Source organism: Epinephelus moara, chromosome 5 (genome assembly GCF_006386435.1).
Source record: "Epinephelus moara isolate mb chromosome 5, YSFRI_EMoa_1.0, whole genome shotgun sequence".
Lineage (NCBI taxonomy): Eukaryota > Metazoa > Chordata > Actinopteri > Perciformes > Serranidae > Epinephelus > Epinephelus moara.
In genome coordinates this window covers 31,079,930-31,137,568 of record NC_065510.1, presented here as the reverse complement: position 1 = coordinate 31,137,568, position 57,639 = coordinate 31,079,930, and the positions used below count along the sequence as shown (strand labels likewise).

At 42.0% G+C, this 57,639-nt stretch overlaps 1 protein-coding gene across 2 annotated transcripts; it reads right to left on the bottom strand.

The window, feature by feature from the left end:
- Window positions 1-20,545: 20,545 nt before the first annotated feature.
- Window positions 20,546-55,534, bottom strand: mxi1 (max interactor 1, dimerization protein). 2 transcript variants are annotated; one of them, XM_050044050.1, is made up of 6 exons: window positions 55,171-55,534; window positions 52,534-52,636; window positions 47,545-47,574; window positions 27,480-27,594; window positions 25,292-25,490; window positions 20,546-24,752 (listed from the first exon to the last, which is right to left on the bottom strand). In XM_050044050.1, the coding sequence occupies exons 1-6, from the start codon at window positions 55,397-55,399 to the stop codon at window positions 24,589-24,591; spliced, it is 840 nt and encodes a 279-aa protein (XP_049900007.1). In that variant the 5' UTR covers window positions 55,400-55,534; the 3' UTR covers window positions 20,546-24,588. The 2 variants fall into 2 exon arrangements, with proteins under 2 accessions (XP_049900007.1, XP_049900009.1); XM_050044052.1 differs by lacking the exon at window positions 55,171-55,534 and adding an exon at window positions 52,862-53,392.
- Window positions 55,535-57,639: the final 2,105 nt, after the last annotated feature.

Below are 57,639 nucleotides of genomic sequence, written 5' to 3'. Positions count from 1 at the left end.
TCAGCTGAAATCATCTCAGTATTCTCATTGTTCACACATCTAAAACTTATATAGTGAAACACAACTTATAGTAAAACACATAAAATCATTCTATTCCCAACACCTGCCATGCAAATGATTTTGGTCTCATTTGCACAAGCAAACTGGTGTTGAGCCTTTAACGCGGATATTTTAGTGCTTTAAAGCAACATTATTGGGGGAATGGGGCCTCTGTCATTCCCACTCTGTGCCCTGTGAATGCATGTTCTTGCTCGATGTAACTTTGGTGAGCAGGTATGATCTCCTAGGAGAAGTGTGTAATGCTTAACGTCACCATATCACACACCACCAGCTAGCTATAAGAAGCTAGCTCAGTATTCTCTGTACAGACATCATGGAAGAAATGAAGAACTGTTGTTGTAAAAATCCAAACCTCATGCATGAATTATATATTGTAAATGAGCAAACTAATGCAGGATGCAGACTGTCTATACTGTCCTGCTGTAGTGATCAGTCTCACAGTTGATGGGAAAACAATAACCTGACAACAGAGTTTACATGCCTGCCAATGTCCAGTGTTGCTCATACATTGATTTATTTGTGGCTGCCCCCCCATAATATCAACATTGACTGCCACTCTTGATTTTCATTTTTTTTACTACAACTTAAAATGGGTAAAATTGTATTTCATTTTACAGCTGCACGCAGCCCATTGATTTGCTCAGCCCCTCCTTCTCCCGCTCTCTCTCTCTGAGACAAGAATTAGCAAGCAAGTGCACCATGTGGTCCATCCGCCTCACTCCCTGCCACTAGGAGAATGAGCAGCAGCTCAGAAGATGGACCATCACTTAGCATCAGTAGCAACCTGAATTCAGCCAGTGCAAACCCTAGCACTGGGGTTCACCGCGAGCTGGTGGCTGGTGGCTTAGTGCTGAGTCTAACCTGTATTATGGCAGCAACAGAAAGTTTGCTGATCCGCAGGAAGTTGGAATGGTCCGGGATCAGACCCCTACTGCTGGGGTCTGCACTGGCTGATTTTAAGTTCCTACAGCTGGTAACTGAGGGTCTGTATTTATGGTGAATTGGTGTACCACGCCAAAACTTAAAGCGGTATCAAATTGCAAAAATACCAATTCTTGCATTAGGCCTATGCTGCTTTAATGCTGCAAAATTGTTTACCTTGTTTTTATTTGGGGTTGTGTCACAGATGAAACTGAAACTTTCTGGACAACCAGACACCATTAGGGCTTATTTAGAAAATGTGTTTTTCTCTGCAACTGGGTGACCTCGCTCTTTAGCCGTCTCAGGTTTCAGTACATCACACAAGGGAAAGGTCTCCTGCCTCACTTTGCTGCTGTTTGCAGATCAATACACCACTGCAGTTTATTTGTTTTTGCTTGCATCCTGAGCACCGTCTGTGTACTGTGCGATCTTAAAAGTGAAAAGATTCCTACATTTTCTAAGGAGCTGCCAGCATTATGGGTTATTTTTCCCTTCGACATCAAACATCACAAAGCATCTTTAATTTTTTTTTTCTCCAAATTTCTTCATAAATCATATCATACACTCCCACATCAGTCCACAATCAGGTTATCCACAATTATAGACATAGTTAAAAATTCAAATAATAGCTCATAGCTGCAACACAAAATATGTTTGTAATAATATTTCAGTTGTATTAAAAAGTGAGATGATGCTTGTCAGTGGCCTTTAAAGCTGGTTGCTTCTCTAGACACAAACTTTTTAAAATAACAGTTTGTTAAGAAGAACTACACAGAGTAGTCCTGGCTTAAAATATCGGTAATTTATTGCATGTGTACAATATATTTTAGCCCTTATGCTTGTGTAAATCCAGACTTTCCAGACTTTGAATAAAAACCGTGTAAAAAAGGATTTCACAGCAGGCACGTTGTGTGACAACACTGCTAAATAAGGCACAGCCAGACTGAAATTGTGGGGTTCAATTAACTGGATGGGTTTATCTATTCATTGTTATACTCTCACACGGATTACCTTTTGAAGGACAAAAAAAGCACCACTTTGGCAAGCTAAACCCAGTGTATTTTAGAAATGATAAATGCTGAACAATTTAGAACAATACAGTGGATAGATACATTGATAATAATGTTTTTATTTGTAATGTATAATACATTATGGCCATCATGTAGGATTTGTTCCATGACTACTTGGTTGTGCTGTGGAAAAACGCAGACAAACAGATCCTCCAGTACATGGCCCCGGGCTCGGTGCTCTGCCCCGTCATGCGGTGGCCCTGGTAGCCCAGATCAGCGCCTGGGAGAAAAGTACTGAGACAGACTGATGGAAACATGGCTGAGCTAATGCTGTGTCTTGTCATACATACCAACAACACTGGTGAGTCATCAGCCCCCTCTTTTTCTTTTAGCATTCAATCAGACATTATCATATAATCTGAGCTGTATGTTTCGTCCCCTTGATTTTATTTGTGTCACATGTCTATTTCTGTTGCCCTTCGATCTCTTTCACCCCCTCACACACACGCACACATACGCAGAGCGTCAGTAGCCTATAGATGATGTGCGGCTTAGGCTTTTTTCCATGATGCCTCAGAGCTGACATATTTGCTGTTGTAATCAGACCGTCGTGCCCTCACTCCCTGTACCGCAAACACAGAGCTACATTCATAAATCTGCTTTCATAAAAACAAACCAGGTGCAGTACTGGTGAATCAGCCTCAGCATAACCAGGTGTGAGGTGGCAGGGCTGTTGCTGCCCCAGAAATAAGATTTGCATGTTCGGTAAAGTCAACTATTTTTGTATTTGAATGAACGCAGGTCATTCAAAACACTCTCTGAACCATAGCAGTTAGATCTCTACTTCCATATATCCTCTGTGTTCTTTCATGAGGGAATATAAACTATGTGACATGATGTGTGTGACAGAGTGCTGTTCTCTCCCCAAACAGGCTTGCGGTTGCACACATCACCTGCCAAGCCCTGAAAGTCTGAGTCAACAACATGAGTGTGGATGATTATCATCTGAGACATCTCCAGGGCAGCTGCTGCAACTGGCTCAGTCCCCTCTGCCTGCCGTGCCCTTTTAAACTGAAGCATTTTCCTCCACCTCAGCGGTCCCACTGCTACGCACTAAAAGTACACATACAAAGAAAGACACACAGATAGGAAGTTAGATTTCTGTTATCGTAGAGGCCATGAGCCATTCATCAGAGGATATCCCTACATTGAAAGTTGCACACAAACGAGACAGACATTGTGGGCAGGTCTCTTATAGGACAAAATGTATCTAGTTAAATAAAGTAAAACATAAAATAAATAACAAGACAGACAGGGGAAAAAAAATCAAATTGATAAAAAATGACCTGGGTGTAATGTCATTTCTGTGGGTACAATAACAAAGAATGTTAAAATACCAGTGACCAAATGTCAAAGGAAACACACATGATGTAAAACTAGGTCACAGCAGTGGTTCACCTTTCTGTATAGTCATATTATGTAAACAATCTCCTGCATCAGTTGAGTTCTGGGGCACTTGAGGCCAGTGGAACAAGCTGTAGTCACCTTATAAAGTTGATATACCGAATGTGGTTTGAAACAGTTGCCTATTTCCACATCCGGCAGACATGAGGTGACAGTGTTCACCTGAAATTTGTGTCCAGATGGAGACTGTAAATATTATATTCATTCTTTTTCAGCTTTGTTTTTGGTCTCCACCAACGCCCTAAGGAAATATCTGGCTCTTCAGCTGCTAAATGGTCACCTATGTTTACCAGCTAGTTGGAAACCTTGTCCATCTGCCACGTGGTGCTGAGCAGGTAACGTTGAGTCAACTTTTTTAGAGCTTCTCTTTTTTAAAACAGTGTTGCCCTGTGTGACTGGAAACAACATTATGAGAGTGGTGAAGAAAACCAGTAAAGTCAGTGGCTGTAAAACCCAACCTCAAGGGCAGAAAAATGAAGTCAACACCGAGTGCCAAAAACTGCAGTTCTTTGAATGGCCACATGAGGCTCCAGAAGCCAGTCAGTCGCTATAGACCCCATTTTAAAAATGACCAACTTTACAGCAGAAATAAGCTTTACAGCCCAATACAAAAAAAGTTTTGGTCTCTATAGCTATTTTTCCTGTTCATGTCAATTGTATGGAGAGGTGAATTATTACAGAACTCACCTGTTTAAATTTTATTAAGGCTTTTAGTTACACAAATTTAAGGGTGGGCGCTTTGAGTAACAGGCTGTCTGTGAGGTGTCGCCGCAGTCTATGAGTCAGATCCCACCCTCACTCTTTCACAGCTCCACCCTCTCATCCAAACATGTCGAATTCTGGCTCAAAAATTCCAAGATGGCGACGGCCTACATGCCAAATCAAAGCTTCAAAATTTGAGTCCACAAACAAATGGGTGACATCACAGTGGCTATGTCTGTTATTTTTATGCAGTCTATGGTAAAACCAAAACAATGGGCTGAAAGAGGCTAAAACACCATAGTGCTGCAAGAAACTGCAAAATAAGTTTGTGTAAGTGGCACCTTTTGCAATATACACAGTCATTTCTTCAAGTGTTGGTATAAAAATATATTATCCCAGCTTTAATGGGGCTGTGTCTAAAATTGATCACTATTCACATTAAATGCTGAAAATCCTAAAGTGCAACACTTCACGTTACAGACATGCAAATGATCATTGGGTGAAATCTGTTTACTTCTTGGACACTGCAATATATCTTTTTCATCCAGGAACTAAACTACCTAATGCATAATCCATAATAACTGTTATTCTTTAAAGTCATATTTTAGGTCAAAATGTCCACTGTGATAAAGGCCTATTGTCTCTGCCATGTCTCCTCATCTGAAGAATACAATAATAATCTGACACTAATCGCCTGCTTGATGAAAAATGAGGTGCCAGGACTCCCCATAAATCCCTTTGATTTGTCAGACTCAAATATATAAGCCTGTATAATATCCACTTCTCTGCCCCTCTGTTCAAAATGTGGCCACTATCATGCTTTACTGTCACAGATTCATTCAGTGTGGATGAAGAGTGATGGAGCAACGAGAGGAGAGGAGGCACATTCGAGGATAAGTGAAGCAAGGAGGATGGATCCCCGCGGCCGTCTTCCAAAAGCTGTGCATTCGTGACCTCTCCAGAGGCTGCCAACAGTAACAAGTCACACTGCATGACGCAGAGATGGAGACAGAGAGACATGTGAACGAGACATGGACACAGAGTCAGAGATGGAGGGAAAAGAGGGTTGAGAAAAAGAGAGGGGAAAAGAAAGGAGAAACGGATACTAAGAGATGAAAAGAAGATGATTGTAACGACAGCTTGACATAAAATACTCCCAGCTAACCTTGAGTGATCAACAAGGGCAGCCTGTCTGTTTGGCGAGTGACATCGTGACCGAGTCAGCGCAATGGAAGTGTGTGTGTCACCTACATGTGTCAGTAGTTGTTATCTGTGTGTATGTGTGTGTGTAGACAGTGGAAATAACACATCACCCCCATCAGCAAAGTGCTACTTCCCATTTTTTTGCGACAATCACATCTAAAGAGACGCTGCTCAGCAAAACAGGGGAGCCTGCAGACAAAGACCTTAACCACGCAGGGACGAGATTCGTCATGGCCGCCCATCTGTCACGCTGCAAGGACAGACAGGAAGCGAGTGAGCGCTGGTTGTTAGTCATGTATTAACCTCTTGATTGTGTGTGAGTGTAACCTGGATGACCTTGGCACGCTGCTGTTGGTCATTTGCATGTTTTTGCTTTGGAAGTCGCACACACAGGAGGAAATCTCAAAAGAAGAAGCAGCTAGTCAAAGAAGGGCTTTGGTGTGTAGAAAAGCAAATTCAAAATTTATCATTAACAAATTATATAATGTGCAGTGTAAAAGAAATACACACTCACATGCTTTAAAGCTGCCATGTGCAACTTTTCACCTTGAGTATCCTCCCCCACACTGACAAGCACTTTCCGCTCTATGTGCACGTAAACTGCCAGTTCACTTTCCAAGTAAGTAACTTTCTTAGCCACAGACTTCATGCTGTGATTGGCCCGCTGTACGAGGTTGGGAAAGGAGCCACACTGAACTTCTCGTCTTTTTTCATTTGTTGCACAAATATTTGTAACACTTTTTGTGTACAACCAAGTTCATCACTCTGAACATCCTCCAGTAGAGGTTGTTGAAAATACACACTGTTATCCTCATATTTAAATGATTTCAGCTCCTCCCTCTCTTTGAAAGAAAAACACATGAAATATGATTTTTGCAATTTGGATCCAAATCACATTCGGAGGTGGTTTGAGATGTAATTCCAATCAGATTTCTACAGTCTGGACACTCTTGACACTCAACTTGGATTTCAAATTGTCTTTTGTGAAATGTTAGTGCAGCGCTGAAGCAGAGTTTTTCCAGCTGAGATGCATGCAGGAGTCTGTCTCACGAGCACGGTCTCACTCTGAAGTCGTCAAAATGCGCGCTTGGGCAGTGACTTGCGGCGTCACACACCAATGAAAAAAGCCGTTCTTTACTGTTAGTGTGATACGCGGCCGGACGGTATCAGAGGGAAACGTGACCTAAAGTTAAGGTGGTGAAAGTCTGAATGTAAAATCGTTTCCTGTAAAATCGGAAGTGTATTTTGAATGAAGAGAACTTGACATGGTGTCGCATAATGTCAACAACCAACGCACCCATGGTACCTTGCACATTGTATGTGGATGTGAAAAGCCCATGACCAAAACTTTAATATGTAATGAGAGTGGAGTGAGAATGTGTTGGTCTCACCACCGAGCCTTGAATAGGACTGATGATAAGATAAGACAAGACGAGACAAGACGACGCGATGTGATATGATACCATGCAATAAGACAAGCCTTCACTAATCTCACACCAGGGAAATTCATAAAAACAAACTGGAAACTACAGAGCTACAGTCAAATCTGGGGTTGAAAATGTCATATGTTTACGACATGATGTTACTAATATTTATTATGGAATATGGAAAGCAGGATGAGAGACTTACTTAATTTTGCCCAGAGGCTAACGTTAACCTTTGTGCAGTTCCACTGAGGGCTCTGGTGTGATCGTATCCCTTTCAGAAGCTTTGTAATCCAGCCTTGAACTGCAGTGTCTTTTTGGAGACTTGACAAAAATAAAATGAATCCACAAGCATTAATCAGACACAGTATGACTGTTGTGATTATTCATCTGTTTTCTGTGTTAAAAACGGTCATTTTTGTTGTTTGCCTCCATTTGTCATGCTTCCCAATGAAAAGTCATGTCACTAATGTAGCTAACGCCACATCGTTACCACAGCAACCCCTGCAGATAACTTGGTGATGTCTGAACACGCACAACCCATGTGTGAGTGTGGACAGTTTGTCTTAAGACATAAATCAAATTGCTTGCAGTGTAGCTTGACCATAAGCCTCGATAAGCATCTATTCTGAAGCTGAGGTAACTGTCCTAAGCCCAAGGGGTTTTTGTGCTTAAACCTATAACCACACGTTAATCATAGCGTTGCGACATCATAAAATTTAAAACTGAAAGATAAAGAAATGTAAATGCAAAACATGTTACGTACAAATCTAACATATGCATGGTGTGCAGGAAAGTTTACATTTATGTTTCTGCAAACCATAAATACATTACATTAGTACGTATCAACTTTTCTAAAGTGACATAGTGTTTGAATTTACTTTGTCATCAGTAGGTGGAGGGGATGGGAGATTGCATGTCACCAAGGCATTATGTCTGCCAAGCTGCAGACCACAACAAAACTGGCTATGTTTTCACAACCTGTCACTGTTTTTTCATCAGGGATAGGGCCACAAAAAGCAAGTATTTTATGCCAAATGATGATCTTTTCCTAACCATAAGCAAGTGGTTTATGTGCCTAATCCTGACATGTTAACCACAGTGGTGTTGAAACACAGAGAAACACTAAGGTCCCGCTATACAACTTTGGTTTGTAGAAGTGTACAATGCCGACATTTTGTTCTGGTGATTGGTTTGACTTCTAAAATGCAAAGCCAAAATGGTACCAAGGTTTGATGAGATGATTTTCTTTATGTTTTTCACCTCCCGATGTTTTAGTCTGATATCATCCCCTTGCTCTCTATCATTTCCTGTCAGCCTCCACTGTAATCTGTCAAATACAGGCTGCAAAAACAGCAAATTCTTTCCCTTTAGCACAGCTGAAGTAATTAAAGTATCCTCATGATGCCTGAAGGTGAAAACATGTTAATAATGTGTGATCACACAGCTGAAAGTGTGCAAGGCATTTTTCATTCTTCTCTGCGGATATTCAGTGAAGGCCATTCTCTGTTACACTTTCAGAAGAGAATAGCAAAGAATAAAACCATTCACCTACAAGTCATGCAGCTGATAAAGACTCATTGTCAGAGAGTGATGTATGGTATTTCTGCTGGGATATTAAACTGGTGATCTAATTATCTCTACCAGACACAGTCCCTGGTTAAATGAGCTTCAGATGGGTTTGCACTGGTAAAGTGGAAGCAGCTGTCACTTCTAGTTTTCCAGAAGTCTGTCTGTCTGACAGTTTTTGAATTACCTGGTGAAACACGGAGGAAAGGGGCATCAACACACCACAATTGTCCCTTTTGTGTGACACAAAGCAACACAGAAGATGAGGCGGAGAACAAATGCAGAAACCTTCATTTACTGCTCAATCAGATTTTATCTCGACTTAACAGGCATGAAAGTAATAAAGTACTTGCAGAGCAAACATTCCTGGGCGTGGTGCTTCTGTGGTCATAAAATAAGAAAAATACTCATCTACTGTTTTTTTTATTAAAGGTGCAAATATACCTGATATGCCAATAAATCTTCCTGAGGCAGACATGAAATGAAATTTGCATGCGTTTGATTTATATGCTCCAGCATATTCTACGACCTTCCTTTAAAACGATCCACCTGTCTCCTCAGGCTTTCCCACCTGCTAAACAGAAAATGTATTTATGGGAGTGCACATGTGATACAGGGACCAGTTGTTGTGTCATTAAGCTGCTGCGCACTTCCTCAAACACTTTGATTGATGGTGAAATTACAGAAATCACATTACTGCAAGAACACTGAGCGCTTTTCTGCAAGGCATAGGTTTAGTTGGGGGGGGGGGTTAGGCATCCTTTGCTAGAAAGTTTTGAGTGTCATACGCTTATTTTCTTGCATTTTGATGATTTTTGCACCAGTTTGTGCATTTTCTGTATTAAGTGGGATTTGTTCTTGTGTGTTAGCTCTATGCAGAGCCTACGCTGAAGCCTACACATGTGTCCTACGCCGTTGTGAGCATTTATAATTGTGCAGTGGTGTGTCTGTGTCACCCTGCAGTTACACCTCCAAAATGCTAGTCGGCAGCAGAGGTTTCTGTGAAGTGCTGTAAAGTTTAGTTGAGTGAAAACTATATATTATATATATTAATATTTTTATACAGTCTATGGTCAAAACACACATTAAACATAACGAGACAATTTCAAACACAAGTACACAAATCAGCTTCACTATAACTCACAGCATTCACAGACAAAGCACTTGTCTTTTGCTGGACACATTTCCCCCACCAATACAACATGCTAATGTTATTAGCACAAGCCTATGGCATTTTACATTGTATAAATTAGCCTAGCAGCTAGCAGACTTTTCCTCTACTAATATGAAGCCAGGGACAACAGCTACATTTAACAGCGGTAACATCACAGAATTTGGCTCCATTACAACTCACAAGGTTCAAAGGAAAAACAACTGTCTTATACTAAACAGGTTTTCCAAACAAATATAACATGCTAACGTTATTAGCACAAGCCTATGGTGTAGGACAAGCAGAGATTTCTTCTACTCATATGTGGATAAATCACACACAAAACATAAAATGCTATTTTGTGGAGGCTTTATTGTCTTCAAAAATAGGAGACAATGTGCTCAACTAACAGAATCAAAAAACTGGGTGCTGAATTCCAAATAAAGTGTAAAATTCAAAAAGATGAGAGGTACAGCACTCACACAAGTTTATCAAATTTTATTTTGCCACACAGACGTTTCGGGTCTGGCCCTTCTTCAGTGTGCTCTGGCAAACAATACAACAGCACGCACAGGTGCGCTTAATTATAAATCAACCCGACTGACGCAGCTTGTAAATCACAGCAGTGTGAGTCAATTGGTGACTGAGTCACATGATCGTGCAAAAAAAAAAAGTTAACAACAAAGAAATTAACAACAAAAATAAACCTAAATAAACCTAATGAGGATTACAGACGATTCATAAAAAACATGCAAATGAGATTTCCTCATTTAAACCCATAGGGATAAGTGTGTCTAAGAAATGGATCCAATATGTCTCTCTGAAGCAGGATCTTATCCCTGTTACCACCTCTGCGTGGCATGTTAACCGTCTCAATGCCCATGTAGTGTAGTTCACTTACAGTGTGTTTATGACTATTAAAATGTCTCGCAACGGAGGATTTTTCATCATAATTACGAATGGAACACTTCTGTTCGCAGATTCTAGTTTTTAACTCACGTTCTGTTTTACCAACATAATATAAATCGGACATTTTAACAGATAAACAACATATTTTGTATTGCATGTGATTCTGCCTCTGACGTTAATGTCAACTCCGGACTCTGGATGAGAAAGTGTGTTACCTTTGATCATAGAATAACAGCGTACACAATTATGACATGGAAAATTTCCAGAAGGAATTTTAGACATGAAATGGGTAGGTCTCTTGGACAAATCAGACCTCAAGAGGGAATCTCGTAGATTGACCGATCTTTTATAAAAATACCTTGGTGGAGTAGAGAATGCAGCACCAATCTGTGGGTCGCTATCCAGTATGTGCCAATATCTACTCACAACCTTTTTTAGTGTTTTAGATATGGGACTATAGGTCGACACCAAACCCAGCTCTGGTGATTTGTTTCTGCCACTGCATATAAGTAAATCATAACGTTGTAATTGCCGCACCTTATTTAAATGATCATTTAACACATCTTCCTCATATCCCCTCAATTTAAAACCATCACAAAGATGTTTAGCATGTTGTTCAAAAGAATCATAGGAGTCACAAATACGTCTGATCCTCAATAGCTGGCTATACGGCAAACTTCTTTGTCTTCTTGTCTTCACAATTTATTGTTTCATATCTGTGAAATTAAAGTAAATAAAAGCTTCGTTTCCACTGAGGGAAATGGTCTCAACTTACAAAAATAGACAGGAGGTCTCCATCGCTGTGACGTGTAGTTTCATTTCTGGGGAGGTGCACGTCAGGCTACGGCGACCCTACGCTGTAGGGATAGCATCGATTCGACACAGAAGTATAAATCCGGCATAAATTTGTGGTGTAAATGTCTTTATTTTTTTCAAAATAAATGTCATCTGCTGCTTTCATCTTTTACTGGGAGGAGACAAATACACGTTTTAAATATTGAGGGGGACCTGTCTCCTATCGCCCCCAAAATGTACACCTATGCTTTTCTGTGCAAGGTGCCAACTGATTGATTTCTGTGGACGTTTAAAAACAGCAGAAAAACAATCAGAAGTGACATGTATACTGTCTACTACACAACAGTGTTAACATACATCAGTCACACTTCAGGCCTGGATTTACAGTTGGTCTCAACATGAGTTTCCTGGCCTCCACGTGACCCCAACACCCACAGCAACTACACATTTAGACAGTTTTTCATCTCAGGTTGGAGAAAATGGCATAATTGGCCTTTTTTGTACTTCTGAGCCACTGTGGAGAAATCTATTCAAACACTCTTTTTACATGTCAAAGCTCCTTCTCATTCTGCTCGATATTTCTTGAATGCAACTGGCAAACAAGCTGCTAATGAGAAACTTCGCCTGAAACCTCTCGACGATTTCTCTTCTCTTTGTATGGGTGACTCACAGGTCACAGACGCGCACAATTTCCATAGAGGCTTTTTGATTTTGTGTTCAAGGACTGAAGAGGCTGGACTTCGTGAGGTGAGGGAGGGACCTACGTGCCTGCTGGGTCTCCTCATCCTGACAGCATGACTAACCCCACAGCAGAGAGACAGAGAGAGAGCGAGAGAGGGAGAGAGTCTCGTTATGATTGGGTGCCCTGGAGCCTGGTCAGGGCGTGACGTCGACCAGCCTCCAAACCAGTCCTTCTCCCTGCAACTACAATTACGCTCAGTGTCCGTCACACTGATACACACAGACACGCCACTGCACACACACACCTGCCCTCCTCATTTCAAAATTACAACACACCTCAGGTCTTGACTACATGCCGCCAGTCACCTCAGGGACGTGATGCATAATTTGTTGTGCTGTGAGCCTGCCTGCCCCCCTGCCTCCCTCATCCATCAGCAGTCAAGGACATTTGTGGGGAATTGCCTTCTTCCTCTGATAAGGGCGCTGTGATGTCAGAAGCCCAGTCGCTGTGGGGACGATGACTCATGCACATCACTGGAGGAAACCCCCCACCCCCACCCCCACCCCCACCCCCGCCTCATCCTTAGCATATCCCCACACCCTCATCCCCATGCACTGACCCGTTTCATTTTACCCCTCGCATTCCCTCATGGATTCCCACTGCTCGGCACTATCGGCACAGTAATTGGTTGCCTCTCTGCAAGGGAAGCGAAGGGGAGTTGAAAAACAACAACAACTACAATATGGAGATGAAGTCCACAGTATGACTCACGAACACAGTGAACGCCCGTGACATTCCTCACAGAGCCAGCCAACAGTCACTCTCTCTTATGTCAATCCAGCAAAAGTATGCCAGAAACATTTTTAATTGGGCAGCATAGCCTACTTTCTTCTGTTTGCACACATAACTGGTTATTCAGCTGTTAATGAAGAGCAGCGACCGCGTGGGATACCCGCATGCACCTGACCCATGGTGACATCAAGGACCTTCATCCATCAGCGGATCTGGGTGCTCTTAATTCAAGCACGTCGTGCAAAAAGCTGCTTCGGTATTTTTAGAAGTCCGTCCAAAAAAAAAAACACATTTCAGGCCATCCAAAGGACTCAAGGACTTTGGGTGTTGAAGGAGCAAGAGGTGACCTCGACTGAAGTGCAACCCACTGGGAAATAAAAGCATGCTTTCCAAAAATCACACTTCTATTTTTAGGTACGACTGCATGGTGCAAACATGCTCACAGACTGTTTAACCCTAAATCAGCCCAGTTTCTGACTGAGTGACTCTCATCTCCTCTGAACAATCATCAACAGCTCATTGCTTTCACCTGGTGTGTCAGTGTTATGAGTCTCTGATAGCTACTATCCACCACAAAGAGTCACTAATGAAACAGGAAGTAGGTAATATCTAATGTGACATGTAGATTTAAACCTACATTTGTGTCATGTCGGAGCAAAATTGAATTCCCAACTGAGAAAATTTACATGAACACCCCCTAAAGTCGGAAGAACAACTTGGAAAGTCTTGGTTGACGTCACATGTGCAGAAACATAAAAGTGAAGAGACAGCCGGGAAACAACAAATTACATTTCTAGGAGCTTAGGGACACAATTAATGCATAATTAATGAATTAAATATTCATGATTTAGAGCTTTCTGTGGCTTTGAGCAGATTCTTTACTACAGTATGATGTGTTGACTGTCTGCCTGTAGGGAATGTGTTGAAGTTGTTGCCTACTTTTGTCACAGTTCTTCAAATTCCTGACTACCCCTGAACATGAAAAAGTTGAGTTGATATAGCTGCTTTACATTTTATTATCATTTGATTTCACACACAGTTTATAATGACTGTGTAACTTAACTTTCAAAACAGGCATCATTGCGACAGTGGTGATCATGTTTCCTCTGAAAGTTTTGTGTGGGTTTTTGTCTTCCGATGAGTGATGAAACTTTGACGGGGTTCACTGGGATTCCTCTGATGTTCAGAGCTCTTGCGTAACACAACACACAGGGTTTCCTCCTCCTCCTCCGAAGAAGACGCCAGAGCTGTGTACATTTTCTGTGGCAGTGACGTTTCCTCAAACTTCAAACACATTCAGCCCCCACAAATAGATAAGTGTACTGAATCAATAATCCTCTGATGTCTGATTGCTGTCACAGTTGTGATTGCAAAGCACAAACTTACAGTGTTTATCATGAAAATATTTGTGGCCCTGCTGTTTCTTTCATACTGTTCCCTCTCTCTCACAGGCACTCTGACGTGGGAGTCACAGTTTAGTCAGGATGTTGAGCCGTGAGATTCGCAGTGCTTTTGTGCAGCCTAGTGGCGCAGTGAGATGTGGACAACAACAGATCTGAACATAATGTTCAGATAGTCAGAGTCAGTCCTGCGGAGTCTGTATGCAGCTCCATTTTGTTACATTCAGGTCCTCATACCTGATTCTTCCATTTGTTATTTTCTGTATTACACACACTTAAACTCTGTTTGGATCTGAATGTCTGAAAAGCTAGATTCACTTATTTGCCCAATATTTTCTACACTGCATAAAGCGATTTTGGGCATCAGATGGGTTAAACTTGCAGTTGCTTTATTTTTTTTAGCGTGGGCCTGCATCTGAACTGAAGCATTCCTGCAGGAGTACACCACAGATGTAACACTCTGGATGCAAATATGACATCCAGGGTGTCAGTTTTGGTTTTGCTCATGGTTTTCATTATAATATATGTAAAATTGATTTAAACATGTTATGGTTATTAAAGGGATCCTCTGAAGTGGGGTTTATCAGGTACTTAACCATGTTCACTATGTGATATACAGTAGATGTCTGTCAGGATGCCTCCAGTTTAGAGTAGCAGGCTGGAGCTAAGCAACAGACTGCTGTGGACGGGGGCAGCAGCAGAACCTATTTAATCCACCTAACCAAAAAAATTAAAAATAAAAATCAACATCAGGTTAAATGTTTTCACCTCTTTACCTTGCCATCAGACGTGCCTATCCATTGGGGAACTTAATGTGTTATATCGCTCCCTTCAAAGCCAGACTCCATTAAGAAAAACAATGATTTCACAACACTTAACACAGGACCTGCTGTTATACCGCTGCCTCCATCAGTTATTTTGTTTGTGTTACTGTGTGACTTGGGGTTTAAAACGGTTCCGATTTAGTTCATATTATTGTGTGACTAAAATCACACACAAACTGTTTGACAGAGGCAGCGGTAGACCAACAGCTCCCGAGTTCAACAAGCCAAAATTACTGTTTTTGACAATATAGTCTGAAGGCTCTGACAAGAGCATAGATGGGGACTTCAGTCGATAATGTCTCTCCTGTCAGAACTGGCTGTCTGACAGAGAGGTAGAGTGGTAAAAATACTATAATTACAGCATACACTTAAATTGTTACAGATTTTTTAGATGGGCCTTTTTTAGATGGCTAAAATATGTTTTGCTGCTGCCCCTCATCCACAGCAGTACATTGCTTAGCTTTCATGTTAGCACTCCTGCTGCTTCTCCAGACTGGGGGAGTGCTGACTGACGTCTACAGTGTATGATACACTGACATGGATGGATGAGTGCCTCATAGAAACCCACTTCAAAAAATCCAAAGTATTCCTTTCCCTGTCTGATCTGGCACCTGCCAGTTAAGTTATCTCAGCTCACCTCGGCTAAACTTAGATCAACACTAAATTAAACCTTTACAAGATTCATGCGATCATTATGAAGTGAGTCATTGCATTTAAAGTTATTCATGCTCACGCCTGATGGCCAGGTTTGTTCACATAAAATACAGTCGCATTGTTAGATGGCCATATTATCCCGCCATGACCATGAGTCTCTAGCTTTAAAAAAAGACTTTTAATGCTGATATCAGTCCCCTCCAGTCCAGCCTTCTGTGGCACACAACAAGCTTTTTACATGTTCAGACTGAGGTCACATAGCCACAACTCAGATAAGGGACCAACCCCATGTGAAATCGACCCAAATCTGATGCCAGATTCAATCCTTTGTTCAACACTGAGGCTGGAAAACCCAGAGGAAAGAAAAATTCAAAATAAAGTCTTTTCTTTGTCCAGCCTATTTCTCTTTGACATAGCAGAGCTCAATATAACATCAGTATGAGATTTTCTGATCTTAATTTTAAGATCTTAAAATGCTTTTTCCCCTCTCTCACTGCAGTAATCTGTATTGGTCTGAAATAGTCAGCTCTTGAGATAACAGTTAGGTCCAAAAGAAAACTTGATTGGCTGATAAATGCATTAAAGCATAAATTCACAATTTCACAAATTTGTCTCAGCGATCAAATTCAAGTATCAACTCTACATATTTTATCTGTGGGTAAAATTGAGAAAACTCCGAGAAGCCAAGGAGCAGAAATAGATCAGAGAAACAGATCACAACTTAGTCATCTTTGAGAAAGAAGCTGATTTATTTCTGTTGAGACAAAGAAAAGACGGTTGTGAGCAGCAAAACTTTCCCCTGAGAAATGATTTTAGCTGCACATGGGTAAAAAACTCTGCAGATTCCCAGCTTGTGCTGAAAGATAACAAAAAATTCAGTGAAACACAGACGTTGGTCTCTCCAAAATATTTTTCTAAAGGTTGATTGAGTGGAAATCTTTGGGACCACCCACCAGGCTCGGTGGAATTACTGTGAATAGAAAAATCATTGACACAATAGATCAATGCAGCGCCGTCACACACAGACAGGCTCGGCAGATTTCTGTCAGTATGTTGATATAAAAGAAACACAGTCCATTAGTGGTGACATAACAAATTGTTATTGATCATTTCCAGGTCTCTTGTGCCTCCCAGTGGTTCGTGCTGCGCCTTGTTACAGTAATATGGTCTGGAATAGTGATGTCACCCTTATACAGAGATATGCTGAACAAAAACTTAAATGCAACAGTTTTGTTTTTGCTCCCATTTTCACAGCTTTAAGTTGAAGATCTAAGACTTTATATGCACTTAATAGATAAATTCCTCTCAAATTTTGGGCATAAAATTGTTAAAAATCCATGTTAGTGAGCACTTCTCCTTTTTCACGATCATCATCTGACATGTGTGGCATATTGAGATGCTGATTAAACAGCATTGTTGATTGTGGCCTGAGGAATGTTGGTGCACTCCTCCTCAATGATTGTGTGAAGTTCCTGGATATTGGCAGCAACTGGAACACGCTGTCGTACATGCCGATCTAGAGCATCCAAACATGCTCAGTGGGTGGCATGACTGGTGAATATGCAGGCCGTGCAAGAACTGTTTTCAGTTTCCAGGAACTGTGTACAGATCCCTGCAACATGGAGCCATGCATTATCATGCTGCAACATGAGATGATGGCGGTGGATGAATGGTATGACAGTGGGTCTCAGGATCTCGTCATGGTACCTCTCTGCAAACAGTTTGTTGCCCGTAGCTTATGTCTGCCCATAGCATAACCCCACTGCTATGGGGCACTCTGTTCACAACGTTACATTAGTATTAGCAAACCACTTGACCACACAGCACCAGACACGCCATCTGCCATCTGCCTGGTAAAACCTAAACCAGGATTCCTCTGTGAAGAGAACACTTCTCTTAAGTGCCACACACCATCGAAGGTGTCCCACTCGAGTTGGTTACAATAATGTACTGCTGTCAGGTCAAGACCCCGGTGAGGATGACGAGCATGCAGATGGTGCAGTTACATGTGGTCTGGAGTTGTGAGGATGATTGGATGTACTGCCAAATTCACAGAGATGGCATTGGAGATGGTTTGTGGAAGTGAAATGAAAACTCAGAATTTGAGAGAAATATACAGGTTCGTTAAGCACATAAAAAGTCTCAGATCTTTAACTTAAACCCATGAAAAATGGGAGCAAAAACAAAAGTATTGCATTAAAATTTTTGTTCAGTGTGCTTTGCAATAATATTGGAAAATTGTAAACTGCAGCAGCTGAATGGTCCTATATGCTGGGTGCATTCATTACAACTTATTTCTTTCTTAAATATGGTTTTATTTTTATCATTCACTGTACATGCAGATAGTATATCATGTCACCAGGAACCACTGACTGTTTTTGTCCTCTAGGTGGCAGCATCTCTCTGACCATGACCCTGATAACCCAGCCTGGATGCAGCCTGTTGTCTCTGCCTCAAGGTCAGAAACAGGACAGAAAAATGAGTTTATTGTATAATTTTTCTCTATATATTTGAATTCAAATTTAAAATGGTGAGTGTAATGTAAACTCCCCAAACCACACACACATATGTGAGACATTATAGTGCTGCAAGTGCTATGAAATGCTTCATCAGCCTTTGCTTTGAGTTTAACTGTGAGACCACAGTGTGATTTATTGATAAAGATACTGCATATATATTCAGAATTAAATTTATTTCTTAAAAATGAGTGTGAACATTTAAGGGAATATATTTTGCCACTTTCTCTAATGAGACATGAAATTCTATTTTGACTTTTTACACACCCTAAAACAATGTGTCCATTTCAACACACCCTTGTTTCCAGTTTGAGATGTGACTTTTTTTTTTTTACTTTTCAGACATCATTAGCACCACAGATGGACAGTCTGTTCGTCAGTGCTGATAAATCAGCCACAGTCGACGTGGAGCTTTAATCCAAACCAGATTATTTGTAGTGACGGTGAGTTCTTTATGGCACTGAGGCAACAACGTCTTAATTATCACTACGTCTCTCACCGTGGTGTCACGCTGTGGTTTTGTACAACTTGGGAGGTCGAGCCGAGGAATATTACATGTGGTGGATGCTCATGTGGTCTGTTAAAGAGAAAGAAAATCTGTAAGTCTCCCCACAANTAATTATCACTACGTCTCTCACCGTGCTGTCACGCTGTGGTTTTGTACAACTTGGGAGGTCGAGCCTCTTAACTGTTTTTCACGAGCTGTGATCGCTTGAGAGGAATATTACATGTGGTGGATGCTCATGTGGTCTGTTAAAGAGAAAGAAAATCTGTAAGTCTCCCCACAAGACTGCTTTGATCACACAGACATCATGTGATCTTCAACAGATTCGTGGCACGTGCAGTCTGCTGGAGGTACTCACACACTATTTTGACTCATGTGACACCTGAAAACAGAGCAGTGGCTGTCCACCTTCCAATAAGATGTTTTATTAATACGAAGTAATGATAGCTGCAAGGGACAAGTGAACTTTGACTTTAAAGCTTTTTAAGATGACATTACTGTTGTTCTTGTTGCTGTTATTGAAAAAATGCTGCTAATATTAATCATTTCACACTAAATGTTATGTCATATACCAACATGACATGGACCATTTGACGGCTCCTGACCTTACTTTACTAGAGATATGTTTTAGGATGATGTAAACAAAAAGTTTATTTTATTTTATTTTATTTAGTGTTCATTTCTAACTAATATAAAGTGTCTTTGAGTATCATGAAAAGCCCTCTATAAATAACATGTATTAGTTATTATTTATCGAAGAGATACGCATATTTCACTAGTGCACACATTTTGTGCTTTCCAGGGTGGGAAATCTTTAAAAACAGGACTGAGATCTTTGACAAAAAAACTTCTTTACTCAATGGCCACTTACTAGATTTTTTTCTCGGGTGTTCAATTGCGTCTTTCCATCTTTATCAACAGGTGGAATTTGCTCAGTTGTCCAACTCTTCTGTTGTCTTTATTTTATCAAATTGGCAAACTCCATTTTTGAAAGCAAAAGTAAAGCAAGAGGACTTTAATTTAGGAATATTTCCGAGGCCAAGAATTAAATTTCATGCTAAAATTTAGATCATTATGAGACAAACATTGTGAGAGTTTTTATATCTTATCAGTAGTACATGTTCTATGACAGTAGCTCCAAACTTCTGTGGTTTGTGACCCACTAAAATGCAGCAGTATCGAACCATAGGCAGTATCCATAAGCTGTGAACAGTTCAACCAGTCATTTTTGCTTCTTGTGTTGCTTAGATTTAGTAATAATATCAGGCATGAGAAGGTAAAATTATCCGGTGTAAATGTAATGATCCAAGAAAACTCTGAAAAACATTTATTTTGAGTAGAAAATATTTGTTTCTTTCCCATGATCATCTTACGACCCACTAAAGAGGTCCCAGACTCAATGTTAGGAATACGGGTGTGGCAATATCTTGCTATTGATAATAACTATTTAAACTATTTGAGCATGACATATTGAAACCATGTTAATAATACACATATGATTATATTGTGTAAATATTCCAGCGCCTCTTAAATCATTTCCGTTTCTGTCTGTTCTCGCTGTGTCTCCCTCCCTCAACACCATCTGGCTGCCTTTTCACTATCCATTAAGTGTAACTGTTCTTTTTGTACTTTTTGTACAGTTTGGTGACAGACTTGCTACACTCATATTTCGAGTGTGAAACATTTGTCAAAAAGAGACAAAAAGTACAATTAACAAAGTTCAAGATGAATTTGATTATTTTTTCTTAAATTTTCTGTAGAAATTGTGATAATATCGTCATCATGAGTTCTTTCTGCCACGTTAACCATGCTGTGAAAATCTAATATCAGCTAGAAAACACCTTTTTTTAACATATATTAAGTTTTTGACAGAGGGATTCTTGCAGAATACAGGAAATTAAATAAGATAAAAACAGCACATTCAGCATTAAAATACTGCCTGGTACAAAGAGGCCAGCTGAGTCATTCAGGTTTGAAAATCTTGGTGTTTTTATTGTAAGTATTGCATCTTCAACTTACACGGCTAGAATCATCATCAGACTGCATGTTTTACAAAGGATGGCCACAGGTTCAGAACAACAGGAGGACTCCCTACGTGGGACTGCTCGTTTGGTTGGGCTGACTCGACCCCATGGACCCGTTTGCTCAAAAGCCAGACGCCAGAATGGAGTGTGGTTTACAAAAGACACTGTAACTTCCACTTTGTCGTGGCTGGTCGGTACACTTCTGGCCGATAAGCTGCAAAACTGGAACTCAACGCTCCTGGAAAGTGAACCTGAACCACAGTCAGGACCGCATGTCTAAACCTTTAAACACAGAGGTAAAAATATAGCTTTGTGATCACCAGCTTATGAAGATATGCTATTGTTTTGAATCTGCAGCATAGCCAGAAACTCTTTGTCAGACATCCCAACTAACCTGGGCTGATCCAGGACCAGTCTGCACTGAGCTGACAGTCGAGCTCAGTTTACTTTCAGTGCAAAATAATAGCTGCAATTTATGTGACAGAACCTTCACTCCCCGTTATCTGACGCTGGACATATTCGCCATTCTTATGACGAATACACAGACGTCTGATATTTACTGAGAAGTAGATGGGAACCAGCCCAACTGAGATCAGTGCAGACTAGTCATGAACCAGGTGCCTCTCTAAAGCTCAGCCTTGGTAAGACGTGTAGCACGCACACACACACACACACACACACACACACACACACACACACGCACACACTCACATGCTCTCACACACACTCACATGAGAGAGGACAGACCTGGCTTCAGTGAAATCAGTTCTTATAGTTTCTTTTATCCCGTCTGGGAATACAAGATCAGAGCAGTTTGCCACATGAGACAACACAATGAGTGCCAGACAGTTTTCACACATTTCAGTGATAAACAACAAAACCCAACACTATCAGAGTCGCCCCAATGCAGTAAAACATATACTGTACTCCGAGCAGGGTAAAACACTAGGATGTGATCCAGGTCCGCACGAGGAGTGGAATTCAATTACCGTCAAACATGGGACCTCTTTTTTCTTTCCTGTCAGCAGTGCAGGTTCATAAAACCAACATATGAAGACGAAAACAAAACAAAAAAAGAGTTGAAGGTTAATAACTTAAACAGGGGAAGAATAAATGTAAACTGTCCCTCAGAGAGAGAGATGAAGAGAGAGGACACTGAGGTGTTCTGAGGTGGTTTTGGCATTTTTTTTTTTTTTTTAAATAATCAAGCACCAGAAGTGGTGACTTTCTGATTCAGTGCCAAGTCCAACAACCTCAACATAGCTCCGCCGAGAGCTTACATGTCAAACTCTACACCTTAATGATGTCCTTCAGAGAACCCAAAGGATTTGTTCTTTTATGTCGAGTTTTTTTTTTTCTTTAAATCCTCAGTCGGAGGCATTGAATTGTAAATGTAAGACACATTTTGTCAACTAAAACACAAGTCTAATAGAGACTACAATCCTCTTAATAGAGGAAAGTGGAGTTTTAGACCCCCGTTATTGTGTAGTAGCTGGCTCAATATCTGCCAGTAAAGTCTTGGCTATCGATAAACCTTGTGCAGAGATGACCCCCCTCCGTCAGCACAGACCCAAAAACAACCCAGACAGGAGAACTTATCAACAAGATGGCGAATGTTTCACCTTGAAGGCTGGTTATGGAGGGAAGCCATTTTGTCTGTCTTATTGTTTTAGATCTGCATTTATCCTCACAGGCTGTTGTCAGGGGGGTCGGCTCCGGACAAGGCTGGTGACTCTAAACAGGCGAGGCTCAGCACTAGGAGCAGCTTAGGGGCCAATTACATTTCAAGTGTCCATTGAGTTAAACATCAGAAAAAAAGAAACAAAATGGCTACATTTCTTTACCCCTCCCCACCCAAAAAAAAAAGCCATAAAATATACAATTCTTAAAATAAGGAATGAGGAATAAGCATCAAAAAGAGGAGTAAAATAAGACAGAACCAAAATAAGTTAACTTCTTTTTCCCCGTTTGCTTGTGTTCTTTGAGGGATTGAGAAATAAATATCTTAAAAGGGAGGTTGTTGTTATTTTCTTTCACATACAAAAGGTTCCATGTGAGCTCCATGAGAGAAAATGATAGTGGAAAATAAAAAATAAAAACAGTGGTTGAAGTGCAATTCTTAATGCCAGTGGAGTTGGGATGGCGAACATTGACATCATACAACCCGTTTTCTCCTTCCCACACTTCAGGCTTTCCCTCCACAGATCACCTGACCACCAGTGGAATGCCGTATACAGCTTATTTCCCCCCCAAATTCATGAACATTATAAACAAGAGAAAAAAAATAAATAAAAGAGTGCCACACAAACTCAGCGTTCTCCCATAGAAGTCATAATGGGTCCGCTTTTCTTTTCTGCAACTGGGAAGTTGTTCTGTTTTTTTCTTATAATCGCTTTGAAAAGTAACTTTTCTTCTCCGTCAGCGCAGCAACAGAATGAGTAACTTTTAAAAGTTTCCACCAGCAAACCGAACAAAGTGATAGCGTCCATGCCACATCCACCGCCAACTCTGAAGAGGATAAAATCGTTCCAAAAATGTAATTTAAAATGCACAATAAACACAGGTCAAACAGCAACAGAGGCAATAGTTCTATCCATGAGCTCTAACTTTTTTTTTTTAAACTCCTTTTTAAGGTTTAATTCATTAAGCTATTTGTATGTACAAAATAAGAAAAGAAATTTGCTTTTTGGACGGTCACACAGTCTTTAGGGGAGAAGAGAGAAAAAAAAAATAAACGGGAAGGAGTTCAAACTGACGAGACAAAAAGGACTACAAGAGTTATTGCTTGTTACTGCTGGAGACAGGATGGACATCTATTCCAAAGTTTGTTGTCGTTTGGACTTTTTCCTTGTTGCTGTTGTTGATATTTTTTTTATTGTAATTTTTTTTTTTTTTTACCTCTTGGTTTGTGCCGTTTCTATGGACAGCTCTAAAGTAGGCAAGTGCAGGATAGCTTTTTGTAGCTGCTTGTCGAGGGCAGAGAAACCAAAACAGAAAACACACACACAAGTTACAATTTCCACTCTTTGAAAATGCACTGAGCACCCACATTCAACAGGAATGTTGTTGTTTTTTCCTCCATTTTTTTTTCTTTTTTTTGGTTGTTTTCCTCGGTGCTTGGTTGGAAACAATCACTGCAGACACACTTTGTTTTGCTTTACAAGCTTCGCAGTGGTGGATCTGATCTGCTTCCCCGTTGGTTTGTTTCACAATAGCACCAGTTTGAGTGTCTGAGCTTCTGCGGTGTCGAGCAGAGGATATGAAAATAAACAATAAGACGGGGGTTAAATTCAGGGATGATGGGACGTTAGTCACGCTCAAGCTGTGTTGATATGGCAAAGTTCACCCACAGTCTTGATGATAGTCCAGATTAGATGTGCTCCCGTTTATCCAGGCCCAACACCAGAACGTTAAGAAGGGATACACAGGACCAGCTCAACACACACACACGCATGTACACACACACACACACCACAGGAGAGAGAACCAAACAGAAACGCTGAATTTTTTCAATATCCTATGAATTTAAGTGCATTTTGGATCAAATCAGGGGTTGTGTTTCTTTAAAAAAATTCAGACACTTCGTTCATTTCAATTGTGTGGGTTTAAAATTGAAGATGTTGAACAATTTTAAATCAATCAAGTCTCTGATCTCCCATTGAAAGAAAATTAAAATCAGTTGGCAGTTTCACGTCTGTGTTTGGGTCCCTGGTATCGGTGTTGGTCGGGGCGGCTCAAAGTTCAGGAGTGACGAAAAGCTCTCAATGGAGCTCCTCAAACAGCAGCGCAGGATGGAGGTGGGGGGCAACTAAAGGAGCTGGAGCTGCTGAGAGGCAGGAACGACGGGGACGCCATTAGCTGGGGGGCGTGACCGTCGTCTGAGGTGACTGGGTGTGTGTACGTAGGCATGGCTGGATGGACAAACAAACGGGAGGGCAGGCGGGTTTGGCGGGCAGGTGGTGGTGGCCGTAGTGGTGCGGGGCTCTAGGAGGAGAAGGCAAGTTTGACACTGCAGGAGGAGTAGCCCTCGTCACTGGCCATGCTCTGCAAGCTGCTGTGGTCGTCCAGGTCGCTGGTGCTGGCTGTGCTCACACTGTCCAGCTCTCCATGGGAGAACTCCGTGCTTTCCACGTCCACCTCGATCTCCTCTGCAGCCGAGGACAGAGAGATGAATGGAGAGAGGGCAGAGAGAAAGAGACAAAACTCTTTAGTGGACAACACATTAGTGTGGGGATAATGAGATTTGCTTTAAGGATAAGGCAGGGGATATTCTTTATTTTTTCTTAGTCAACAAATTCCACAATAAAAACAACACCAGCACTGCTACACAATACTTTATAACATCATTTACATCACTATATTGCAGCGGTCCATGTAAATAAATGAGTATCCTGTTAACTTGAGTTTCACTTGGTTGAACCGGGATGGAACCAGATCAGAATGACATAAAGTAGTAATACTTCACCTAACCAAAGTTTACTTCAAACCTTTCGAGATGTATTTACTTCTTACACCTCTGTCCAGGTATTTGAGTTGATTATTTTCACCTCATTTCACATACAGTCCCAGAGGGGCTCTGACCGGTACAACCTTAATGTGGTAATATTAGCCCGAGAGCAGATGGATGGTTTGATGGCCTTGTAGTTGCCAAATTAAAATCCTGTTTAAAGACTGCGGCCTCACTCACCTTGGTCAGAGTCAGAGCGGTCGGAGCAGAGGGTGGAGCCCACACTATCCATGCGTATCCTCTCCCCCTCCCCTGGGCTGCTCTGGGCTGCAGCACTGCTGCCGCCCCTCAGCAGCTCCAGCTGGCGCTGGAGGTGTCTCTGCTCCCGCTCCAGGGACTCCAGCTGGTATTGGCTCTTCCTGTCTGCCTCTTCAAGTTTCTGGTCAGGAGAAAGAAAAGGAGGAGGCAGATAATAGGTTAATTGTGTGTGGGGATCAGGGTGACATGAGAATGTATAGATAAAGTTCAAGTGTTTAAGAGTAAAGGACAGCCAGATAAAATCACGTTGAGAAAGAAAAGTGAGACACAAGAAGAGTAGATGGCTGCACACATCGATCGTGACAGTGAAGAAATATAGAGGAGATAAGAGTGAGAGAAGAAAAGCTGGTAGAACCGCTTAAGCAACAGTGCCTAGATGCAGAAGAGATGGATGTTAGACTATAAAGAAATTCCTTTCATATAAAAGGCTGTCAGAATACAAGCGGCACAAAACAAACAGCAGCTGTTTTAGCATTCAGCACCAAACTCGCCGTGTCCCTTGGCCCTTTTCCTGCCAGCTCTGAAACCCCACGATGATTTCCCTCACCTGCCTTGTTTACACCATATCACCTCCTTTACCCGCTGCCTCTTTCCGCCTTGTGCCATGACAATATAAGCGAGGGCCGTGGCAGGGACTGATACAGCCATGTGCTGTGCTCTAACCTTGTAGCCTTATGTCACGGTCGCCGACAGTGATGAGCGTGACTCCCGGCGACGGACCAAAACAATGGGCCGTCAATAAGAGATGGAGAGACTCAAGTTGACAGCAGCAGAAGTGCAGAGTGATGACGGCAGTAGTGGGAGGGGGGCCACGACAACAATATCAGCTTTATGCTTCTCAGTTACGTGAGTGCACACTACTGCAGGCCTTTCCCATGCAGACTGCTCAATCTCTGCCAGTCACATGCCTGTTTTTTTAAGTGGACTGGAAATCGTGAAGCAGGATGTCTTAACGTGTTATATGCTCTGGCAGGGAAATTATTGCCAGTGACCAGCTGAATGCTGGCTACATTTTGGCTGAAGTTTGTTTACATGAGCCAATTTTTAATGCTGTGGTAAATGTATTAAATTTACACATCTAGATTTGGATGGAATTATTCATGGATGTACTTCAGGTCTACCCTTCATTGGATTTATTCTGTTTACACCATTTACACATTCATAAACTAAAGTGAGCCATACAAGTGTTACAGGTCCTGTATGTGACATTCAGAGCATTAATATAGCAGCAAACTAGTGTTTGCTCTGTAAAGATATGGTGCAGTAATGACGTCCTGGGCAAAGAATGAAGTCACGCTACCCCTGTGTGTGTGCTGTAATCTGACCTTTACTGTAGTTTGTTGTGGTAAACTCTTAATGCATGTGTGTATCTTACTTGCTAGCTCATCACCACCGCTTTGCACTGCACTCATACAATAATTACAGCTGATATCGGGACGGCATCATGTAAGGTTTAGTGCCCACTCTCTGGTTTCCTGATTAACACCTTTAGCTGTGTCAGCACTGTTGTTGTTGATTAGCTCTGTTTATGGAGTTAGCACCGTTAGCTGCAAGCCGCCAGCTCAGCCTCCTCCATGTTGAGAACCATGTGCAGATATCTCATATGCTGTGAATTTCGCATACAGCCCCTTTAAGGGCTTTGAAATGAAAACAGCTAGTCGTTGAAAATTGCAATAAAAATGCACACTGCTGTCAATAAGCAAATGTAATCAGGTTCCCCTCAAATACATTTGTGCCACGGCCTCCCTGCCCCTGCAGCAACACAAACAAATTACGTATCAAGAGTGATCCCAGCAGACGGTAGTTGAATCTGGCAGCAAAGGTCAAAACAAACACAATCCAAGCAGGGATTTATTTATTGTTATGGCAGTGCATGTTAGTGTATTTGTATCAGCCTATCATTCTGATCTCATTTCAGCAATAAATACGTTGTTGTCTTGTTTTCATCTTTGCTCTGTTTGGTTGCAGAATACTTCATATTTTTATTTCTTTGGGGTCAAATGCGTTTCAGACTCGAACACTGCTCTATTTTGCTTGCTTCACTTCCTTCTTTCGCCCTGTGGTTCATATTTACATGTCGTCAGCTCTCTGTGGGCTAATCATCCCGTACCTTTATGTGTGCTTTGGCTTTGTTGAGCAGGCCCAGGGTGGTGTGGCGGTTGCAGTCAGGTCCAAGGGGTATGAGGGCCTTCAACCTCTCGAGACACAGCCGCAGGTGAGCTCGTCTGCGGAGAAAAGACAGAAACGGTGTGAAAAATGAAAAACGAAAATGTGATCTGTATTGCAACCTTATATCAATGGTCAGGAGGTTTCTTAAGGGAAATTCACTCTAAACACTGTTTAAACCAGCTGCCCCCTGTGTTATTCAGTCGATTTCTTTTATTTTCTGATGCACAGATTACAGGTTAACACAGACGTTAAGATGTTTACATGACTTTACACCAATCCCTAAAAAACCCCCAACATATTCACATCCGTTGATAGTATTTGCTGAGCATCTGTGGATTTTCTTCTAAAAGACCTGCACTTCAGCACCTAAATGCAAGCAGCATTCTGTCGTCTTGGTATGCAGGCTCATTAGAAGACATTGTATTCTTTGTGAGGATCCAACAGCTGCAGACCTGGCTCATGTATTGTAAATCCCCAGCTTATCGTTCAACAACACTGCAGGTTACATATGATTCACTTCCCACATAATCCTCTGCAGGTATTTCTTGCACCCAGCTTTAGTTACCCTTCTTGCCTACATTACAAACAAGTCTTAGCTGAAAGGGGGGGGGGGGGGGGGGGGGGGGGCAGGGAGGAAAGGTGTAATGGCATTTCCTAGACCCTGCTCGGCTCATACGCTCCATCATTCTGACAGTCCCTTATTCTGTGACTGCAGACAGGCCAGGGGTACTATCTATCCTGCTAATGGCTCCGAGTTGAGAGGTAAAGAGTGATAATTGTGGCTATAACACAATCAGCGCTCCATTAGCAGGAGCTGCCCTTTCAGCTCGCCTGAAGGGAAAAGTGGAGAGACATTAAGAATCAGTGGACTCAGCGGAGCCACCCAGGACCTCAGGAACTATCTCTGGGGGGAGTCCAGAGGAGACAAGCCCAGGGGACCGGAGCAGGAATTCACTGCACTGATTACGCCGGGCCAGACTGCTCTCTGCTATGCTCTGCTGCTTTAAGACTGGTGGAGACATGTGAGCACTGGCTAGAGTATATCCGTCTGTGTGCATGTCAGCGTGTGTGTGTGTGTGTGTGTGTGCGCGCGTGTGTGTGTGTGAGGAGGGGAGGTTCAGCTATGCGTGGATAGTGCTGCCGATAAGAACAGGAGAGAAGAGCAAGCCATTACACCAGAACAGTATGCGTGAGTGTGTGGTGCTTAAACTACGTGAACGAGACAAGTGCTGCATGTCTGGGGAGTTAAAGAGGAGGTGCCCTGATTCCGTCTGTTGTGCTATACCTTGATGATGTCACAAGACACACACGTTTTCAACCTGGGACTTGGTAACGATGATGAGTCCGGCTCAGGTCATCTGTGTGTGTAATCACTTTTATCCACAGGAGGGAGCAGAGTCCACCTTTGCTCTTTAGCTGTGAAACGTCTATCTGTGTTTGCCTCATCTGAACCCCGACACACACATGCACACTCTCAGTCACACACAGATATCAGCTGGCAATTAATCACTTTCTACTCTTTCTACAGCAGCCTGAGGGGGATACACACAGCTCCACCTGGGAGACGTCTAGGACACACTACAGAGCAGACAACATGGCAGAATATCTGTCTCAGTAATTTCAATTCTGATCATTTTTTTCAACACTGCGATTATGATTATTACTTGATCATGAGGAAACCAGGCATTAAGTGCATACTGCTAACCATTTTCAAATTAAGTAGGCCATGTACATGGAATGTTTAAACATTGCTGATAGGCCAATAAATAATTTATTGTGCAGCTGGAGCTGAAGAGCTGACACAAATATAATTTCACATTACGTGCAAGAACAAACATGTACTTGCTGCTGAGCGTCCCGTTTTTAATCTGTAAAATGTGTGTAACACTCATGCATGAGTAAGGACATCTTGTGCGCTCTTACTTTTTCCTTAGTCACAAACATTTTTTCCACTCACAGGGGCGAGGGAGTGCCTGATATAGAGGGCTGCGAGGACAGAACAGAACTAGACACACAGGTCATGTGTGGGCCCGTATGTCCGTCTAGCCTGTCAGGCGTCGTGCTAACAAACTCCAGACACCGGAGACCACCATCTTCTCCTCGACTCCCATCGAGATTAAAACAACCATCTCAGCAGACAACCTCAGATAACCCCCACTTACAGCCACTCCTGTCCTTCCCCACCCTCCCCCTCTCCCCTTCTCCCTGACCCAGCTGACATGATGAATGTACAGAGGAAGCGGAGGGGCACGCTGACCGCACAGGCTCCGCAGAATATCACCATCTAACTCTGGCTATGACCGAAATATCCCATTATGGTGCTTAGGACTAAGACTTCGATTAGTGAGTGCGGTGTGAGGCGTCACTTGTCGGGCTGCTGAATCACCACTTTTTACCGAGTCAGTGTCAAACCACAAACACCTTTTCACACCCATATGATGATGATGAGGAGGAGGGGGCAGAGGAGGAGTCTGCCACGCTGTCATCCTCTTCAGCACTTTGAGTCCTAGTTTTGTCCTTTTCACAGCAACATTCTGCACCGTATGACCACATGCTACTGGGTTGGCGGCTACTGATAGGCAGACATGTGAGACGTCTGCGTGACATATTGTCCTAATCTCTGGGTGCATGACGTGCTCTGCTGTGGAGCACTCTGATAACTACAGGAGCCCCCGAAAAGCATAAGAGTGAGTGACGGAGGAACAGAGTGTGACTGTGAGGGAAGGAGAAGAGAGAGCGTGTGCTAGAGTGTAATTCACTGCCATCACGTCGGGCTGCCTGGCAATGGGAAGTCAAACAACTGGAACTCTTATTCTCAGCTGGCTAGTATTTCAGAAATCACTCTGGGAGAAAAACGATTATGTCCTCAGAGCTGCAGGCAAAACTAAAGATAATGGCAGAGACTGGTTTATCATGTTAGTCTGCACCAGCACTATCTCTAGCTGTGTCACTTAGGGGTTAAAGGTCATAAGTTACTAGCTACTGGTGATGCCCCCAAGACGGGGCCCTAATCCCTGAAAAGGCTTGTTTATCATGTCGACCCACGGCCAAAGAGCTTAAGCCATTTGCAGCTTACGATATGAGTGGCGGCTTGTGACCATAAATACCTGCGTGCTGCAGCCAGAATCTCTCTCTGCCTCTGCCCTCTTGTAGCCACGTAACACAGCAACAGAGCCTACTGTTTCCCCAGTTCTTAGAAAAGGCTGGTGCTAGTTACATAAACTGCAATGGATTTACTGTGCAGCCCCATAACTCCATGTCCTCAGCTGCTAAAGCTAAGGATTGGTCAAGTAAACTTAATAGGAAGGATGTGACATCACAGGTCAGCAGGCAGTGTCAGTAGGTTGCTGTTAATGTGGGTGAATTGACCTCATTTTCATCAGGGGTGAAACTGCTCTCCTGAGGGTAGTACTCTCTAGTGATTAGGACTACATGTATTATTTTTTAGCTGTTATTGCGATGTCAACTTATGAGATAATCACACTGCAAAAGACATTTTGTGATGTGTAATTGCACTTACTGATTTTTTTTTTTTTAAGTTAGCCAAAAGAAAGTATCAGCAGAAAACTGCACTTAAAAATGTATCTTTTCTTTTCCGTGTATACTTGACATGAGCCCAACTGACCAGGCCGGGTTTGGAGAAATATTATATTATATACAAATGATTTTCAGGTTTGGCCGCCTTGATGTTGTGCTTCATGTTCTTTTTAGTAAAAATATAGTGTAAAAATAAATAAAAATGATGTCTGTGTTGGGCTGCTTCTTGCTCAGTGCTGAGGTTTGTTATTTACATGACAAAGCATTAACAGAACACAAAGGCTATTTCAGCTTTTCTTTTCTTCAACTTACATTAACTGTGTCATGGATGGGTTGGTTGGAAAATAAAAAACAGAATGTCAGGTTCAGGACAGGCTCAGTTACTACTCTTCCAAACTCAGGTCAGTTCAGACAGATGTTCAATTTGTTTAAAGACTGTTGAAAACAATTTACTTTAATTGTTTTAGTTCAACAAGTAATTTGTTGTATTTTAGCAGTATACCGTGCTAGTTAAAGATCCAAAAGCAAAAACAGCTGTATTGATAGTTAGCCATGTTTAGCTCCATATTACAATCACTTAGACTAAAAAAAAATCATAGATGCAATGATTATAAAAAGCCAAGTTCACATACGAAACAACTAAAAAACAATCACACCTTCAAGTACTGAAAATAATCAACTGCAGCAAAACAACAAAAATCAAAATCAAAAGTCACAACTGCAATGAATGACAGGATCTTTATGATAACAGACAGTGTGGAAAACATCAGTACATAAACACAACATAAAGTGAGATATCACTAATGCAGACTAATAGTGAAAGCTATAGCTTTGCCCCTCAGTATTTCCAGTGTCTAATGAATGGCACAGCGAGCCATTGCCTGAACGGGGATCTCTTCATCTGTGGTGGATTACATAACACGTGGCCAGTTGCTACCAGGACCTGTGCTCCAAACTGTCACGCACAGCAGGGAGATCAAATCCCTCGCTGACAATAAGACAACACAGGCAGAAAAGCCTTGTTTTGCCTCGTATTTTGTGGTGGGAGATTCCTGGGAAGGAAGCGAATATAATAGCATGTTTCACTTTGTTTTTGTTTGGTTTGTCTTTTTTTTTTTTTTCCGTTTTGCTGCCTTGCGGGTATACCTAAGCTAACAGCTGCTTTTGAAATCCCACGCTCTCTCTGGTAGTGAGGCAGTGAGCTTCTGTGAACTAGAGTCTTAATGCAGATCGATTCATAATGTTACTGGCTATTCAAAGGAAACCACATCTAAAGCCAATCTCCCACGAGTTCACAGGAGTTGCCTGGAACTTACAGTGTAAATGTGTGCGGATTGTAACAGCATTCATAAAAGAACTATAGAGACGGGGAGCTTTTAGTTTCCACTTGTTAATGAAGATGGTCATTTCATTTTCATACTTCTACACAATCAAGTCTGAATCAATGGTGGCTTGGTTCAGACATGACCCTGAAACATAATGAAATTATTTTGAAATAAGGGCGAAGCATGCATTTCAATAGACACATTGCAAGTATAATTCCATCATTCGCTAAAATTTCAGCAAAAACAGACCAAGGTAAAAATGTCTTCTAAAAAATAAAGAAGCTGATTTAATACCCTGCTATGCACAATCAAAAATAGAAGATTTAAAGTGTGCAAAATCCTAAAGGCACGACCTGCAGGCTCGCCACAGACACAGCCAACCTTCCCTTTCCTCCTGAGACAATGAGACACTTCCACTTCACCAGTGTGTTGTGTGTGTGCATGTGTGTCTCTTTCATGCTTGTGTGTGTGTGTGCTCCTGTGGCTTGTGTTCCTGATGGGCCCCAGATGGGTACGCAGGCAGGCAGCTCTGCCTTTTGGCTTTGACATGTGAGCGAGCAGCCAGCCGGCCCCGGGTCACTGCACCACACCTTTCCTCCTCATCCACCCTCCTCTCTCATCCCGGGCCCCCCCTGAATCACGTGCAGAAAGACCTGCCCTTTTCTCCCAAATTCGACTACTTTCAGTGTCCTTTCCTTGCTGCAGTTCAGCCGAATTCAAACGCAAAGCCCTGCCTCATTTGTAAGTTTAAGTAACACTGGGAAACATTTATACTAAAACAAATCCGTCGTCATCTCTGTACCGCTCTTCATCTCACTGTGAGCGGGTTCAGTCGTTCTTGAAATGCGTCAAACTGCCTCCAATGTGATTGAAGCAGAGTCCTTTTTAAAGAAGCACTTTGAAGCTCTCCCTGTTGGTATGGGAGAGCTGCCCACCACAGCTCTTACAGAACCTACGCACATCATATGTACATCTCTCTCTCTCTCTCTCTCTCTTGTCAGTACAACGAACAACAGCTCTACTGCACTCAACCTCCCTCGTCCTTGTATCATCTCATGCGCACAAGCAGAGTGCATGTGCCTTTGGACGGGCGCTGAAGGGCGCGCACACACACACACACACACACACACACACACACACACACACACACACACACACACACACACACACACACACACCTCTGTGTGCATACATGCACACACATATCTGATATCTCTGTAGTCAAAAACTAGTGTCAGACAAATAGCCCCTTAAATTTCTGTGTGACGTGAAACAAGTGTAGTGGCAGCAACAAGCTGCAATTCCATCAAGACAACAAGAGCAATCAGCACAGTAGTGTCTTGAAAATATTCCAGTGACTCTAGTAGGATAATGCTAGAGACAAGTGTGAGGGTATTGTTAACACCCTTAGTCTTGCTGAAATATCAAAACATAGACTGTCTTGTCTTTTACATTGTTAAACAAACATTTTCTCGCATGACTTCATGATGAACCCAGAATCCAAACAGGAGAAAATTCTTAATGAATTAAAATCACGGGGGTCCATGTTTAACAACAGCAAAACTACATCAAAATATCCATTTACAAACTCTCACACAACTCGTACAGTATAATCCAAGTCTAAATTTATCCAGTTGTAAACTCAGTTCTTCTTAAGAACATGCATTTTCTCTTAAACCTTACTATTTAAAACCCCTCCACATAAACAGTCTGACACGCAGACGAGTAAGCAGACTAAGCTTGCTCAGGTGTGCTTCTCAAGGATTCGTCATTCACCATGGAGGCATGCGAGAACAACAAAGTTTCCTTCATGAATTCAAGGTAACACAGGGTAAGTAATTGATTATACGAATAATCATTTTGTGGGTGAAGTATTCCTTTAAACTGCATAACAGGTCTTTCCAACCACAGGAGGTTCTCCCACAAGCAATAAACAAAAAAGAAAGAAACTCAGGAACTTCAACTGTATCGTAACTGCAGGAGCCGCATTCAATTTTTAAGCTGGGCTGTAGCCTAGTTGTTGTCCACTAAATGTCTGCTGCTGCCAGGTCAAACACAAGCCTCCAGACTGCAACAACTTATTCAGCCTGTAAGCAAGCACTACGAGTCTCTGATATTAATATTGGTATGGGAAATACTTACTTAATAAGACACTAAATGTAGCCAATATCCTAAAAACTAAGTAAGAAAAACAACATTGAAATGTGCAAACTTATTTCTCAAACCAAGCCATATGTTTTTATCCATTATCAACAATTTGCCAATTGGCACATGAATACACATGAGGACCTTATAGTCTCTGAGTTAGCTCCTGAGACACTTTGGTTTTTGAAGTTCTACATTTTGTGATGCTAACAACATCTAATCTTCCAGTATTTTCCTTTCTTATCCTGTTTTTAATAGGGCACACATCATCTGAATTTCCTTTTTGTTTTGCAGTGATGTTATTTTCAAGGTACTTCTTTTGACTAAATTACACAAAACATCATTTCACTTGCATCCTGTCACTTTGAAGACAATACTTGATGGTAATTAGGGAGCCATCCAGACATTTTTTCTGTCTTTTCTTTGTTGCTTACACAAACTAAAAGCCTCAATTGATTATCTCATGTGTCTGTTAAACAGACTGAAATTTGTGCAGATCTAATGCATGGCGTTTTCTGTGCGCAGTGAGTATTGAGAGGGGAAGAAGCTGAGCAGAAAAAAGGGAAAACACATATTCATGTAAGTGTGCTTTATGTGTGCATAAAATAAATGCCAATAAAAGAACACCTGGGCCTGAAGAGTGGCATGGACAGAGTAGGATTTGTTAATTCTTTTCATAAACCAAAAGCAGCTGAAAACAGCACCGACAAAGCAAGTGGAGTTTCTGCTTATTCCTCATTCAAAGTCCTCTGGAACCTGCAGCGTTAGTCGAAGCGCAAGCGATGGAGAAAAAAAAAAATGGCTGCCCTAGATTCCAAACTTGTGAATACATAAATAATGGATAACTTCTCAGGCCATCCAAGATGTCTGACATAATTACTGGACGTGCTCTTAAAAGGGGAGGGTCAGATTTCCAGCCCAGATACCAGTCAATACACTTCTCTCTGGCAAATCCCACACTCTCAAACCCATTTAACACACACACACACACACACACACACACACACACACACACACACACACACGATTTGACCTACTTCTAATACATGCAGAGGGAGAGGAAATTTGACCCTTCACCCAGTTATTACACTAATTACACATCACCAATGACCGTCTCAGCGGTAAATCTCCTAAATTGACATGCGAAAGGAAATTAAGACATCATTACACGGGCCCTCTTAGGGGAAAAAAAAATAAAAACTTGACTTCGTGAGGGAGTTCTATTGTTCATCCTCTGCCTTACTCTTCTTTGAGTGTCAGGGCTCATTTAAAGCAGCCGCAAATCATGATTCTCAGCAATGTCAAAGATTATTGGAGTGATTAGAGTATTTTGTAATGCAAAGCCTCATTTAAAGTAGACTAAGCCATGTCCATGGAGCACTACATCAAATCAGCGGCAAATTATCTCACTGTGTGGTGGGAGGCAATTAAATCAAACAGAAACTGTGGGCACAGATGTTTTTTCTTTCTCTGCTTTGAGCATTATTTTCCAAAACATTCCAAATCCATTATTTCACGGTTAAAAATAGTAAGCGAGACGCTGGGTTGCTCAAATGATCCTGACCGGTCACTAAGGCGAATCACATGTAAGGCTCCCTCTCCCAGATCATGTATAGTGGAACAACATGTGAACATGTGGCATAGTGATCCATATGCTGCAGATGGTAACATACAATATACATAGAGAGGGGGTCAACCCACATGGCAGCATATATATGAGTTACTCATGCTGCTTTGCTGTGTGACTGTAGGAATTGCTGCAAAATGTCGAGGACAGATGATCCCAACTCAAAAGAAATTACACCCCTGATGTTTGGTGGATTAATGGAATAAAATTCTTTAATTGCACATTTGGCGTCTTGTATGCCTGGAACATTTTCAGCTAATTTTGTGTTCCTGGCAGTTATACAATGCAATAACGTACTTGCATTTGGCTTAATTTATAGTGAAATGGAGTGCAATTGTTTGACCAGGAGAATTAACTTGAAATGTACATTGACAACCATGTCCACACCTTCTTTGTAAGATGACTATCTCTAAAGTAACTGGACGAGACAATTTGCCTGCTAGATTTATACAAGATAGTGCCAGCATAACAGCAAAAATACTGATGCATATTTTGAAACTTGCTATACACATGAAAAGTTCCCAAATGATCTAAAAATAGCCAGTTGTTCCTCTGCATTAAAAAGAGAGTGAAACCCAACTTAGCAATTATAGGTCTGGGTCAATCTTAAACATACTTTCCAAAGTATTAAAGAGACTGGTATATAATCAACTAGAAGAAAATCGACTCAAACACAAAATACTTTTTAAGTACCAGTCTGGATTCAGAACTTTTTGACTGCATAAAAATGAAGGGCGAGAAATTAACTAACATGGGTATGGTCATGTTAGTCTTATAGGAGGGCTTGCGATACCACTGATCATGGTATTCTTTTAATCAAATTAAAATGTATGGGCCTTAAAAACACAGCAGTACATTAGTTTAAATCCTACTTGGCAAACAGGAAACGGGTGTGTAAAGTAGGTAAGGCCCTGTCCACAGTTATGGAAATCACATGGGGTGCCCCAGGGCTCCATTTTGGGACAACTGTTGTTTTTAATCTATGTAAATGATACGCTGGTAGCAATGACATCTAAAATGATGCTTCACACAGACGATTCTGCCTTAGTGGTATCCAGTAAGGGCACCAGAGTAATATAGGAAACTGTGTAGAGAACTGTCGCTAGTAAGAGACTGGTTGATTGACAGCAAATTATCTTTACATTTGGGAAAGACAGAGTCCATTCTATTTGGCACTAAACACAAGTAAACGAAAAGCAAAGCAATTAAGGTACAGAGTGAAGGAATTATTATTGAATCCAAAACTCTCTCTCTCCATCAGTCAGTCTTTGAGGATTGAAATTGCAGCAACAATCTTCTCTAAAACTGCACAAAAGTTGAAGTTTTTTATCATTACACCCATTTTTTAAATACTGAAGTGAAGAAACTTTTAGTTGCCTTGTTAATCCCGTACCACTTCGACTATGCTTGCGCCACATGGTATAGTGGGCTTTCCCAGAAGTGTAAAAACAAAATGCAGGTGCAGAATAATACAGAATACAGAATAATGTAATCAGATACATACTCAATGCTCCTCCTAAGATACATACAGTATAAGACCCGTAGAAAAAAACACAAGTTCGATACTTATTTGTTGAAGTTTGAGTTTAACGACTGAGACTTAAACATATGTATGAAATAATGTTTAAAAAGCAAACTATCAAACTGACATGGTTGGAAGACAACAAAAGTGCAACACAAGAACAAGCATTATGCCATGCACTGTTCCTTGTGTAAAGCAAGAAGCTCATTTTTCTATACTGGTATCTCCCTATGGAATAACCTGCCCCCGCTTATTAAACAAAGTCAAACAAAGACATTTTTTAAAACAAAAGTTAAGGTGGAGGGTTGATGGATCACCTTTATGGCAGACAATTCAAAAGTAAACCATAAATGTGGAGTTGCAAAGGAGGCAAGTAGGTTTATGATGTAATTGGTTTGTTTGCAATGATGTTTTTGTGTTTCTATGTACTGTTTGCTATTTCCACTTTGGAAATAAATGTTTTTAGAAATGCCTTCAAGTGCTATCCTCTGGAATTTTCGTGTCATCACACTCCTTTGAGTTGTTAAAAAATTCAAATCAAATCAATAATGTTCTATATGCACTGTAGCCCACACACATAAAGCTTTTATAGCGCAACAAAAACAACACACACAACAAACTACAGGAAACACAACGGCTCTCTATGCTTGCTCACCACCTTTGTTAACTGGATCGCTGAGTTTACACAAAGAGCAGGGCTGTTTTTTCTGCTAAAGATGCCTCTTCTAGGATTCTCTGTTTTTTATGCCCCCTATGGGGGGTGGGGTCATTCTCCCTCTCTCACATGACTGCTGTCGGGTTGCAGCCAAGGTCACATGTTTACCCATACAGACAGTGGCACCTGACTGAGTGTTTTTTTTTAATAGGGGAAACTACCACTCACTAGGTTGACTGCTGGAACAGTCATCAAACAGCCTGGCTGCAAAATTGGCGCCGGACTATGAGCTTTAGCCAACTACAGCTTTATTATCTGAGCTATAAATGGCAGGTTCAGGAAACGACAAATGCAGATGGAGACAAGCTTATATGTAGAACAGGTTTGGATTAGGATGGTGAAATCATTATTCTGGGTTTCCTTAATGCTGACAACTTTGTGAATGATTTATGATTTGACAGATGGTTCTGGCATTAGCCCATGCATAGCACATGATGTTTTACTCACATTTTAGTGTCATTAATGCCCACTGGACAGAGCGTTGGACTGTGCCACTAACTGTTAATGAGGCTGGTCTGGTCCATGAATCTAATTTTATTTTCAATTACGATTTTGGATTCAAATGACTACAAGGAACATTCCGTTTTGTGACATATATCCAGCACACCTCTTTCCTTTAGAGCAGTGCTCTTTCACCATTCCCTAAAAGCCTGTACTCACTCTCAGCCAGGCTGTGGGATGTCAAGTTCACCTCAAGCCAGATTGTCAGCTGAATTATATTTAAACTTGAAATAAATCCACTGTTAAACAGAAAAGTTTTTTTAAGTTGACAAATTGCATGATGTTTCCAAAGTCAAATAAATAATTGTGATCATAATACTGACCATGATTTCTGCAATAATCGAGCAGCCTTAATGGGACCTTAACACTAACCTATGGGACTTTAAATGACATCCTCGTTACTGTGGCCAAGATAAGCAACTACTTGCACTGTACATTTAAGCTGGTGTGGTGTAAGTTTGCCCTTAAGCAATGGTAGGCTTTCTATTTTCTGACCGACTGATGCTTCCCTCATCTCCTTTATAAAACACGGACAGATGGGATGGATGCAGAGAGTCAGTGCGAGATAGAGAGGGTGAGATATATACAGAGTGGGGGAGGAAGGGGAGTGTTCCGTCTGTGTAATCTGCCCAGAAACTAGCCATGGGCACAAACGAGAGCCAGTCTGTCAGGAGTTCCGCTGGGTTTACCAATGGCAAGCAACTAAAATCCGCTTGCTTGTTTCAAGTTCTGACTCAGATTTCTTGCATCAATACCGCATGTTTAGCCAAATACTATGAAATACTAGAAAACACATGAAAGACGCACATGCTTTGTGTTGAGCACATTCATCCGACGTGCCACGAGTGCGTTTACTTTATGCATGAGTGACACCAGTGGAAATTTAACCCCTAACCCTGACAGATAAAGACCTATGCCCCACTCACGGAGCTACAAAGGACACAGCACTCATGAACTAAGCCAATAGTACGTCCTTTGTTTTGACAGTGACAGCGGGTAAGTGTTTTGTGTCTATTTCAACTGTATGGGCTAGAAAAGTTCTGTTTATCTCAACATCTTCCACCTGACAGTGAACATGAAATGAGCAAGAAACAAGGACATGGAACTTTGTGTCTATTGATAGAAACGCACTCAAACAATAGCAGCTCGAAGAAAATGTTCTAACTCGGGTGCCGTCTTCCCTGAGGGGTATGATAGCCAGTGGCCCACGTCCTAACGGTTCTATCATCCGTTGAGGGTTTTACTACACTGTCCACACTGACAGCCAATTGTTAAGTTTGACAAACAGGGCTGAGGAATGAGGGGAATGCTCATCTGCCTCCCACACACAGCAACCGCCTTCTCGTCTGAGAAATTAAACAATTATTAACAAGTCTTGGGATTCCATAGGAACTACGCTGAATGGTGACCCATATTCTGGTTAGATTGCAGGGAACGAAAAAAAGAAATGCAGAGGGGGTGAAAATGCATTGCTGCATGTGGGTGGGTGGGAAAAGGGACTCTGATATTTCTGAGCATGCAAGCAGTTGTGACCTCAATCCCAAAAAAGAGATTCAGTGTGTGTGGAGGAGAGAGAGAGAGACAGTCTTTCCGATTGGTAGTAAAGCTCACTGTAAAAACGCATATGGATTCAGGGCTGAAACCGCACTGGAAACTGGGGGCAATAAAATGCAAATGGGACTTCAGAAATCAATTTGGCCCCGCGGGAACCCACCCCACCTCTGCTCAACCAATCCTAAGGCCACAAGTGGTAAATAAAGCGAAACGCAGTTGATTACTAGGCAGACCAATGCTGCTGTCACACTAAACCTGCTGAAGCCACTCCAAGCCACAAACAGCATCCGCTATGCATAGCAACAGTGCAGAGGAGGGATGGAGGACAGATTGGGATAAAGTGGAAACAGAGGAGACGGAGATGAAGCAAACAACAGTGGAGTTTGAAAGAAGAGGGATAAAAGAATAGTGCAGAAAATTTGCCCTCTTTAAGCAGCAGCCACAGACATAAACACGTGATCACACTCACGTACACACGCACACACACGTGCAGAGTTCATCGGAGTAGAGAGGGAGCAAGGGGGGGATGCGCTAGCTGTGCGGCAGGGCCAAGAGACTCTGGGGCTGAAGCCCATCACTAACACACGGATTAGTTCACACGTGCACACTGCCTTTTAATCTGCTCCACTGACAAAGGTTGGAGGAGAGAGAGGGGAAAGAAAGAAGGCAAGAGACAAAGAGATGGAGTTGAGGAAAGAGATGGCCATAGAAACAGAGCGAGAGAAGAGGAGGGAGGAAGAAAAAGGTGGATGGATTTCGTGGGACAGAGGGGAAAAGAGATGGAGGAGGGGGCATGCCTTTGGGTTCACTGTACAAGAACCACATAAAAGTAAGGTAATGTAATCAATACACTTGTCTTTGGCAAATACCCCAAATCCTTCTAAAACACACACATATGGATCATGTGACCGGACTTTAGCCCTGTGTGACTCGAGGGGTAAGGGCAGAGGCTTTGGATTAAAACTTCAATATGGCCTGGCTCCTAAAATGGGCCTGGTGTAAAGCCTGGGAGATCCAGCCAGATGTTGGCTATGGGGGGGGGTGGGAGGGGAGTGGGTGGTTGGTAGATGTGTGTGGGGAGGGGATTGCCCTGTAAGACCACATCCACTTTACAGCTGTGGGTGTGTTTTAATACATCCAATAGAAGGCCAGGATAGGAGCGCAATCCAAATATTCTACATCAGCCTTTAATGTGCAAATACACATTCACGTGTCCAAACATTCTGAGGCACACACTTTCTCACTCACCTAAGTTAAACTCACTAACTTATCTTGCAAAGTCACTTCACAAAGCTGGCACATATTTGCTCCGATGGGGTGTGACGTTAGTTCTCAACACAGAAATGGCAAATAGTGACATTCAGCATACGCGCTGATGATGAGAAAGGATGTGAGATAGCTGATACAGGAGTCAGGGGTGGGGACTTCTCACACTGCTTCTTCATCTCACAGCTCTCATTGGTGAAAAGCTAACCTCTATGATTGGTCAGAAGGCAGTGGTGTTTCCCCCTTTTTCCCCAGCTGTATGGCTAAAAATAGAAGCCATAGTCAGATTTAGCCTAATTGAGTCTGTCTTGTGTCTTTAGCAAGCATTCTATTTTCCCCTCTTTCTATCTCCATCTCTCACTCTCTCACTCACTCTCTCCTTCCCTCCTTAAGGTACAAATTAAGTTAGCTCTGCTGCTAACATGACAAGCTGCTCCAGGAAGAAGGAAGGACAACAGGAGCATTTCTTCCAGGAACAGCATGTAACCACAGCCTCATCCATTTGGCCCAAAGTGGGCTTATCAACAAGCCCGACACAATGCCGTTAATGGAACAGGTTGAACAGCACAGTATGTGGGAGGAACTAAACACTTTGCAGAATACTGCAGCGCAGCCTGGACATGCAGTCCTCTATTTCAAGTTGATTAATTTGAACACCTACAAACAAATCACTGAAGATGTTCCCATTTCAGTCACACAAAAATTAAAACAAGCCTGTACAGCCCGGGTTCAAGCTCTGCTGACTAAGCCCATATGCCCATCCGGCCTTGTTGCTTTTGGTTACACTGTCCTTCCACAGAATGCTGTGTGGATGCACTTTTGCAGGATGAGGGCACAACAAGAAGGCGCCAAGATAACACGAGTCAAGGGTCAGAAGAGCGAGATAAGCCCAGAGTGATGGGTGAGCCTTCAAGTGCCGACATCCAATCCCCTGTGTGGAGCCCTACTTTACACCTGTCTGCAGAACATCTGTGTGGGGATGGCTTCTGAGGATGTGAGGCAAAACAATGGTGACCTCTAATTTTACACTGTCTTCTACCATCTGACAGCAAGCCACTGGGAATGCCAGGATATGCCCACAGAACTGTACGGGTCTGCAGTCTTTGCTTTTAAGTTCTCACTAGGCACTTTTCAAGTTGCTGCTATAAATCTCAAATTAAAGCATTTGACACTGAAACAACAGAGCAAATAAAAAAATTCTCTGACTGTTTCTCTGTTGATGCTACTCCATATAATTTGCTACAAAAACTGCAATATATCAAGCTCAGCTGTCTTTACTAGGAAGTCTCTGTCGCAGCTGCAGGAAGTGTTGAGCTTGTATTAACAGTGAACATTTAAAAAGGTCTGCTCATTTCTATTTTATTTCATCCTTTAGCAGTGCTCTGTCCCCCCTGATGCTTGTGTGTTTCCCCCCAAATAGGCGTATTAGGAAGTGAGAAAACTGGGTGTATTTGATCTACACTGTTTCTCTTTAGGGGTATGGATTTTTCAATTTCTTGATGTTAAAGGCAAGTGCCTCTCTTAATAAGGTATGTGACTGGCCCCCTGAGAGAGCGAATCCAAAAAAAAAAGAACCTTTTACTGTCAGAAACCTGGCAACCCAGTATGTAGGTGCGATTGAAAGGGAAATCAATGCAGGGTAATTCACTCCTCCTCAACCTCAACTCAGAGCTACAAACCCACACGACACAAGTTAAGATGCAGGTACGTTGAAGTGAGTTGGTGCTTTCCTGTGGTGAAGTACATGGCTTAAACAAGGAAGTACATCTTAAAGAAGGAACTTTCACTATCGTATGAGCCGACTTAACTTTAGGGGAAGGATACGACCTCATAACAGCTGGGCACCTGCCACACTGGTTGGTAGAGGAAGCAGACTCGTAGCCACAGCCACAATTTGTCACCATCACACTGTTTGCGGTTACTAGTACCACCCTGATACTGGCTCATGACTCATTGTGTTAATTACAGGTCGGAAATGCTCACTGTGCGCACGCTGACACAGTGGGAGTGTGGATCAGGCTTGCGTGATGATCACGGCTTCCCTTAGTCAGGTGTGTTTGACCTATCCCTCTACTCATCCCATCAGCCTGTCAATTACTTCCTCGTCCTCTGACACTGTCGTTAGCTAAGCCAAAGCCAAGGTAGGCTATTAAGGACTAGCACCGGGTGGAAGGGGAGGGGGGGGCGTGCCCCAGCACGTGTGCATGCTCTAGCTGGTCTCACCAGACCAAAGATCAAGTCCCTTAAGCTGCTTTTCTGAGCCAAGAAAAGCTTACAAGTCGTCACGTTGGTCAGAACAAATGGTCCCAGTTTTAGGCCCTGCAGCAGGGCCTGAGAATAGGCTGCACTCACTGGGCAGACAACAGAAAGACTGGTGAAGCAGTTTGGCTTTCTTCGTGGAGCATCAGCACAGCCAGAGAAAATGTAGCCCAGGCTTATTCATGTTTGACTGCTCATCCAACCCCAAAGGCTGGAACAACAGTGCTGAGTCTATAGCCCACTGGTTAAAAAGAATGGAAATACATGAAGGGCTTCAATCCCAACAGAGTCATGTACCATTTGAAAAATGTGACACCTATTCAATGATATTCAGTGCTGAGTTTTACTGCCTGGAGTACATGTTACTAAAACTACTCTCTATCACTATAGGCCTGTAGTTACTGCAGTTACATTCAGTGGGATATTTTAAGTTAAGTAGGAGAAGTAAGCTCTAAAATCTAACCATATATCCTGATAAGCTCATACACTTCAAAACCTTCACACGCATACAAAAAATAAAAACAGCGACTGTCCAAAACACCCACACCGATCCACAGTTGATGGCAAATGAGGCGTGACTATCTTCATTTACCATTTCACATACCACTGAGCCCAAACAAATCCCGAGAGGGCAGACCTCACGGATGCTACTTACATGCCACCCAAGGACACCCAGCTCCCACCTCTAATGGGCAAGACTGAGCCTTTTTAATATTCCGCAGGCACATGCTGAAAAGGTGTTTAACCCACACTGTTTGCCCAACTCCCCTTGTAAAGAATCAAGCGGAAAAGCCAATATTGTGCTGTGGGAAAAAATAATTTGCCTTTATAACCCTGGCCTTGATAAACAATATTAAAATGAATAGGTCGCTGTGGACGAGGAGGGTAAATGATAAGCGATGGTTCTTGTGGATTTATTGTAGCGAGTAAAAGCCTGTAGTATTGATTATCCATAAACAGAGTCATCATCCAAAAAGGGAAGAAAAAAAAACAACAGATTGAATAACAGATTCGACTCCAGGCCATGGAATACCTTTGCATTTTTCTGTATAACAAACAAGGATCACCCAACATCTAACCTGAGCTGGGGAATTTGTTACCAACATGTTTAGAAGAAAAAGAACTAATAGGCGGAAGGCTGTGAGATCAAAGCGCTGGAACTGCGACGTGCGGGCATACAAGCCTTTTACTGTTAAACCTTACTGAGGCAATGTAATTTAGTAGTGACATGAGGAAGTGAAATAGGGCTGTTAGGAGGTACATGATCAAAGCGGCAGAGCCACCACGTTATCTGGTCCCGCCGCACAGTGTAAGCATCTGGAATGTGGTGGGGTTTTTTTTACTCCTCTCTTTCGGTCCCTTTTATCCACGTCCTGTGGTCTCCACTGTCAAAGCGAGACTACTCGTCACAGAGGTTATCAGGACCTGTGGTAGCCATGCAAGGCAAATCGTCTCGCTGGCGGCAGATACACAGGGTTGATAAGTGTAAAGGCAAAAAAACGGGCCCCAGTAAGTCTGGACCATAAAGGAGCTTGCTCCAATTTACACGACTTGGAAGTTTGCTGAGATGGAACCAAATCTGCTGCTGCTGCTGCTGCTGTTGTAGAATCATGGTATAAGCCTGACACACTTGGGTGAACAACTATGCCTGATACATATAGCTTACAGTGAGGCATGTGCTTAAAGGGAATTGGATTAACTGCTGGCAAAAAAAGGAGGGGGATTATAAACGATTCTGACTTTAAGTGTGCTTCTAAAAAGATGGATTACCATTTCAATTTTTACCCTCTTTCTCTGCTAATGGAAATTTGAATTAGTCTTGTGCTGTTCAACTACTAAGCAACAACACCACACTGCAAACGAAGACAAGAAGGGGGGAGAAAGAACAGAGTGTCAGTATCTGGATTTGGTACAGTGGTGTGGTACAGGACGGCCTGTTCCCAAGTCCACTGTGTTCTGCTGCAGCTCTCTCTCTCTCTCTCTCTCTCTCTCTCTCTCTCTCTCTCTCTCTGGGTCTGCATGGACCAGCAAGGTGGAGCCAGGAAAGGGAGGAGGGAGAGGATGCAAGTTTTAATGGATGTTGTACTCATAACAAGAATGAAAGCACACTGATGCAAAACTTTGAAACTGATGCTGTCAAATGCACTTGAGTGAGTAAATCAGCAAAAAAACGAATAGTTTTATTATGCACAGAGTTTCATTTCACCTAAATTAAATTATCTATCTAATGGCTTATAACTGCAGTCACTATAATTCAGTTCTGAACCAAGCCAGCAGTGATCCCTTCTGTTCTGCCATCTACAGGCTTTACACTAGTCTGTTCTGATTGGCAGAGATGGCTATAGCCCATAAATGGCCATAGGAACAGGCCATACTACAAAGTGTCTGGCTCTGTGAATGTAGAAGGAGTGACGAAAAAAAAAAGCCTTCACACTGTTGTAGGAACAAACATCTGAGCTGGCACCTTTTTCTTTTTTTTTTGAAAACGTATTTGTGTGGGTGGAACACTGGAAAAATGCGACCCCGCATGAGTGCCGCAATCTGCCGAGGCCAGTCAACCGACCGGCTGGCCTTGTGTGGCATCGCGTATGAGCACCAAGATGACACATCAACTCTCGTCTATATTTAACTCACTGGACGCCTCTCCTTCCAATGTTCCCATCCTTTTAGAAGAGGCTGCCAGGGAGAATGGTGAGAAAAACAGGCCGAGGTGATATGTAATTACACTGAATGGATCCAGCCTCCCACATCCTTTCATTGTACCCACACCCTCAGAGATAATGAGATGGAAGGCAAGCTTTTTTCCCCATTTACCATAAATCCTGCAAGTCTAGCCGCTCTTATTTATGGTGTCGAAGAAAAACCTTTAACGGCTTGACTCCTGAAGCCTGCAAAGTCATAGAGCATAAACACCAGCGAGCACCCTATGTGGGTGGTGAACTCAATCTGATAAGGGCTTCTAAGAAACCAGTGTTCTGGTCTCTTCAGAAGAGACGGTGCGGTAAACTACCACAAGCCAAGGTCTCCCTGAATACCCCACATTTCTTCCACTGTAGATACTATCTTGAATGCAGAGATACAACTCAGAACAGAACTATGATCAGGCTTGAGAGCTACCGAAAGGACATTTTGTTCGGATATAGGGCTGCTGATGTTGTTGCCGCTACTACAAACCAATCAAAAAACACTTTCGCATCAATACAAGCACTGAACTTTTGACTTCAGCTCCAGCTCTGCCTGCATGCACCCTTGCCTGCCCCTGTAACTTGAAACCCTTAGCCTGGCAACCACACTGTTGCATAACTCTAAAAAGGTGCAAAGACAGAGAAGAGGGAATGCCTTTTACTGAACACAACTGGGTCACCCTTTACTTTTGGTTTTAAGGACCTGTTGAAGAGGCAGTGCTTTTTTGAGGAAGGGCGAAAACTTAGCGGGGCAAAATGAAAGTAGGACATGATGGACTTATTCACATGTAATGCAGGGTGTGCATGTGCCTGCAGGCTGGGCTCTTATGATTTAAATGTGAAATGTTTTGAAAAATTAATGCAGACTCACCTATTCTTCTCCAGCTCATTGTGTGTGGACCTGCAAAGACGGGAAAGAAAAGTTGTCAAATAAAGAACAAACGTAGACTTTTGCAACGAGGACAGGGCAGTCTGTTCCTCCTAAATAAGGCAATGCACTCTGTTTGGGGAAATAAGACATAACATTAAGATAATAACTTTCCAAGCTAGACCAACAGGGGCCGAGAGAGGCACAGTGAATTACCTTGTCGAATTTGATTTATGAATTTATTAATTAATCCCAAAGGAGACCAACTCTAGGCCCACTGCACTGGAGCCTTTATGCCAACAAACATCAGTGTGACAGCCAGGCATTCACTGTGGCATTATACAGCCTATTCCTCAATAATGCACAGCACTACTCTGTGTGTGTGTGTGTGTGTGTGTGTGTGTGTGTGTGTGTGTGTGTGTGTGTGTGTAACAGCAGCCACCAAAGTTCACACTGAGCATGTGCGTGCGTGCATGTGCTGCTGGGCAAGTGTGAGCATGCACACACACACACACACACACACACACACACACACACACACACACACACACACACATACATACACACTGTGCATGCAGCAGTCAGGGTTCATTGCTCTGTTAATAATGTAAAGTGAATCAGCTGGTCCCTAAGAGTCTCTTTGTGTGGCAACATACTGAAGGGAGACAAGTCCTCCTCCTGATGCTTAAATGGCCCAAGTTCCCATCCACACAAACTGCACTCCCCCTCGCCTCAAGGGGGACCGGTTTTAGGGAAAGGGATGATGGACTCAACCTCTCCTGAGTCATGTTCACAGCACTCCTCTATATTGTGGGTTATCAATACTGCAATACGCTTTCCTCGTCTATTTTTTCTCTTAACACAGAGCTGACAAAACTGTCATCTTGGCAGGAAATATGGAGAAAACAGGAGATAAAAAAGGGGTAGGAAGGGAAGTAGAGAGGGATATGACAGAGGGACCAGTCCAGGGCTGTAGTCCAGTCTGTACAAACTGGCCCTGCCTGAGAGGAAATTATTTTTTTCAAAGTTTAATTATTTACACCAATAAAAACACCATATGTCTCCATTTTAATACATTAGATTTCATGTAGTTGGGTATGCAAGACTGAATGTGAAGTCAACTGTGGCGGTGTATTTGATTTAACATGACAAGGTGTATGGCCAGGTTGGCTATCACAGCAAAACACAGGGCTCACATGTAAGCTGGCCCGGGCCACTTCCTGAAAACCTGTCAGAGCCTAAGTGCTCACACGCACACTCTTGACTTGACAGGATTCAACTTACATATTCTACAACCCTGTAGTAGTCATGCATGACTGTGCTCTGCATCAGCCAACCAGTCACACATAAAAAAATCACAAAACACATAAATTTAAAACCAGCTTTATCTCTTCTGCTCAGCTACTACTACCCTCTTAAATGTTGCCTCAAAAATGGACTCACAGTTGCAAAATGATTTCTTTGTTGGGAAAATAATTAGTCATGGTCTTGTGTACAATGCAAGCTTTTACATGACTATATAATTATTTTCTAATGGCAGTAAGTCCACCGATTTCTGAAACTGTGTGAGTCAGAGCAATAGTTTTGCTAGCAGAAGATGAATACTTTGGAGTGCATAATTTGCGTCATCAGCTGTCACTGTGCTTGCACTGTGCCTTTGTTGCTTGGAAACCCTCATCACGATTTGTAATCTCTTCCAAATTTTTGAGCATTTTGCCACAATCTGATTCAGTGTAGTGTGTAATTACGTCAGGGCTGTTTTGTTTTGTTTTGTCTTTTTTGTTTTTGCCAATTATCACTCTTTAGGAATGATGGACAATGTATTTTGGGGTACTGTTACAATTGTGGCCGTGTCAAGCAGTGTGTTAAGTGTTTTATGCAAAATGACTGCAGAGAATCAAAGGACAGTGTCGTAACAGATAGAAACATGGTAAAAACACACAAGTTTTAAAAGCTGATGATATTACAGACAGTGATGAAGAAAGTTAAAATTGATTTTCCCATACCTAAATAACTACCTAGAAGTGGAAGCCTATTTCAGGGCAACACTAATGTCCCTTTACTCTGAAATGGGAGAGGCCTTAGGTCAGCCCTGGTACAAGCCTCCCATAATCAAGCAACACACACACACTCCATCTTAGTGTGGCCTCTTGTTAAAAAGTCAGCTTGTTTTCGCATTGGCTTTTATCACCACAGACCGCTTTCCCTGTTGCCTGAATCAGATATCTCCGTGTCTGGAGCTCAACAACAATGATTATAAACTGGCTCAAGGCCACACACAACTGCAGCACACTTCCTTCTGTAGGCATGCACACATATGTGTGCATGTGCATACACACACACACACACACACACACACACATATACATGCACACACAGAGTGGGTCAATGAGATAAAGACACACACACACACATATACATGCACACACAGAGTGGGTCAATGAGATAAAGCAGCCCTGCTATAAACGGTAGGCAGGAGAGGACAGAGTCAGATAAGCCCATCGCTATAAGCCTCAACACGCTACTGAGAAGGTAGCTACTGTATGGCTGCGGCAGGCTCGTGCCTTACAGCAAACTGGGTTTAAAGAAAAAGTACTGTTAGTAATTGTAATCATTATATTGTCATATTTCAAATAAGTCATTTTAACATGCATTTTTGAATGCCCTCAAAGTAAATATATATGAGGAGTGAACAGGGCTGGGCAATATGGAGAAAATTAAATGTCATGATATTTTTGAACAAATACCTCAATGTCAATATTGTGACAATAGTGTAGGGTTAAGTATTCGTGCTTTCACAAGATACTTACACAATGAGATTTCTGATAAATAATCATCAGTAAGGTGGATATAATGACTAAGTGGGTAAAGGCAAATAATGGAACAGCTAGAACAGTCTGGGAAGTTAATCAAATTACATCACTTTACTTTAATGCAGCCTCTAAAACCAGGAAAATACAACACTTACTATATTATGAAATCCAAATGATATCTAGTCTCATATCACGATATCAGTGTACCTGTAATATTGATATATTGCCCTAGATGTGAGTTGTAGGTGTTTTGTTCAAACCTCTCTGGCTTCTGTGGACATTGCAATCTGACATTGCGAGGAAGTGAAAATGGTTCACGACTAATTAGCAAGATTTCTCCTCTTCCTATGTCAGCAGGCCATAAATAGGACTGTTGGATAAATGAGACCACTAATGACGCACACATGTGCCCCATCAGCCACCCTTACAGCACTGGGAACATACAAATAATGCTGTTTTGTTGGTTTGCAAGGTGTGCAGTTCCAGTGGGAACGAAATAAACTGCATCACATCACGAGGCTGAGAAACGGTGTTAAATGCTAAATGGTGTTACCTCACTGAGTGAGTTGTGAATGTGTCTCTGTGGAGAGCAAGACCAAACATCATTCCTGCACAGCCTTTTATGTGTAACTGTACTTACGCCTCGGTACAGGGCACTGGCAGAAGATTTCTCTTCTCTGTGCTTCTTGGTGCCTTTTTCTTTCAAGCTTGTGAAAATCTTTCTAAAAGTGCACCCTCCTACTCCTCGAGAGTTGTTCACCTTAGAGGCTATATTAAGGGCCAAGATGCATCATGAAAAGCTTTTCGGTTTCAGAGGATTTCATTTTACACTGAAAATAATGTTGTTCTGAGGAATCTGTTAACTCGTGAAGAATTTCCATATTAGGGGCAACTCTTTGGAAGCTTTGTAAAAACCGCCTCAGACCTATATCTGATCATGACTGTTGCCATGCAGAACTAGGCAGCGTTGTGCGCTCATGATGAGTAATGCGCAGTTCCTGTTTGTGGCCCGCCCTTACATTAATATTAAAAGGCTCAGAGAGAGAGAGAGAGAGAGAGAGAGAGTGGAGCGGCGTTTGATGTATGACTGTCAATGGACAGATTAATGTAAGCAGCCTATCACCAAGAAAAACACACAATACCAATGGGTGTTAACTTGGGAAATTCTCGCCTGGTTCTCCTACTACTAAACGCAAGTTTCTGTCATCAGTGGGCACATTGTGCTGGGGATGACCTTTTATCTTTTTGTGGCAGCTGATGATGTGATTATCAGACAGTGTTACATCCAGCTACACAATAAAATACACTGTTAAATATATGATTCACAACATGCATCAACAGCTAGATTTTGTGTTGCATACAAAAAGAGAGAAAATGTGGATGTTGCAAACGTGCTTTTCTTTGTAGGAATTAATTGTATATAAAAAGGTGAAACAGAAAATTACTGATTACCCTAAAGATCATTACTCCTGAAAAGGGCTCTACACATTCACCTTAGGAAGTCTGCAAACAACAGCGGCCATAAATAGCCATTTCTCGCCTTAAGGGCAGAAGGCAAAGCTATCCCTCTCTTCCACAGTGTAGAATACATTTGTCATCGGGGGAAAAATTCATGACTGCCATCGAAATCTACAAAATAACTCCATTTAAAATAAAGCAAAGCCTGCGGGTTTATTTAGCCAGAACTGTGAGGAATGCACATTACAAACGTGTCTTTTCGTTTTCGAGCCGTCACTTTCACCACGATCCCTAACCTCAGCCACTGCAGTCCGTTTGACAATCAGCTGATGAAAAGCTAGTAGAGTCGTTGGTGCTACTCCCTCCCCCCAAGCCAGGCAAAGAGCGGGTGGACGTCCATACGTACACGTATGCATTAAATACGTTTCTAAAAGTTTGGGAAACACCCATTCAAACTTATTATATCGAATAAAGTCTGTTTTCTGGACGGTGAACATGCTGCCAGCATCTGTATTCACCCTGTGGTGACAGCTCGCCTCCTGTTTACCAAACGTTGCGATAAAGCGTTGGCAGGGAGTGTAAGTTATCATCACATGCTGTCTGCAACACATCACATGTAGCTAAAAGACAGTTTAAATTACAAATAACTATCAGTAAACGCAAATACATGCAGCGCTGACACTGACCAGGGATAACACAAGAGAATAAGGAAGTTTCTTACCTATTGTGGTTACTGCTGAACTTCTTATTCCGGAATTTTCTTTGCCTCTGGTAGTTTGTGTTCTGATTTGACGGAAATGTCGAAGCATATCCGTGTTCACACTCTGTTGAAAGAAAAATTGTGGTTAATGTGGTTAACCGTTGGCAAACCAGGCCGAGTTTGGACACTTTTTTCGCGACAGGTCGACGTGAACATACAGGTAACACGCCTGTGACGAAATTGGCTGACAACACTTGGACAGTTAGACAGCAGTAATCGTTAGCTATTTCAAAAGCAGTCAACAAAGCAGACGTTAACGTCGTTTACACACATTTAAACACACAATTACCTCTTTCTCTCCTTTCTAGATATTCCGCAGCTTCCAATAACCTTTGGATATTCATTAGCTGAACAGCCGTCATCCTCTCCTAAGGCTGGCTGCCGTTAACGTTAGCTTGGCTATACTCAGGTTAACGGACCGTTAGCTTCGCTGGCAGCAGCAACGGCAGGTCGCTTTTAAATACAGGGAAGACAGTGCATCGGTTACAACTACACTGAGTGATATTTCATTTAAAAAAAAACGTCGTGTTATTATTATTATTTTGTTCAGTGTCTCTGCTGGCTCATCAGCAGCCGTTGTCGAAAAGAAGAGGAAAAAAATATCCAGTGTTTCCAAACTGGCAAGCTACAGCCAATCCTTGCCAGTTTCCGTTGTTAGAAAATGTCAAAACCAGCGTATCAAAGTATTAAAAGTTCCTAGGAAACATGGTATTAAATTTTTACAAAAACGGATACAAACAATATAAAATTTCCCCCCGAGGAAGCCCAGCGCCAGCAAACTGCCTGCTGCCACTCGTTTCCTCTCCTCTCCTGTTTGTTTACCTAGCTGCACAGCTGAGAGGCGGAGACCGGGCGGAGGAGAGGCCGGTCTGTGCGCGATGCATTATGGGAAACTGAGTCTTTCGGTGCGTTTAGAAAATACAGTTAAACATGCATGAAATTCGCCATTTTCACAATTTAGCATGCATGTACTGCGATTAATCGAGTAAAACATGTCCGTTAGAACTTTATGATTTAACTGTAACTATGGCAGGCCAGTATAATGAGTAAATGTGTCTGTGTGACCATGCTACAGTCCACAGGTCATCAGAAATTATTTGAAGTTTATGTGGTGATTATTATTCTTGCAAAGTTTAATCAAGGTTATTGCTGCTACTGATGACAATGACGAAACAGAATGTTGGAATAAATGATTATTATAAAGAAAAATCACCATTATTTTGGATGACAGGCCTGTAATATTGTGACAACTGTTCATGAGTACTTTTTTATATAAAAAATAAAAGCATACAAAGTAATTACTTTAGGACATCAATCATTTATAAATCGATTGTTTGATGTGTCACTGACTAATAACAAATACTCATTGTGTGTCATTAATTCCTCCCACACCACTATTCCCAATCCTCTCTCCTCAAAAGAAAAAATAAAGCCCTACAAATCCCATGATTCACCAGGACCGTGGGGGTGTACTTGCCGGCTGAAGCCAGGCCCAGCAACACATGACGTCGCCACCGACCGGGCGTCTGATTGGCGGATGGCTTTGACAGGCGTCGAGGGTTGAGCTCGCTTTTAACCAATCGTAGAGGAGCTTTGCGCCATGTGGAAACCAGTGCGACACGCCCCCAAATAGCAGGAAGCAAACAATCTAGAGAAGAGCTGAGCCGCTGCGATGTGCTGCTGCAAAATTCCCACGTTATATTGTAATAGCTTATATTACTCAGAGGAGTTTTGCAACGCGCATCAGCACGTATGCTCGGCTTTGCTGCACGAAACAACCGTGTACGGACAGACGCATTCGGAAGCGACGGAAAAACATCTAATTTCTCAGTGTCTTTAAATCATGACTTGTTAAAAGGAAACGAGGACATCATTAATAATTAATTTTTTTTAAATCGCTATTAATATTGCATTTATTACAAATAATCTGCATTAAATTATACGTAGGCCAGGTTGTATTTGCAATGTGAGAGAGCAATTGCAATCAAACCGATATCGACTTAATTCCTTGCACGAAAGAAGTTAGTAACAAGGAAATAAAACAGCCAGGCGAGGCATTTCTATGTGTTACATATGTCCGATTCATAATTCAGTTGTGTCGTTTTCGTTTTATGTATAAAGTTGTAGCTTTTTTTCGATCGAGTCTGCGGGGGCACACAATGACATCATCTGAAACTGACTTGGAGGGCGCTGCAATGTGGTCAGATTTATCATATCGGAATGGTAGCCAACATGCACACCCACACACCCAATCATTATGTCATATTGCTTTTCTTTTTTGGTGCTGTAGGGAAAATTTACAGAATCCTTGGCTGAGAGTTGTGCAGGCGCAAAGCGATGCACAGTGCCAAAAACATGCAGACAATGCAGATACAAATAGTCCAGATAATAATAAAAGCATACGTGTTTATATTGTCTTATAAGTGCAATGTGTATATCACTGGTATTAGTCTGGTGCAGGCTGTGCTTATGGCAGGCAGTGGTGCTTAGTTGAATGAACTCAGCCCTTTGTTGTCTGAGTCTATTGTCAATGAAGTCTTGTTTTCCTGAAATTCAGAGGCAAACGACAAGGATCAAACGCAGCACATATAAACTCACTTCCGTCCTTCCTCTCGGCGCTCTCAAGAAACCGAGCAGCCTCCAGCAAAACTTGTACGTTTTTCAGAAAAGTGTTGATCTGCTCCATGTGGGAGTCTTTGGAGTTGAAGACGTCATTGAAAGGGCAACTAGACATCTCGAAATCTTGCTGATCCAAGAGAGACGCCTCGGAATCGAAAAAGAACTCCTCACTCTTCAAACTTCTTCTCTGCATCTCACTTTTGGCCATTTTGTCCCTCTGTTAAGTTTGTGTGGCTTCTGCTCTGGCGACGTGCTGAGCGCAATAAACAGTGAGGCAGCTACGAGGGGATGCTGCTCTTGTCAGATGGTTCCTCTGTTCTTTTTTCTTTTTTATGAATGCAGGGTGTTTAATGTGGAGCAGTGGCCAATGTCAGTAGATGGTGGTGCATGGGAAAACAGAGAGCCCGGCCCCCCTCTGTCTGAGGAGTCTGCAAGGTCCTTGTGCCCGTCAGTGGAATACTTTCTACCTATACAGAAAAAAGGAAAGAAAGAAATAGGCACATTTATATTTCAACGTGTTATTATAATCACATAGTCTAATGTTATTTTATACACAATCTGAGTTTGATATACTTTTGTCTATTAGGAAATACAACGTAATGATGGTGTGAGTAGCAGAAGAGTGACAGAAAAAGCAATGCTATCAGTTATAGCAGTATTATACTATTTAGAGTTTAAGTACTGTTACTGAAATTTAATCTTACTCAAAGTAGGCAACTGATAAAAAAATCTGCACACATGATTCTCAGTGGTGCTCAAAAATTGGTTTTAAATGTAAAGAAATAAAATAAAATCTGAATCACATTATGTCTTCATCATGTTTTATTGATATGGTACAACAGGCATGGTATATTACGATCACCACAAGTCCTCTTCATAGAAAGAGGTGCAGTAACACAGTAAAAGAAAGTGAAAATAACAATGATGGGTGTGACCTGTATGACACCAGGAAGATGAGTGGACATAATAACTAAATTGTTTGAAGTGGAAAACCCAGAAATTACCTTTGGAAGTGAAGCCATCAACACCCTCTATTGTTGATTGAGCATTGACTGCAAATAGCTCTACTGATTCCCAGTTTCTAATTCTCATGAGACATGTTACTTTACTAGAAACATAACTTAAGTACTGACATGTTATTTAAAGGGCCAGTGTGTGGGATATATTGGCATAAATGGAATTTAATATTCATAACTATGTTTTTATTAGTTTGTAATCACCGTGTTCTTCGTGTTTTTGTTACCTTAGAATGAGCTGTTTATATCTACATACAGAGTGGGTCCTCTTCCATGGAGTCCGCCATGTTTGTTTCTACAGTAGCCCAGAGAAGACAAACCAAGCACTTGCTCTGGATGGGTCATTTGCGCTTTGCAATTTTAGTGTCGGCCACCGTAATACTCCTACACACTTGGCACAGTGAAGAAGTTTCATTTCAATCAAGGGGGACAGAAGAATGAAGTAAAGATAATATTTAATACAGAAGAGTGTACAGATTAACAAATGATTTGTGCTGATTAAGATTCAAAAGAAGTCTTTGGCCCTCATGATCGAGAGACATCTGAGCAGCAGCAGGATAAATCTCCCTATGGAGTCCAGACATGGTGGTGGTGGTGGCTGATGACTCTGAGGCTGCCGACTGCTGAGGCATATGAGGCTGATGAACCCGTAAAGACTATGTGGTGATGGGGAGGTGGAGGGCGCGCACGACAGCAGCAAGAAAGAACTACAGCAGAGAAAGAACCATATTTGAAATGAGGAGCAGTAAGATGATAGAATGACAGAGAAGGTGTGAGGTTGTGCTATTGGTTGATTGTGAATCAGCTGATGACTCAATTGACCTACCGAGACAATGACAACTAGAGATAGTGAGTGAGCATGCGAGCAAAGAGTGAATAGCAGGGTGAGAAAGAAACTTACAGCCTGAGCATGAAAAATATTGCCTGCCTGACTGAACTTTTGCTAGAGCTTCATTTGGTTGCAATCTGCAACCTCACTGCTAGATCACACTAAATCCTATACACTAGACCTTTAAAGTGGCCAACTGATGTATTAGTAACGGCAGTAGGCCTGGTAGTAATGCTAGTATTATAGCAGCAGTAATTAGTAGCAGCCCAGTTGCCAGAATAAAACATTGGCATTGCATGTTTTACATTTGTACGTTTCATATGTATCATATCAACAATTCTAAAGTAACATAGTTCAGATGACATATACATGAGGTGGGATTCTCATCAAGAGGAGGATGGGATGGTGGATGGCGTGAGACCTTGGCGAGACGGCTGGCAACCAGCAGACGGTTGAGACCAGTGACATTTCCAGCCGTGTTTGTGGCAACCAAACCCAGTATTTTAAGCCAAAACATGTTTTTCTAACGCTAAACAAGTGTTTTTTTTTCTGACCACACATTAACCACAGCATTATGACAACATAAAATTAAAAACTGAAATG

Coding starts and splice junctions, on each gene's coding strand:
- mxi1 (XM_050044050.1), bottom strand. CDS start 55,399: ATGGCCAAAAGTGAGATGCAGAGAAGAAGTTTGAAGAGTGAGGAGTTC. Junction 25,491..27,479: donor AAGCCAAAGCACACATAAAG/GTACGGGATGAT, acceptor TCTCCTGACCAG/AAACTTGAAGAGGCAGACAG. Junction 24,753..25,291: donor CCGCTCTGACTCTGACCAAG/GTGAGTGAGGCC, acceptor CCTCGGCTGCAG/AGGAGATCGAGGTGGACGTG.